This window comes from Alligator mississippiensis, chromosome 5 (assembly GCF_030867095.1).
Source record: "Alligator mississippiensis isolate rAllMis1 chromosome 5, rAllMis1, whole genome shotgun sequence".
NCBI classification, from domain to species: domain Eukaryota; kingdom Metazoa; phylum Chordata; order Crocodylia; family Alligatoridae; genus Alligator; species Alligator mississippiensis.
The window spans coordinates 91,187,898-91,259,986 of record NC_081828.1 but is presented as its reverse complement, the minus strand read 5'-3'; the positions used below and the strand labels follow the sequence as shown (position 1 = coordinate 91,259,986).

Sequence of the window (72,089 nt, the reverse complement as noted above, 5' to 3'; positions counted from 1 at the left end):
TATGACACAGAACAAAGCAGCATACAAGTTCCCTGCTACGTTATGTAAATAAATGAATAAATAAAACAAAAAATACCTCTTATAATTTCACAGACCGTACTAATAATGAATAATTACTCTATAATAATGTCTGTGCATAAACCTTCATTCATTATGCTTTCATTGTTAGGCAAGCCTGGTGAAAAAGTATTCGCAAACAGAGAAGAATATTTAGGAATCTATGATGCTGCAGCATTGTTACTTTTTAAATAGTTCAATCCAGGTCTTTTTATAAAAGTAAGGGAATAGTGAAAAAAAAAATTATGGGACAGTTTACAAAATAAAATAACATGCTCTGTTAGGAGAGGCCTCAAAATATTTGGAATTTGTAGGTTGGTAGTTTGGAATAGCATCGAAATTTGAATTTTCCCCCTAACCCTTATAGAGGATATGTCCAAAATAGCATAGTTTCTAAAAAAAAAAAAAAAAGTTCTACTGGAAAGTTTAAGTAACTTTTTTTCTTTTAATCGTCTGAAGACCTAAGTCATAAAAATCAATTAAAATATGGTATTTTAAAAATAGTCTGAAATTTGGAACAAAGAAGGAAGTTTTATTTTTTTCCAAACTGAATTTTAATCTTAAGTAAAAATCAGTCTGAAGTTAAAGTCAGTCAAAGAAGCTATTAGAGAATCACGTACCCAATGCAATTATTGTAACTACTACTCAAGTCCCGGACTGAAGATTCTGTTACTCGCTCTAAATCCTATTGCTTGAAAGCATGTTGCACAATTGTTAGTGCTCTGTGCGCTGGTTTTACACTTGCCTTATCAATATTCATTTTGGGTCAGAGAATTGCTTTCTTTGTAATTTTTATTGCTGTCTAATTATTCATAATTTGGCTCTGAATATACTATAGACATAATGGGCCAAATTTATATTTGCTTTAACTCTACTAATTTCAGTGGAGTTAGACTGGGGGAAAAATAGGGCAATGATACTAGAATGGACTCTAAAATTGATTATGTTACTTAACTACATGGATTTTAGGAAAGAGCGTGTTATTTTTATTATGAGCTAAAACCTACATTTATTTTAGAAGGCTTTGGGTTTATTCATTTGAAAAAAAATCCATGTTTTCAGTATTGGCAGTATTTTAGTACTAAGGATTAAGCTTAGTATTAAGCTCATTTTTTCATTTGTGTATGCCATAGATTTCTTTAAAATGGTGGTTGGAAAGTGTGCTTTAATTTATTGTATGTTCTGAACCAGATGGTAAGCACATGTTCACATCAGAATTACTAAATGTATTTGTGACACATCTGTGTATCTGCAGATGCAGGCATTGATGTAGCAGAAATCTTATCTAATACAGGCACCCTTCCTGCCCATAGATGCAATTTCCTCTTACTCAGTCATTACATCTTCTCTGCCCTGATCTTGAGTACTGTGCTGTCTGATATCAGCATGCTATAAAGAGGTGCCAACCTTTTCTAGGGTTATTCACTGTCTTTACGTGGAACATTAGGTATAACACAATCAACAAAGTTTTGTTAAATGAACAGTAAAAGCAATAAGTATGTTATTAATTCCATTGTTCTTTAATAAATTCTTTTATTTCTTCAACAAGAAGCATCTTCAAGATAAGGACCAGAGACAGACTTCTGTCAACATGAATCTATGATAACTGTCTGGATTGTATCATAGTAGCCTACATGTGGCCCATTTAGGTAGGGAATAATCAAAGAAAATAGGGTGGAGAAAGACCTTGTGAGGTCATCTAGTCAATAGCCATATCCATGAGGTTGAGTCAACTAAACCTAGAATCTCAGGTTTTTTAGACCTTGAAGTCGAAGTTGTTCCTAGAGTATCCTAAAGAAATTAACAATTATTAAGGTCAAATTCTGGTTTATTGCGTATATAGACAAATAGCATAGAAAAAGAACAATAGTGTATGGTAAACCTGCTATTACATTTAGGGCACAGACGGAAGTGACAATTTTCGCCTGCTCTGGCCCCTGAAAGTGCTCTACAACCTTGACCAATTAGAAATGCATGGCTGCAAAGTAGTTTAAAAGGGCCCGATCCCACAAAAATCTGAGCCCTTAATGCATGAAGGTTCAGATGAAGACATTTCAAAACATAGCATCTTCAATAACTTCTGTCTGATCTGCCCCCTCCCCTCCCATCCTGTCACTGTTTTCAGAATGGGAGAGGGAAAGTGAGTGGAGGGAGTTTGGTCTGGGTTTTTTTTTCCAGCCAGCCCTGGAGTGTGTGGGAGGTGGAGTGGAGCCTCTCCGAGGTGGGGGGGGGCTCCAATCCATAATACCATCCTTCATCACTGGCTAGGAAACCCCTAGAATTAGCTCCCTCTGTACCTTTCCCCACACCCATTATGAAAACAGTGTGTGCTGGGAGGAAGGAAGGAGGGGCAGTTGCTGGGGGAAACCAGCTTCAGGTTTGCAGCAAGCAAATAGATTTCCCTTGCCTCGGACCCAACAGTGAACTTCTGTTTTGTCCAGGAGATCATTGTAACTCAGAACGCTTCCTGCAAAACATTTGGAGGTAAAGTGGGGAGCTGGAAGCTGCTCTTCTGTCTATGCCCTTAGTGACCTCTGTTATGTTCCTTCTGAAATGCTCTTGTAGTGATCACCTAGGAAATAAGTATGAATGAGTGAAAAAGGATTAGCAAGAACTATGATTTCAAAACACTGTATGCAGATAACAACCTATGTCATTGCCTAAAACAAGCTCTGGTCTCTGTGTAGCACCAACCTGTATCTTATTCTTACTGACAACAAGAAAATTAAGTCCCATAAATCCTGGAGGTTAGTTTTCCCTGAAGCATTGGTACTTAGATGTGGCTGATTTAAAAAATACAATAGGGTATAAAGTGTCTGATCTCTTAAGCATCCTGAAAGTCACCCAGGTCTATAATAGTAGGTTTGAAAACCGTATTTATAAATGAATTGCCTAAACCTTTAGATAAATGTCCACCTTTAGGAACATGTTAAAAATAAATCAAATAATAAACTGTTGATACCATCAGCAATTGTCAGAATCAAAGGACAATCCTAGAGATGGTTTTCCACCCATTACCTGGCTTCCATAAAAAAGAGCATTGCCAATGTTTACTACCAGGAGAATCAATCTTAGAGCTGGTCTGAAAGTGGTCTTTCCCTTTTTTTGACTTTTCAGAAAAATGCCCCCAAGCTTTGAATTTGGAAACACTGCTACAAATACTTAAGGAGGATCGTAGTCTTTGTACCCCATTCTCTCATTCTTCTGTGGGACAGGCTCCTCAACTACATTACATCTCCCATGAGCTATCAATCTCTACTTTTGTTGAGCCCTTGAGAGACATCATGATAGTTCTTGGCCCTGGTATATCTGGGAAATATAGTGCATCCAAGGAGCCTTGATATAGAAAAGAATTGGGGAACAAGGCACTTAAACAGTGAATTGTTTTATTTTTTCAACACGTTAGGTCTTTGGCTTTTTGACCACGTCCTTTTTTTCTGTGGAAAATATGCAGTGAAAAAATCTATTTAGAGTAGGGGTGCTCAAGCCTGAGGCCTCAGGTCAGATCTGGTCCACAGAGTCACATTATCCATCCCAACTGGGCTCCCCATGGGTCTAAAAATTTGGTAGTGGGGGAGTGGTGGTAGCATTGCTGCTCCCCTACTGCCAGAATTTCTGGGTAGGCTGGATAGTGAGGCCCCACATGCTAGATTAGGACAGGGCAACATGGGATGCAATCCAGGCATGTAGGGGGCCCAGCCCCACCTGCCAAATCTGCAACAGGTTCAGTCCACAGATCAGATTAGTCCCATACCACTCATCCAGCTCACAGGATCAAAATGTTGAGCACACTGGAAAACTTTCAGTCAGCCCTGAGCCCTGTAGCCATTAGCTATCAGCAAATCCATGTAGAAGCCTGAATAATTGGATGGGCTTTATAAGGTACCACCTGTGGTGAAGTGGCTACAGGAAAGGTTTGTGTCTTAGCAGTCCTTGACTATTTTTGGTATTGACATGGGGTAGAGATATTAAAAGTTAACTTTGAAGTTCAGTTAATATTAACAGGGTACTTCGGGGTATGTGGATGAAAAATATCATGGAAGAAGAAAGTATTTTTCTATATACTGCAGAATCACTTTAGAAGTGACAAAGTGACTACCATAAAATAGTATAAAGAAACCAGCCATTTATTATGAACATTTTAGGGCTTATTGGGATAAGGATTCTGTTCATGTCATGAAAGCAATGCATATTAATTGGAAAGCAGTTTCCAAACACTATAGATGTGTTCTAGGATGGCTTTTAAAGTAATGCCTCAACTGCATTAACCTTCAAATGTCGTGGTGAGAGATGTGTAGTGGGGTGGATTTGCTAGAAGAAATGGTTAGACATGAAGACATTGGCCGTTGCCTGGACTGCTTCTTAGTTTCTTTAAACTATCCCAACTTTATTGTTGGTAGGAAAGTTGAAGGTATACAAATGGCCCATCTTCTCATCTGTGAAATCACTAAAATGCTGTTGTCTTGTGTGCTTTTTATGCCAAAAATTCGTTGTGACTCAGAACAATACTATACAACAACTTAAGGAACTGTAAGCAGGCTAGCATCAGAAGTAACCACCAACACAATAATAATACAATGAAATAATTGAAAATAATGGTAACCCATTGGTAATAATGAGAAACCATTCATAAGATCTCTGGAGGCACAAGCTAGGATTGTGCAATTATATTAAATACATTTTTTGTGGTATTTATATTTGTATTAAGGGCAGTTATTGTGATTGCAAATTTGAGCAGATTAGTAATTTGGGTTAACTATCTTTACTTACCTCCACAGAGTATTGAGTAAAAGAACAGTAAGGAGGAAAAAGGACTCACATTTTGCAGAGAAATGTACATGAAAGAAATAATGAATTAAGCAGAAAAATAATGAGCAGACTAAGAAAGAATAGAAAAATAGATGCTTCCATACCTAAACTTCTCCTGATCTGAGGATTTTATACACATAATGCCATGTAACATGTATATAAGACATTGCCATAAATCATTCTTATAAGAAAATGTACCAATTAAATCCTCTGAAATGTTACCATTTAAAAAGTCATTTATTTCCTGTATTGCTGCAGAAGAAGCACGTTTACTGCATGTAGTCTGCCACTCTTCCCAAAACAGTCTTTTCAGTCTTGTGGAACTGACTTACTAATACATAAAAACATTGTGCATGCAATAGTGATGGTTGGTCTCCTTTCTCTAAGACACTTTTTTTTCTACCATAAAAGCAAGTATGTGGTAAGGTGACTAGTTCTAAAAGACATAGAGTTCCTTCACCTCCCTTTGCATATGAACAGCATATGATAGAGCATTCAGTTCTGAAGAGTGTCAATGGCTCTCAGTGGCCATTGTGATAAATGTGAGGGAGAATGATATTTTTCTGTATGTGATGTGTATCTCTGATTATCATGCCTGCTGTATGGATACCTAAGAGACATTTCCATTGTTTTTAATAAGTTGGATGTATTTACTTAGCCTTTGCAAAGCTTGTGTTTCTTGTTTTAACTAGTTGTCAGAGAACTGAAATGTAGACTAGGGTATGCAAGAAGAGGCAGATATGGATAGTGTGTGCATGATCTACTGGTGAACCTTCTGACATCAGCACTGTTCTGAGGTCTGAGGTAGCTGAACCATGGAGTCCCAGGTCCCACATCTCAGGAAGAAGATGCAAAACAGGGAGCCTATGCCCCAGAAGTATACCTGTAATACCAGACTATGAGGCAATACTTGGATGCTCCTCAGACCAGCAAGCTTGAAAACCTGTGGGATCCAGTTTAGCAGCCTCAGAAGAATCAGTATAAGGGGCCTAATAGTTGTTACAAACTGGGCACCATTACTAGGCCTGTGCGAGTAGGCAGCTATTTGATTTGGCCTTGGATCTGGCCGCTTCAGATGCCAGAGATCCGATCCAGAGCTCCAGACTGGGTTCCTGCTTTGATCCATCTGAAGTAGCTCCAAAGCTTTGTAGCCACCTCGGAGATATGGCCATAGGGTATACTAGGGGGATCAATGAAATATCTATAACTTTACTGTTTTTTGTCTGATATGGATGAAAGTTGCAGGGGTGGCACCCTCTTCTGAGAGCACAAAGCCAGCCAAGTTTAAAGAAGATCAGTGCAGGGGTTCTGAGGGAACTGAACCCCAAATTCTTGAAAGCAAAACTCATGTCATGTGTATGTGTTACATCACAGCATAACTGTCTTGGGGCATGGGGGGTGCGGAGGGTGGGAGGAACTACTGCAGGCCTGGCTGCTAAGCTACTGTGTTCCCAGTACTAATCAATCAATCATGATTCACTCAGGGACCAGCTCAATACACAGTACCTAGCTACTAGTAGCTACTAGATAATTAGTTAATTGGCATTGATTAACTCCTACAAAACCACAGACTAACGAGAGGAAATAATACAGACAATCAACTGCCCCAAGACAGAGACAATCAGCTGCACAAGCACCCATGTCACAAGTTTTGCCAGTCAGCGGCTAGAGGTGCAGGGTGCCAGAACCCAGAACCCCTGCACCTATCTCCTCAACAGCTGGCAGGCTTTGTGGCCTGAGCAGGGGCCACCACCCCTGCAGTTTTGAGCCCGCTGCACCTTAACACACACAGGGTCATCTATGTCATGAGTTTTGCCTGTCAGCAGCTTGAGGTGCAGTTCCCCCCAAACCTATCACCTTGAAACTTGGCAGGCTTTGTGGCCTCACCAGGAGCCACCACCCCTGCAGCTTTGACCCCACTGTGGTGTAACACATACACGTGACATGAGTTTTGCTTTCAAGAATTTGGGGTGCAATTTCCCCCAACTCCCTAAACCTATCTTCTTGAAACTTGGCAGGCTTTGTGTCCTCACCAGGAACCACCACCCCTGCAGTTTTCAGCTTCCTGTGGAGTAACATACACTTGACATGAGTTTTGCTTTCAAGAATTGGGGTGCAGTTCCCCCTGAACCCCTGAGCCAATCTTCTTGAAACATAGCAGGCTTCATGCTCTCAGCAGAAGCTACCATCCCTGCACATTTCATTCAAATCAGACAAAAAACAACAAAGTTATAGATATTTCATCCGGCCCATTTATACCCTAAGGCTGGATCTCCGAAGAGGATCCAAGTTTTTCCAGAGTGCTTCGTAAGCTCTGAATCACTTTGGAAAGTCTAACAAAGCCAACACTTCGATCTGGACATTCTGGACATTCTGCTTCAGACCCCGTAGCCTTTGAATCTTCTCTGGATCCAAAGCACGGTCCGAAGACTTGCACAGACCTAGCCATTACACTGTGCTTCAATGTGCTTTCCCATCTCAGGTGCTTATTAGTATCTCTTGGTATATTGGAACCACTTGATGGTGACATCTGTTGGCATTGTTATAGATGATATGTTTTCTGTTTTTTCCCATGATACCGCTTTTGCTTATGGGCAAGACGAACAGAGAGTTTATCTCTGTAAACTTCCAACTTTTATCGTTTTTTTTCAGAATATGCTGTCATAATTCATAGGATGACTAAGGTACTGCATGGCATGAGTTTTTTTTTGTCAGGCTTTGGTATCAGGCAGCCAATTTCATCTTTTGGGTACAAGCTTTTGGGTACAAGCTGATGGTTTCATGAATGTTACTTATTTTGGCCATTCCAACCAGCACAGCTCTTCTATTTTAAAATGTATTATCCTGTAATTTTTCAGTCTGAAACACCTCTTGTATTGCATGATACCTCTTTTTAACTGACATGCACACAAAACAGTTCTTTTGTTCTCTAATGCACTGGATGGAAGAGGGCTATTCCAAGCTATTGCTGGTGGTAGTAGGAGCGCTGTGTCCTTCTGATCATCTAGATCAGATGTGGCCAGTCTGTGCCATGGGTACCATGTGTGGGGCATGTGGCAGACTGGGAAGGGGACAAGCATCATAGGAGAAGATAGGCCAAGGAGGTGGAAAATATAAATGGGTAGAAAGGAGAAACAAAAGGTGAAGAAGGGGTGGAGGGGGAAGAAAACAGGGGGGGAAAAAGGACAAAGGGAAACATCAGAAGTAATAATACAGGGTAAGAAAAAGGAAGAAGTAAATAGTAGGAAATCAGGGAGACAAAGGGTAGAGAATTGCTTTTTCTCCTCCCTGCCCAGGTTTACGTTTTGTTTCTCCTTTCTACCTATTTATATTTTCACTACATCCTTTCATGCTTTGAACTTCTCTCATCCCTGTTTTCCTGATCTCCAACTATTTTCTTTTTCACTGACAGCCTCGTATTCTATCACTGTAGTGTTTCCCTTTAGCCTTTTCTCCACTGCTGTCTTCCTCCTCCCCTGTCTGTTTTACCTCTCTGCTTTCCCTTTTGTCTTTCTAATTTCTACCTATTTACATTCTCACTGACATCCTGCCACACTTTTAGCTTCTCTCATTTCTTGGAGTCTCAGAACACCAGAAACTCCCTATGCCTTAAAAAGGGTGACTGTGTCCAAAACCTTGCTAATAACTTTTTTTCAACTACTCAGTTGGCCTAATAAAAGATATCACATACTCAAAGAACCTTGCCTGCCTATATCCTTAGACCAACATGGATATAACCAAAAACCCGGCACTTGTCTCACTGAAAGACAGAGGCTGGGAGCTTTTTGCTTCTTTTTGAGTACTACAGTATTTCTTGTTGTGTGCTGCAAGACTAATCACTAACTGCCCCAAGAGCTCACAATTAAATTAGTCATGAAGGTTAATAGCTTAAAAACATTATTCTCCTAAATTAAACTTTATTTTGCTCAGCAAGCTGGCTGATTATCAGGTCTGGGAATGTTTCACTTTTATTCCTTTCAGCTCCAAACCAAAGGCAATCAATAGTCAGATAATGTAGAGTGATTATTACTTTTGTTTATTTGTGATGTCTCTATCTAGGATTACATAATTGAGAAATAAGTATTCACTCAAATTTAAATCTGATCTTGGTTGTCCTCTTATATTACAAATATATTATTTGCAACTGAAATAATTTTAATGGGAACAGGTACCCAATGAAGGGGATCCCTTTGAACAATTTATGGATGGTTTGAAACCATGAATAATTCAGTGCTTGGATATCTTTAAATGACACACTGTGAAGTAGATTGTTGCAAATTGCAGGAATGCAGGAGCAGTATCATATCACGTAAATTTGATATTCATCTACAAAGGTTGGTTCCTTGTCAAGCTGTTTGTGGGCTTGCTGCTGACCTTTCAAAACTTGAGGATGAATCAACCTAATAGCCTGAATAATGAAAGTCTTTCAACAAGTGAGCCTAATAAATCTCTTCACTTTAAGAAGGCAGCAAGTATGATACATAAAATTAAAGACACGCTTAAATAGACATGCTGAAAATAGGGATCTTGTGAATAGAGAAAGAGGTTATTTGTACTTATAGGTAATATAATATGAATATAGAAGTTAGTTATGGTATCTGGGTAGGGGGTGGAGGCTTACACACCTTTAATTGAATCTATGAAATGCAAATGATTTATTTTAGTGAAGTGGGGTGTTTCAGCTACTTAATCCTTCAAAGTCTTGACTTTTATCATAATCATATTGGAAAGTAATAAACTGCCAATTTAATCGGCTGAATCATGGGGAAGCATGAACAATTAAAACAAAGTAGATCATGTTAACTGTGAATTGTAACAATAAGTTATTTGGCCCAGTTTACATTTGTTTTTAAAGCAAAACTTATCCCAGATACTGAAATCAAGATTGCAAGGTCTTTGAGACAGGAATTCTCTTTGACCTACAGAGTCTAACAAAATAGGGGCTTTTAGGTACCACTCCATGTGAAGATAAATATATGAACTTTAAGCTACTAGGGGATTTCCCACTTATATATTTAACAGCTGGAAGTATAATTTATGCCCTTTCCAAAATGCTATTTCCAATATTAAGCTAGTTTTAACAGTTAGGAAGTTCCAGGGTTCAGGCCTGGGTTACTGCTGTGCCATTTTACAGGTCAAGGAAGTCAATTTAGGGTAATAATTCTCTTTCTAAAATGTTTAGCCTAATGGGGCAGCAAATACATAATTTGCTCTGCCTCCTGCAGCGAAAGCTGTAAAGATTAAAAAACAAAACAAAATAAAACAACAACAACAAACCCTGTCTGATATAATTGTTTAAGGGCCTGGAAGGTCCATTGAAAGTTTGGAACAAGAGTTATTAAGACTGGGGGTGGGAGGGGATTTCCAGCTATAGACTAAAGATGATACACTGTTTATCATCTCCACTCCCTCTATTCATGAGTCAGCTGCAATGGCTAGAAAAAAAGTCAAAAGCTGAGAAACTGTATTTTATTATAAAGCATCCTTGAGAAGTTAATTCTCTCTCTAGAATTATTCCTGTTGTTGCTATCAGACAGAATATTGACCATAATATCCTTAATTTGCACCTAAAGTTTATGTTCAACTTTCTGTTTACATTTTAATGCCTCAGTGACATATTCAGACACCATACAGTTTCCACTGGGGCCCAAAAAGAAAACTACCCAAACACAAGCTTTAGTCAGACTTGAATTCAGAGCATGAGGACGTTCAGAGCCATGTAAACATTTTATTATGAAAACCGAAAATATGCAAAAATTACCTAGCTCGAGCCTTCAGTAATTTGGGCCATACTTTTTCTGAATATTGATTTAAAATACATATAACTATTAATAAATATTACTGTTGCTATGAATTGCTAGATTTGATTTAGGTTTCTTTTTTCAAAAGCATGACATTTTGGCATCATTGGCTGAACTTATAGCTGGGGCTTTCAGGTTCATTCAGATAAACAGCTTGAAATGAAGTCAGTAACATAATTTGGAGGGGAGGGCCCCCGCTTCAGGTGCCAAATTAATGGGGGCAGGAGAATCCTTGCCCTGGGGAAGTCTGTGCCTCAGCAGCAGCAGACTCACTATTGCTGTTTGCAGCACCAACCAGGTGCATGAACACTGTGTTGCTGCTTTAGGAGCAGCAATAGGTGCAAGCAGATCATACCGCAGGAGCCAGGGACTTTTTTTGAGTAAGACTCCCACATCCCCCTCCCTTCTGATACTCAGCAGTACTTCCACATCTCTTTACCAGGGTTTGCCTATAGCCTCTGAATGAAACAAGAAAATCATCCAATACCCTGCTAATCCAAGCCATAGCGTTTGCCCTACATAAATAAAGTACTTTTTGTAGTAATAGGTGAGATTATTAAAAAGAATTAAAATGTGAGAGTCAGAAATACAGATAAAAGTACACTGTATGGTTTATTTCCACTTAGAAAACTACTGCCAAACAGCAATATATACTAAAATTAATGCATAGTAATAAGACCGCCACGGGGATTTTGTTATCACTGCAGGGATGTTCTTATCACCTCAGACAAGATAGCAACCATATCACTTTAATTTTGGAGTGCCTTTCTATGCAATACATTGTTGCATATTAAATTTGTCAATGGAAAGTTCCATTAAAAAATTAATGGGGCACAGATTTCACCTGTTGTATGGGAATTTGTAAGGTAAAAGGTATAAAAAGCATATGCCCCATTTAATAGGGTTTATTGTGCTGTAAAATATGCTATACAATATGTTGTTATGGAATAGATTATATCACAGTGCAAACAGTATTTTAGAGTATGTCTTGGGACAGTATAGTAGTAGGAGCTGTTTGAGTAGAGATAAGGTGTGTGCAAGATAAGACTCAGATTTCCCTTGCAGAAAATAGAAAATGAGGAATGGCAACTGGAGTATTTCTTTGCTGTCTTTGCAAATACAGCTATAAAGCATATAGCTATACCCTCTGGGCATTGGAGCACCTGCCCCATGTGGACTGGTACTGTACCATGCAGAACGTTGCAATGGATAGCACTTCTACTTTTTCTCCTTCATACAGTCCAAATGATTAATTCAAAGATGCTAGGGGCATGACACCTTTAGAGGGGTTGGAGAGATTAGGGAAGGGGACAAACAGAAAATAGAGCAGATGTAGAGATGGAAGATCTGGGAAGAAAGCCAACTGTGTGTAACAGGATGTAAGGAATGACCCATAGGGGAGCTACTGGTCTCAGGTGTTTTGTTGTGAGAGAGTGTAGGAGGAAGCTTAGATTGTGGGGACATAAGATAGTGAGTAGAAGAATCAAATAAGAAGGACTTTGTGGCAGGAAATTCAAGAGCCAGTGATTGATTCTAGATCCCAGGGAAGGGAAGGAGGATGCCGTTTTGTATTTGTCTTATAGGAAGAGCCATCCCTTGGGGGGAGTGAATCAGGGTGACTGCCTCGAGCCCCTCAGACAGTGCCATACAGGCCCATGGACAGGGCCACTGACATGTAGATTCATAGATTCATAGAATCATATGTACTGAGGGCGTCACCACTCCTTGTGGCTGCTGCCCGCTGCTGGCTTCATGCTCCGGCTGCTCGCCACCCCTTCCCACTGGTCTGTGCTCCAGCTGCTTGCCACCCCCTCCACCCCTGCTCTGTGCTCTGGCCACTCATCATGCCCCTCTCTCCCCCCCCAACAGGTCCCGCACAGGCTGATATGCCCTGGACCCTGAACACCCCTAGGGTTGGCTCTGATTATAGGGATGGTGATATTCAGTGCTGGGCATCTCTGAGCACTCAGCCAACCCTAGAGGGCATTGCCTCAAAGAAGGAGGCAGTGAGTGAGGCTCAGATCGTCTGGAGCATTTGTGAAATGGAAGAGTGCAAAGCTGATCTTGCTTTTCACCCTGAGATTCCTCATCCAGTAAGGACCTTACACAGTGACAACTTTTGCAGCTCATCATTGCTGGCCACACTTGGCACTATTCCAAGTTAAGATTTTCTTAGCACGGTGCTACTAGACATCATATAATTTTCATTCCTATTATCTGTGCACCTGTGTGAACACTCTATTTTGACAGGTTCATCACTCTCCAGTGGAAAATTGCTTCCACAACATATTCTCCACAACTCTTCATTCTTAAGGTTTCTCCTGCTTTAATTTTTGTGATTGTTCTTTCAGTAAAATTAGCCCTACCCACACTCCTATTTCTATGCAACAGACTCAAAAGTCACTTATCTTTTTCTATTTTTGGGCTATGGGTACAGACTCCAGTGGCCATAATTATCATTGCAATATTGCAAATGATTGATTTGTCATCTGCAGAGAAAAGGAGGAGAGCTTTCTTTTGTTTCATTGTAATTTATTTTTGTGCTCTGTTAAATATCTTCATTGATTTTTTTTTGTTTTTTCTAAATGCTGTGTCTTGCTGCAGTATCCTCTCATGCATTAGTTTATTGTATTTTAACAGATTAAGAACCAAGGACTTCAGAAATATTAGTGATGAACAAGATGACAGTTAACAAATGTTGTTGCTAAAATGTAAGTTTGACTCAATTCTGCCTTCCAGGACACTGCATCACAGCTTTGGAAAATCACTCCCTGTGAACACCCAGCTAGTCTTTGCTCTGCTCAAGCTGGCCACACCTGCCAGCCTCCACTATGTGGGCCATCCCTTTGGGATGGGCAAGGCCACTGCTGGGCAGGCTGGCCTGGAGTTGTGCTGCACTCTCCGGGATGTGCTGAGACGCACAGTGCTCTGTTTGCATGACCCTCTGGTGGTAGTGGTGGGGCTCTGTGCCCTGGGATTTCCCCCAGTGCATCAGGGCCCTGGACAGGACTCACATCCCCAGCATCTGCCCACCCCACAGAGACTGCCCTTATTATAGTTGGAGGGGCTTTCATTTTGCTGCTTCAGGCTGTTGTGGACCACCACAGTGCCTTCTCATGTGCATGAAGGCACATGAGAAACTCTGCCCTGCCAGCCCTGGTGCTGAGTGGTTAGGGTTGAATTGGGGTGACTGCCCTGGGCCCCATGCTTTGAGGGTCCCGCAGAGTGGGGCAGAGCAATGGTGGCATGGAGCTGGGCAGGGTGGCAGTTCCAAGTCCAGCCACTTGCTACCCCCCCCCCCCCCCCCCCGCCAGCTGATGCCACCAGCTTCTTCAGGTCCAGGGCCCATGGGATTAGAGCAGGAGCAGGGCCCCGCATGGGCTACTTTGCTCTGGGCCCTCACCCTCCATGGGTCAGTCCTGTGAGTGGCTGCTTTGTGCTGGATGTGCTGGACCTGCAGCTGGGCACTGTGGTGGTTCTACCCCTACTCACTGGAGACCCCACCTACCTGCTCCTGCCCTGGCTCATGTAGCCCTGACATCAGCCAAATGGACCCTGGCCAGCTCCATTTTAACTGGTGACTGGGTTGGACCTGCATCTTGGGGGGAATGTACCTTCAGGCACCTCAAGGGATGCTGGTACACCTTCACCACCCACCTTGATTTCACCAAGGATAACCCCCCCGAGTCATTGTCACACCTTTGTGCTGTATAACATCTGTGAGGCCCAGGGAGAGTTCTTTTGTGAGGCCTGGATGGAGGAGGCACAGTGGGCAGAGGCCTCCTGGCAGCAGGAACACCACCTGTAGTGGCAGTGACAGTGGCTGGTGTCCTGTGCGCCCCTCCCCTCCCCCCAAGGTCCCAGGCAAGCTGCACATCCTCCACCCAGGACCAGGGCACCAGGTCTGAGAAGTGCTGGCTAACCACCTCTTCCAGCACTCCCTGCTGTAGCCAGCCTAGACCACCTCCCTCCAACCCCCCACTCCTGTCCACCCCAGAACCATGCTCACTGCAGGCATCTCTCAGAAGAACAAGTTTTTATTCCCTTCACATCAACCCCCACCTGGCCTGGAGCCCCCCTCTCCCCTCCCTCCCCCAAAATGGAGCCCCCTTCCCCAACCACCCTAACAAATAGAGCCCCCTTCCCTCCTCCCCACAACAATAGAGCCCCTCTACCACCCATCCCACCCACCAGCAATAAAACACCTACTTCCTTGTGCAAACAATTTACTACAATGTGCTTTGTGTGCTGCCTCAGTGTGGGGGACTGTGGGGTGGGGGCGCCTAGGGGGTGGAACCCAGGGACAGGTGGCCAGCACCCTGGTCTCTGGATGTTTCTGCATGGGTGCATATGCTGCGGCAAGCCCAGTGGGTGGGCAGCTTGCCCAGGGGTAATAGCAGCTGGTTGTCCCCAGGCCTGGACACCTCCCACTCCTGCAGCTGATGTCCAGGGCCAGCAGGGCCAATGTGCAGTCCTGATCCTGCTCCAGGCAGCTCTGGCTCTGTGCCTGCATGGAGCCAAGGCAGTTGGCAGGCTTGGGGCTAGGTGGGTGGGGGTGGGTGGTGGGGAACTCAGGGCTGGGACTGGGTCAGAGGCTTCTGACTGCTGGAGGCAGTGCAGGACCTCCTTCCAGGCCCATGGTGAGGGTGGGGGCACGTGGAAGGCCTATGCCCACCTAGTTGTTGGCATACGGGCTGATCAATAAAGTTTTTCACTGTCTCCTGCCTCCCTGCAAGCTGGGGAGGGAGGGAACCTGGGGCCACAAGAGTGTGGGTGAGCTGGGTGGGGAAGGGGGGCAGGAGAAGGAGTCAGTGTAGGGAGGTCCCTCCCTGCAGTACAGGGCTTACCATGTGGCCAGGGATGGCATGGCTGGTGGCTCTTCTTGAACCCAGGTGGTAGTGATGTGGTGCACCTCTAGGCAGTGTCCTAGGATGGCAGGGTGAATGGGTGCTGGCTGGGGGCCTCCTCCAGGGAGGAGCTGGTGCTGTTGGTGGCCAGTGGTGACATGGTGGCCAGCCAGTGGCCAGTGGTGGCCTGGGGCTGAAGCTGTGCAGCTGTTGAAGTAGGTGATGACCCAGGCTCCCCCAGCTTCTAGTGGAGGTTGTAGCTGGGAGAGCTCAGTGGGATGGGACCCTGCAGGCTCAAGGGGCCCTCCCTTGGTGACATGGTCTGGCAGGCTGCCTGTGCTCCTGTACACAGCATGGTTGTGGCCTGGGTCCCAGGGCAAGAGGATGGCTGTCAGTTGCTGCATAAAAAGCATGCACTTGTGGGCACTCCCTGACTGCTGATTGTGGTCAGTCAGTCATGGTGACCCATTGTGCATGCAATGCCTTGACCTTTATGTGGCACTGCCATGCCAACTGCTCATGTCCATGCTCCTGTATCTGGCCTGATAGCCCTCATAGACATGGGCATTGGAGCACCTGCCCCACGTGAACTGGCATTGTACCTCCACCTTCACTCCACAGTGCCACGAGGTCACCAGTCTGCTCCTTGGACCAGTTGGGACCCCAGGTGGTGGGCATAGGAGTGGACATGGGCGTGGGTGAGGATGATGACATTGGGAGTCCCATGCCAGCTCTCTGGGCCTCTGCACAGCTGTCCCTGAGCAGCTGAGCCTGCACAGCTGCCTGCAGTGCCCAGCACAGGGGCACAGAACAGGACTGACAGCTGTGTGGCACAGGCAATGCCCTACAATACCTCCAGGCTCTGGCAGACTGCTAAGGGTGGGATGTGGGCAGCTGAAGCCAGGAACTGCTTGCAGCTGGACCTGGGTGCTGGCAGGCCTGGCTGGAGCCTGCAGCTCTCTGCAGCACCTTGAAGCACCGTGTGGGCCTGGCAGTCTTTTGGAAGGCAGTGGCACCAGAATACAGACAGTCTGGCACAGCTGGGTTTTGGCCTGCCCAGTTGGACACAGGGTCCTGGAGTGCCCTCAGGCTCCCTGCATGTGTGCTCCAGGGTTCAAAATGCCTGCAAACTTTTAAAGGGCCTGAGGTAGGGGCTGCCACAGAGGCAGCCTAGCCCTGGGACAGGAGAGACTCCCATCTTGGAACCCTGGTGCTAACCTCAGACTAGCCCCCTGGTGGCAGAGCTGACCAAACTTGCTCCTGGTTGGCATCTACATATGCGTTACTGTGCAGTAACTAATTGTGAGTAAGTTTGATACTTGCATTTGCAGGTAGCAAATTTACTCCTGAGTAGCATCGTTACTTGTCAGTAGCAGTAAGCTGTATGAAATGTGTGCTTAATGCACAGTAAACTACACTACTGTGCAGTAAAGCATCTCATGTAGACATACCCAGTGTGTCTGCACTTAATGCAGAGTAAATTTACCATAGAATAAAATCCTGGATTAGTTACACTGTAGTAATCATGTTCTGGGGCTGCACCCTCAGTACTTGACAGGGCATTGTATTGTATTATCTCACAAATATACAGCCTGCAAAACCTCACTTGATTGCTTCTATCCATTCTTTACCTGTCATGCCATGCCTAGTTTAAGGGCAAGTGATAAAGAAATATAAACTTAGCTGAAGAAGATATATAGAGAGATTGTCCACTGAAAAATGGGTGAGTGTTATTTGGAAATAATAAATATGTATAAAGGATGACTTGTCACTTCTGGATGACAGATGACTTCTACTCTCAACTAATGCTGGAAGCAAAGTTACTTGTAGCTATGACACATGAAGCGTGGGAGGAAACCATTCTGAAATTGCACGTGTAAGATGATTATTTTTTCTCTCTGTAGATTTCAGAGGAAAAAGATTTGTTACATTATCATGACAATACTATTAGATATCAGCCAGACCCAAACTGCCAACTAGGAGCATGGAGAACTGAAGGTAATCTCAAACTTCATTGTCCAAAAAATGGAAGATACTGGGTGAAGAAGCAGACCTTCCTTCTTTAGAACAGGCAGCAGAAGCCAGTTAGAATTTTATATAATTATTCCTATCTAGCTTGTAATAGTGATTTTCAGCTTTTCCACTGCTGGGAGCCCTTTTTCTGCTTAATCAGAATTTAGGTGGGATTTGACTAACTATAAAAGGTAAGAAGCCATGCCTGCTTGACAACAGTTCACACCCCTGAAGGGCAACAACTTTTTGAGAAAACATAATTTCTCCATCCTTCAGGGTGGGTGTATTTCCCCCCCTTCTTGCTGTTTGTTGGTAGGGGACTGTATGAAATATGTGGAAAGTCCAGTCATTTCATAACTATATTTTAATTCCTGTATTTGTAATATGTATAAATTATGTCCCAAATTGCCTGTTCCCGTAGAAAGAACACTCACTATCTGAGATGCCAATCTACCTGTATATAGTTTGCACAGAAAAATAATTTATATTGAACAAAATTATGCAGTCCTTATTCAATTGGCTTAGAAATAGATGGGTTTTTACCTTCTCCACAGTAAGGCTGTGAACATTTGAAGTGTCAAGCATGTGAAATATTACCAAAAACCTTAAACATTATTTTTTTTTCCGGTCTTGAAAAATATATAATAAACAAACCTTTAATTTTCCCCCAGTGTTACTTGTGTACAAATACAAACAAACATTTTCATTTCCAAGCCATAAAAATAATACTATATTAATGAAGAATGGTAGAGAAATTTACAAAGATATGTACAAATTCTCATCAAATGCATTGCAAATGTATTTCGTCTTGTTTCATTGTTTTAGAAAGTAGCTAGCTGTTTCACAATTTCTCTCCATATTACAGCAATAAATTGTAATGACTGTTATTAGTATTATTTTAGGTCAGCGCTGTACACTCTCTAAGATAATTTGGGTCATAATTCCTCTTTGTTGCATAATTATTCACAAGTTTAGCTGCTTCTTTGCTTTGTTAAAATGTAATTCACATTTTTGTGGCCATTCACTTAAGAAGCAAGATGAAAAAAGTGGCCTTGGGGGCTCAAAGTAAATCTTGAATTCTTAATTTGATGTTTCATCTTTTCTTATCTCTTAGTTGTGAATTTAACTGCTTTGTTTAATAAGGTAGAATGTTCTATTTATAGGGAACATAATTATTGAGCTTTTGCCAGAGTAGATCCATTCAAATATAGAATACTGAAAATTGTGAATAAAACATCAATCTTTTTTGTTATATATCAGTTTAGTGCTTTGCATCCAAGAGGCCCTTACATTATTTGCTAAAACCACTGACCAAGGCTATGGAAAAGATTAAAATATTATTTTGGCATTAAATCATATTGTTTTGCTGTAGGTACTGAACCAATCTAACTATTTTGTTTGTCTACTCATGCCCAGTATATCTATACCTGTTTCATTCCACTTTATCTTTGCTTATACCAGTGTAAAAATTATCAGAAAAATTGTTGTATTCATTTCGCTGAAGAGTGTTCCTGAATAGTAAGTTATCCTCCATTTTTAAAATTACTGTCTATAACATTATGTTTGTCCATAGCCTCTAAGAGAATTCTGATAATGTGCTTGTTTTCTTGAGTTGGCAGTGGCTTCTTTACTATCGTTATTTTGTAATTGTAAAGATGTTATAAAGCCAGGAAAGTCATTTATAATTGGAGATGACATGTCTGAACTTCAAGGAAGAGTTGCAAGGCTGTATAGAACAAGGCTCAGAGAAAAAGTATATCTTGGAGAGAGAAGGTGATTAAACCAATAAATAAATAAAACAGTAATAATGATAACAAAGAAACATGGTTCTATATGTTGTCCATCAATGGTCAAAAATAGAAATACGTGTATTTCAGCCATTCATTTGTGGTTTTCTAATGTGTGGTTAAGGAAGATAGATCAAAGTTTCCAAACAAATATTAAAAAGGACCACAGTTTCTCACATACGGTGCAATCCCTAGTGAAACACCTTGTTTTTGGAAGGCTGAATATAGAAATATAGAAAAAAATATAGAAAATATAGAAAAAAAGCTAGCATTTTATTAATGGAGAACTTGTGCAGCAGCCCATTTTCTCTGGGCAACAAGCGAAGAGGGGCAGAGTTGAATGTTAACCCTTTCACAGCTGCTAATAAATTGACAGCAGTTTTTAGGTGATCAGCCAAAAGCTACTGGCAATTCATTAATAGCTGTGAAAGGGTTGGCACTGGATTTCACCCTTGCTTTCTTCAGATCCCAGAAGAAAGCAGCAGCCATTTTGCATCACAGCCTCTCCATGTTTCCATTACGGCAAAGAAAATCAGTTTCCTTGCTTAAGACATACACCCCAATTTTTGGAGGGTTGATTTTTTTGGGGGAAAAAGGTGGGTGTGATATGGGATTAAATGTGGTAATATGAGAATATTATCACCTTTGTTATGCTGTATTAAGGTATCCATCTTGAACAAAACAGCAAAAGGAGCCACTTTGGATTTAAACAACTTGGGGGCTAATGGGACCTGATAAAGTGAGAATGATTCTATGTTGGCATTTCAGTTTGGGAACATTTCTTTTTTTTGTTCTTTTGTGTTATAGAAGGTAATTTGCTGAGGTTCATCTTGGCCCAGTTTCCGGATCATTGGATCAGCATTACCATTTGTATCCATACAAATATATTTTTGTATTTGGAAGAGGCAGGATTTGTGTGTCTGATGGATCAAATCCATAGTTGGAACATTTAGGTAACTTTTGGATATAGGCACATATAGCAGGGCACTAAGACATGCCTACTCCTTAAGGCTGAAGAAGCCTGGCCAGGGAAATCTGCAGGCCAAACATAGCTCCCCAGCTGCAGGTTGCCACGGTAACAGCCGAAAGGAGTAACTGGCCACACCTGCCGAAATCACCTGACTGGCTGGAGGAAAAGTTCTGGGATATATAAGCCCAGGCTATAGCTAGCAGACACATACTTTTTCTCTGGCAACTGACAGATTCATAGATTCATAGATGTTAGGGTCGGAAGGGACCCCAATAGATCATCGAGTCCGACCCCCTGCATAAGCAGGAAAGAGTGCTGGGTCTAGATGACCCCAGCTAGATACTCATCTAACCTCCTCTTGAAGACCCCCACGGTAGGGGAGAGCACCACCTCCCTTGGGAGCCCGTTCCAGACCTTGGCCACTCGAACTGTGAAGAAGTTCTTCCTAATGTCCAATCTAAATCTGCTCTCTGCTAGCTTGTGGCCATTATTTCTTGTAACCCCCGGGGGCGCCTTGGTGAATAAATACTCATCAATTCCCTTCTGTGCCCCCGTGATGAACTTATAGGCAGCCACAAGGTCGCCTCTCAACCTTCTCTTGTGGAGGCTGAAAAGGTCCAGTTTTTCTAGTCTCTCCTCGTAGGGCTTGGTCTGCAGGCCCTTAACCATATGAGTGGCCCTTCTCTGGACCCTCTCCAGGTTATCTGCATCCTTCTTGAAGTGTGGCACCCAGAATTGCACGCAGTCCTCCAACTGCGGTCTGACCACCGCCCGATAGAGGGGAAGTATCACCTCCTTGGACCTATTCGACATGCATCTGTTGATGCACGATAAAGTGCCATTGGCTTTTCTGATGGCTTCATCACACTGCCGACTCATATTCATCTTGGAGTCCACTCCAAGATCCCTTTCCACCTCTGTGCCACCCAGCAGGTCATTTCCTAGGCTGTAGGTGTGCTGGACATTTTTCTTCCCTAGGTGCAGCACTTTGCATTTCTCCTTGTTGAACTGCATCCTGTTGTTTTCTGCCCACTTGTCCAGCCTGTCCAGGTCTGCCTGCAGCTGTTCCCTGCCCTCCGGCGTGTCCACATCTCCCCATAGCTTTGTGTCATCTGCAAACTTGGACAGAGTACATTTCACTCCCTCGTCCAAGTCACTGATGAAGACATTAAAGATTATCGGTCCAAGGACCGAGCCCTGCGGGACCCCACTGCCCACACCCTTCCAGGTCAAAACTGACCCATCTACCACGACTCTCTGAGTGCGACCCTCCAGCCAATTCACCACCCACCGGACTGTGTAGTCATCCAAGTCACAGCCTCTTAACTTGTTCACCAGTATGGGGTGGGATACTGTATCGAAGGCCTTCCTGAAGTCTAAGACAGGGAAGGAGCTCCTGCCTGCTGAAGCTATTTGAGACCTGGTGCTTCCTGTCTAGCTCTCCCAGTAGTGCCTTCTCTACTACCTAGGTGCTACATGACTACAGGGAGTCTCCCAGGTACCTAGAACAGGGGCATGTTACTCTGAGTGGAAGTCTGTCCCTTAAAGAGGCATAGCACTGTTGTTCTTGCTAGTATTTAAGTTATAGCCTGGGGCTTGTGTTTGTGTTCATGTTTACCCTGAAGGATCGGGATAAGGCTAGAAGGGGATGTTTGGAGGCCTCATTTGAGCCTGGAGAAAGAGGGCTTATGATTTGCCCAGTGTCAGGTACAGTGAACCCATACTGCCAGAGGGCTGCAGCCAGACGGGTGCACAGAGCCCATAGCACCAGAAGTGTGCAGCTGAGGGGGTGCAGAACCAGGTTTCCAGGAGAGAGATACTGAACCAGGCATCCAAGAGAAAGTCACAGAAAACCAGTCACCAGAGAACTTAGTGCCTGCATGTTGCAGAGAGACAGACGTTACAGAGTGAGAGGGTTCAACGCCAGGGGTGTATAGAGTTGATGATGGTAGTAACACCTGCGAGGTATGGGACATGTGTGGGGAGGTTGGACTGTGTATGCAACGTCTGGTCTGGTATAGCTGGTTGCATGAAGGGCAGCCTCCCGCTTAATGAACAACTTAATTATTTACTAACAAGGTGTGGCAGTCGAGATAGGTGGGGAGACTGTCCAAGACAGGTGGGTAGGCTGATACAGAGGTCAGCTTCAGAATAATCCCTTGTCACAGCATCTTTCTTTAGGTCTAATAAGGAAAAAGCAGGCACTGTTCAAGCTTGTTGGAGCAGTGGTCTGTATAAAACTCCATATGTAAATAAAAACAGTTTGCTGGTCTGTGAAATAAGGCAAATCAGATATTAACAGTACTAGCTAGCAGGAAAGAAAAATGAAGAAGAAATGCTAGATGGTAAGTGGAAGAGCAAGAGCATTTAAGAGGGAAGAGAGTCATTAACACCTGTGGAGAGATTAGCAGGGATCAGGTTGATTATAAGGAGCCATTAAGTCAGTGTCTGCATTTTAGTCCTTGGTTTTTAGTGTTTAGCAAGCTTATGATTTTTGTTCCCAGGTTTGTCTTTTTCAGGTGTTTTGCAAATTTCCCTTAAGCATGAGGATTGTAAGGTCAGAGAGGGATTGGTTGTTCTGTGAGAAGTGTTTTCCTGCCTATTCCTGTGTGTTTAGTCACACCGTATCTATTTTTTAGCTGTTACTATTAATAGTTTGAGTAAGTGTTGTGTTGTTTTGAAAGATGTGGATTTCATCCAACTTTAACTCAGATGCCAGAGACCTTGATCCTCTGTGGAGGTCCATAATCATGGAACTGATTGCAGATCTGAAATCTTACTCCATACTTGCAGGAAAATTAGAAGGAAAATTCATTTGCATGTCTGAATGTTCCCTGGTTTATAGAAATCTATGCTTGTAGTCTTGTGTTTGATGAAAAATTTATGTCATAGAAGATTGTTTTCATTTTGCAAGACTTTTTTAATAATCTGTCCAGGTCAACAGAAAATAAAAAAGTTTTCAAGATCATACCCTTCATTAAAGGAGGTTGGGAAGCTTCCAGAATCTGATGACAAACAAAATCTCCTTTATTATAGATAAAACCAATTTTGAATCATAACTGAAGATCCCTGTGTTTTAGAAAGGGGGAAAAAAACCTAAAACTATAAAGCAGCAGGAAATTTTATTCTTTAAAACCTAGAATAGTGACTAGGGAAGCTCACAATTCTTGTTTCATTACAAGGAGGGTACAAAAGAGATACAAAAAGGACATTTAACACTGGGTGTGTTCCACTTGCTTGTTTATAAGATCTAGGAGGTCACTGTCCCCTGCCCAGTGAGGGTGAATTTCATGAAAGCAGAAATGTATCAATAAATTGCATCTCAAGATCCCTTGGAAAAGTTAAGTTAAAAATAGCATCAATTAGAGTGAGGAAACTGCAAAGCCCAGTAAGAGATTAAAAAATAAAAAGTGACGTCATCTTGTGATTGCAGAAGATTTTTTTTTCTTTGTTCTTTATCTCCTCAGAGTAGAAGGGAACCTGGGGGAAAGTGGGATGGAGAGAATTGTTACAAGCAACACTAGACTGTAGCAGGAAGTCAGAGGGCAGGGGCACCATGGCAGGGATGGCCAATAAACTTCAAAAAGTGCTTTTGCCTTAGGCAGCAAAGTTTCAGGTGGGAAAGACAGTGCTCTCCCTAGATATCCTTCTTTTTAATAACTTGAGCTCTGCAGGCTACCCAGTTATACAAACAGATTTGTTTCCATCCACAGAAGCTATTTTGCCTCTAAGTTTTACATGTGCCCATTCACCTTGAAGCTACTGAGCAGCAATAAACTGTTTACCTAGTTTGTTGATTCTGGTAAAAGAGCCCCCTAATGTGTTCTCTCCTTCTGTAGCAGAAAGCCCCCTTTTCCCTCTTGCCTGCATTTGCTCTCCCCTCTTTGGATATGTTTCTCTTTTTCTACCTTTTCTTCCTTTCTCTCTCTTTCACTTTAAGATAAGGAATTGTGTTTTAAAATTTGTGTGTGTGCATTTTGTATCTCCCCTTGTATTTTGGTATTTTTATCTATTTGTGTGCCATGGCATTTGTACCTTATATTTTATACTCCTCACCTTTCAACTTTCAACTAAATGTGTTTTAGTTTCATAAGTAAGTTATACATTGTAACAATGTTAACAAGGGCAGGAATCAAACTGCCCTTCCCTGTATCAGGCTGGCCCCTGAAAGAGCGAGTGAATCAGTGATTGAATGTGTAACACTGTAGCAGCAGACAGCAATTAACACCTGGGAAACTGCGGATCAACCAACAGAAGAATTCAATAGAAGACAATGTAACAATCGGGAAATCTCTAAACCTCACTGATCAACGGCTAGAAGCCCTGGCCTGAGGTAATCAATGCCGGGGACCAACTTTTGGGCTGAATATCTCCAGATCACTCCCAGAGCCCTATTCAAAATTCATCAACGGACTCCCAAACCTGCATGTACATGCGGACGACCCCTGGGGCTGACAGATGCCGTCCAGTAGCCACTGAGGGGGGGAAGTCCCACGAGGGTCAATGACCCCTGGATTGGGCAAACCTGAAATCTGGGGAGTCACCAAAGTCTGCCAAGGACAGATAAAAGGCAGTGAAAAGTGACCCTCAGTGGCGCCCTGTTGATCTCCAACTCGACCAGACCTGTCCAGCCAGAAGGACCAGCCAGCGACCCCCTTCTGGAGGATAACACCACGCTGAAAGAAGCCTCGACTGGCCATCGATGGCAGACTCCAGCGCTTGTAGGATAGGTATACCTGACTCTGTAGCTTGCTACTGTGTGTGTGTATGTGTGTGCATGTGTGTGTGTGTGTGGGGACCAGCCCCAAGGTTTATGATTTAACTCATTACAGTGTTTCAATCTGCCTAATAAACTAGAATTTTAAGGATCCCGAGTTGGACATTTGTAGCCAACACTTCCCTTCAACTCAAGTCGGTATTCAGTCACAATTAAACCAAAAGGGAAGTTTATAGCTGAAAGCAAAAATAAAGACACTATGCTTGGTGAGTCTGGTGATAACTGTCAATCTTGTAACAGGGCTTTCTTCTGTGAAAAAGGGAAGAAAATTGAGATTCACTTTGGCAGGGAGAGAGATGTAACTGCAGGTTTAATACTAGGCATGATTTGTCAGAAGATTGCATGCTAATCTCATACTCTGTTTGGCTATGATATGATCACAAGTAATAGGTCAAGCAATTATTCACCAGATATGTACAGCTGGGTGACATTATTTTTGCAATGCTTAAGTGGAGTCCTGGCCATTTACAGCTCCTCAATTTGTGCAGGAAGGAATGACTTCCTCACAGTAATTCAGTGGATATACAAGAGAGACATCCTGTGTGTAGGTGGGGACCTGGGCAAATCCAGGATTTCCTGAAGGAGGGGTGCAGCACACAGACACTCAGACCATAGAGAGGATGGGGGTGAGGTTCCCTTTTGACAAGTGAAATTGATGTTTGCAAACTCTCATTTGCATTCAAATGGTATGTTTTCTTATGGAGACCTGATTCATTTTGTGGAACCTTTGACATTCTTTTCTGGAAAATAGTGTTTCTCAAGTATACAGACCTCAGATTTCAGCAGAGATCAAAAGTGAGTTACCTGCACATATTTTGACCTTCACTTTCCTCATGTTTTTTAATTTGATGGTCTGCTAGCATTCTGAAGTTGATCAATCTCTTCACTACAATATAACTGTCTTGAAAAGCTACTTGTAGTTAAAGAAATGTCAATATAATTAAAATGTCTACATGTTTGTCAGTTCATTACTACAAGCTGATATTGCATAAAAACTTTATTTTGCGTTATGGCTGGATTAGTGAACATATTGAGCAATATATATATTCATAATGAATGATGTATTAATGCTTTTTAAATCTGTGGATGTTTTCTCACTATTGTGCTTTTGCATAATGGATAAATTCCCAGCCTTATAAATATCTACTTTGTGACTTGCTAGAATGGTTATAAGAGAGAATGTGTAAAATTAGAAAGGCATGCATTTATCTATGGACATTAACATATGATTTGCAAAATTTAAAATTAGGTTCCCATCCATTCTTTTTTTCCCCTGTTTTTAAAAAGGAAAAAATGGGACAGCAAAATCCATATATAAATTGAAATGGTAGAAAAGTGATCTAAATTTATCAATACTTTTGATAAGATTCTCAGAGGCCTGTGTGAGACTTGCAGTAGCTATATATTATTTTGGAAGGTTTTAGTATTCTCTCTAAGAAATATGAAGTGGATGCAATAACCCAACTAAGAAGCCCAGTTGAATCTGGAATATTTTTTTATTGATTTATTTTTAGGATTGTAAGGTAAATATTTTATTTATGATATAAAATAACTTAATGAACCTAATTCTGGCACCTATTTTAATTCAACAATTTATAGATTATTTTGCATTAAAATTTGATCTGCTTTAAATCACAAATTCTTCCTTTACTGATGTCATAGGCATGCTAGGCCTATAAAAATATCAGTAACAGCTTTTCCTCCTTCACTGTTTTTCCAAATGATAAAACAAAAGCCTATAATTTTTAACTTCAACCCATCTGCAGGCCTGGTGTAAATATCAATTTTGCAATATGATCTTCAGCTGTTAGGTTTTGCTTCAGTGTACCTTTCAATTCCCCTCTATTGTATTTCAAAAAAGTTTGAAAGTTGCATAATGTTCCTATAGTCCCCTTTTGTCCAATTAACTACACTAAGAAATGTCAAATGTTATATTACTACAAATGGCTGAATATGGCTGGATGTACAGGACTTCAAAAATTAAACATCATTATATCTAACTGAAAATGTAGAAAATTATATTTGAAAGCTAATTTAGTGCCAGGAGCAAAAAAAGGAATTTTACACAGGGAAAAAAAAGAAGCATTTAAAATCTTCACAGGGTACGTCTACATGAAATGCTACGTTGCTATAGTGATGTAGTGTCGGTGGGCACGAACCATGATGCTGACACTACTGCACAAAGTAGCAACAAGCTACTGTGCAGCAGCTGATTGCTGCTGCACAGTAGTGTCAGAAATGACCCATGTGGCAGTGGGACTGCTCAGTAACAACTGCACAGTCCAGCATACATGTAGATGTGCCCACAGTCAGTTACAGTTTTCAGTTTACATATTAAATGGAACACTTAAATGCAGGTGATAAAACACTGTCTAAAGACAATCACAGACATCAAAAAGCCTAGTCTTCAAATACAAGGGGAAGCAATTGTAAAGCAAAACAAAAGTTTTTGTTCCAAAAGAAATATTTGCAATAAGCAAATCTTCCAACAAGGCATGTTCCACCTAAATATAAAAACATTTTAATACAATTGCTACATATGGGGTGGTCCAACATGGTATTAGCCTGTATATGGTATCAGCCTGGTTCAAGACTGTGTATTAGCCTGTGCTTTATGTAATGAAGGGACTCCATGGTATGCATCTTCTGTTAATTAAAATAAATGACAGCATTAAATCCATTAAATGTGAGGAGCAACTATTTCTCCCCTCTGTAATGAGGTCTAGCACTTGCTCTTCTTTGTTTTGTAATAATATGAATTCTGCATCTACAAATAGTTTAAGGCAACAATTGAAATATTTGTCCAGCCTAATTAGGCACAGTCTTGGACCAGGCTGGATTATAGCTGATCTGAGTATCAATTAATAATCATGCCATCCCATTTTCTGTAAAGAGAGCCTTAAAAACCTTTACTTCAAATAAATTAGACTTTTCCTACTGTTCAGACAAATGAGCAGAACAGCAATACTTCTTGTTCAGTCAAATCAATCCATTTTGCATTTGTGAAGGGGAATAATTTACTAGAACATGCTACTTCTGAATTCAGCATTAGTAAAATTCATAGGAATTTTACTTAGAGGAAAGGAAAGGAGTATGTCTAACTGAATCAAAAGACAAGTTACAGCATCTGTTTACATACACATCTTTTAATGCAGAGGCATATAAATCTGTGATAATTTATATCTAATGTTACATTTGGGAGATACCCACATTTAATAGAATTATAAGGAATAGTTAATAAAATAATAATTATTTGATAAATTATAACAAATTTGCCCCTGCCTTTGCTGTATGATACAAGGTAATGATTTACATTTGCATAATGCTTGAAAAATATGAATAAGCTTACCTTTTTATTTTCTAGTTATTTATATTAAAGGTTCAAATAATTAATGGAGTTTTGAAGAATTTTCTGCTTTTTGACAACCCAAATTATCAGAGGATGACACCTCTGTCTATGAGAGAATGGAATGTTGTTCTATAACTTCTCTTCTGCTTTTACACTCCATACTGTTTCCTTTTACACCATATCTTATTGCTCACACACATATGTATTGCTCACTGTTTTTGGTTTACATAACTATTTTCATAGAATATTAAAATGCAAGTTATAAATGTACTACACCCTGTCAATAGTAAACCTAGAAGTCATTTAGTTAAAAAGACAAATAGCTACAATACTGTCTTCTCAAAATATGGGATGCATCCTCTTGTCTATGACAGTCTGCTAAAGAATGGCCTTTATTTCAAGGAAGCAAACTTCATAAAGTATTCATGCTTTAGAACAAAGATCTGTTTGTGTCCTCATTCTTCATATTTTAAAAGGGAACATTTATGGTTGGAAAATGTTTTTACAGGGAATATTTGTTACTTTAAATTCATGTTTCCACTTAAAGGTGGAAACCTTTTTGTTGCTCAAATGACTAAAGCTTCTTCTAAGATGTATATTTGTAAATATTTTATATCTAAATGCAAACTTTCAAATAACAACTTCCTGATGCCACTTTCATGTGAATACTGAGGTGTTTTGTTTACAAATGGAACAAGACTTGATCTTTAACTTGTTAATAATAAAAGAAGCTATTTGCACACACACTGAAATTAATTGGGGAACTAGTTTCCTGGCAATGCTTCTGGAACTCCCTACTAAACTTAGGATAAAAAGACCACCTTTCCAAACAGTAAGACAAAGCAATTCTTTTTGATGACCATTAAGTGTAGTGATTCTCTTTAACAATCTTTTTATTTAAAAAAAAACAACTATTTACAAAGTTGAAAGATTTTTATGTAGGAAACTGGAGTGTTTGGACTCACTTGATTCAGAATTCAGCCCTGATTAAACCAAAGGAATATCTCAGACAAGGAATGGAATAAAGTTTAACATTCTTTTAAAGATGTCCTGGGAATTTCCTGGCACAAAAGTAAAAGCAATTGCAACTCTGGACTGTGTACTTGCGAGCTGAAGACATTACAGTGATTATCTCTGAAGGGGTTGAGTGAATGAAAGGTAACAGCCACTGAGGCCCCCCCTCTGCATTTTACAGGTATCATACAATTAGCTGGTTAACTGTGCAAGTGGGACCAGGTACACATGCAAAGTAGCTATCATTCCATAAACATCTCCAACTGTCTATAAAGTTAGACCTAAAAAAGGTGCACTAAATTTACAGCTGGTTGCTATCGAGCTTTAATTTGTACATGTTGCAGGGTCTACCCTGTGGCTGGAAGCCTCATCAGGTGACAGGGCTCCATCAGCAGGCCTGCACCATGCCAGCTGGGGATGAGAGTCCCACAGCTGAGGAGACTCTCAGACCCAGCAGCTGATGACTCTGGGTCCTGGCAGCACCTCAAGCCTGGGGGATCACAACTGCCATGATCCCCAAGCCCTGGGGTTTTCATGCACCCCTGAGGCTGAGGGATTGCAGCAGCTGCAATCAGGTTTGGGCTCCCTCTGTACTGGTAATAAGGTGTGATGCGATATAATGTGTAATCATGCCTCCTGTCATGCATATGTGGCAAGGCAGGAGGCTTGACGGTGTGGAATGCACATTAGAACTCATCATATCTTTACCTGCACATGTAGAGGTGGGGTCTGATATCTGAACCTAGCCAAATGCCTGATTCAACCAAATGCCTTTTCCATTTATTCTTATTACACCTACTACTGTCCTCCCTCAGCTATATTCTCACCCCAGTCTCTTCATCTTATTTCTACACACAGAGAGCAACAAAACAGCACAGACAGCCCTGAAGCATCAGAATGATGTCCAACGTAGGTCCTGTGATATATAAACACAGCAAAGCCTTCACCATCATTGCTGAGACAAACTTTTCCAATGCAGTACCAAAATATTAGATTTAGAATTTTCTTCTAAATGATTATTAATGGGATAATGAAGCATGGTATGAGTTAAATACCTTAGATTGTTTAGGTCAGTGATTTTCAACCTTTTTTATTTTTGGGCCCCTAAAAATTGGAGGCGCAAACCCCTTTGGAAATTTTAAATGGAGGTATGGACCCCTTTGAATGGTGAGTGTGTACATTCACATACTTTTGATTGATCATAGTAATCTTTTGTGGACCCCTTAGACAGTCTGCAGACCCCCAGAGGTCCGTGGACCACAGGTTGAAAACCACTGGTTTTGGCTATGTATTTCTGGAGAAGAAATAGGAGCTAACCTGGAGACATAGCATTTGGTTAGAACTCAAGATTCTGAGCATTCACTAATTTGCCTTTTTTAAGACCCAGGATTTGAATGGCTTCTTTTAAGCAACTAAATAAAGAACTTTATTTTGCTTTCATAGAACTTTACTTGAGATGATTTACCTCTGCCAATTCACAAAATCTTTGTGAATTCACCAAAACTTAAGCAGACAAGGTTCTTTAGGTAAATGTGATAGCTTTTATTACAGGGGTATAGGTTGTAGTTGTGTTGATCTAATGGCATAGGCAGACAAGGTTTGTTGGGTACATGTGATATCTTTTATTAAATCAACTCATAGTTGGGAACATTTCTTTTTTTGCAAGCTTTCAGGTACAAATACCCTTCATCAGGCTGAGGAAGCATCTGCAGTTGGTGTGTGCTCTTCCTGGGTGGAATGAATAGTAAAGAAGCCAGAGGCTGGTATGCATGCAAGAGCAAGCCAGTGAAGATGTAAACTGAGGAGTCAGTGGGTGAAAGACAGGTGTGGGGGTGGGAAGGAGAATGAATGTAGCTAGTAAATAGTGGAGAGGTACCTGGGGAGTTGGATGTTAGGCAGGTTATACTGTGTCATAAATCCAATGTCTACATTTAATTCATGATAATTTTTTTTTAGAATCCAGTAGGCTGATGAAGTGAAGTTTGTAGGTTCATCTATAAAAGGTATTTTGTAAATTCCCTTTTAGGATTAGAACTGAGAGATTAGAGACAGTGTATGGGTTTGGGGGGGGGGTTGTTTGTTTTTTTTTGGGGGGGGGTGAGAAATGTGCCCCTACAGGTCATTGGGTATTCTTGTCTTTTATATATTTCCAGTGTGTGTTCATTCTGGTGTGCAGTTGTTGTTTGGTCTCTCCTACAGATTTTCCATTAGGGCATTTGGTGCATTGGATGAGATATATTATATTTATGGAGGTTCAGGTGTAAGATCCAGGAATGCTGATGGTTCTGTTGTGGGGTGTAGTAATTGTGGGGTGGTAGAGATGTGTTGGCAGGTTTTTACATTTCTTGTCATGATATGGGCTGGATCCATTTAATGTGTTTTGGGCCATTTGCCTCTGATAATGAGGTTAGAGAGGTTCAGTGCTTGTTTGAAGGCTAGGATGGGTGGTTCTGGGGAGATCTCTTTAAGAATTGGGTCTTCTAGTATGGGTTGCAATTGTTTAAGGATTTTCCATATAGGTTCCAGGGAGGGATGATATGTCATAACCAGTGGTGTGCAATTCATGGGGGTTTTCCTTCTGTATCTTTTTCCTTCTATCTATTATTAGACCAACTAAATAGTTAATACTTATAGCTATTTAGTTGGTCTAATAAAAGGTGGGAGTGATAGCCTTAGAATAGCAGTAAGAGAATTCACAAAATTTTGCTCAACATTTTTTGTTTTCTAAACTAGACATTCTAGTAATTTTTGGACAAGATGACTTGGTGCTCAACAACTTATTGAAATATTAGTCTATATATGTGTCCCTAATTATAGATCTATAAAACTAGTTGATTCTGTATAGTTGGTGAGTTTTTTTGGTGCTAATTTTAGAAGGATATAGAAGTGACTTAATTTTACTCTTTCCTTTTTAATCTGTTGGGTAAGGTATTAAAGACATGAATAATGCTTTCATTATACTTCAAATAAATAAATATTGTAATAAATTTTATTTATATACTATCATTCCCAACCAGGGTTCAAGGTGGGTTACAGAAAAAATTTAGAAACAGGGGAGCAATAAGAGAACCAAAACAACTTAAGGGACCTGGAGCATCAAGATGAAACAGAGACCACCTAAACAACCTCTCCTCATCCCAATTGTGTTTGGTAAATGCCTGCCCGAATAGGAAGTTCTTTCACTGCTTCCAAAAGATATCTAGGCTCAGGGTCTGATGAGGCTTAAGAGGACACAGAGCTGAGAAGAAGCTTTGGAGATGATGCATCCTTTTTTGATTGCTTTTCTTCTTTGAAAGGGACCAGGGGGACACAAATCTTCCATTTACTTTCACCAAGCAGTCTTGCCAGATTTACTGATAGTATGTGTAGGAGGTTTCTCTTGACCGAATCACAATAGGGCATAAGGGACCGCCTTGTGTCTTAGGTACATAGGGCCAGGACCATTTAGGACCAAGACTATTTAGGGATTTTTTGAGGGTAGATCATGCCTGACAAATCTTGCATCCTTCTATGACCAGGTAACTAGCCATCTGGATGAGGGACATGTGGTGGACGTGATTTGCTTAGACTTCAGTAAAGCCTTTGATTCTGTTTCCCACAGGATTCTCTCAAACAGGCATAAGGGCACTGGACTTGACCAGTCTACAGTGAGGTGGCTGGACAATTGGCTTAGAGGCTGCTTCCAGAGGGTGGCAATTGATGGGATGGCCTCATCCTGGAAGGCTGTCTCTAGTGATTTCCCCCAAGGATTGGTGCTTGAACCCGTGCTCTTTAATATATTCATAAATGACTTGGATGAGGAGGTGGAAAGCTCTATTAAGTTCATGGATGATAGCAAGCTGTGGGGAAACACGGGCACACTGGAGGATAGTATCAGGATCCAGGATCACCTTGCCAGGCTGGACTCATGGGCAACACGGAATCAAGTGAGGTTTAACAGGAATTAGTGCAAAGTCCTTCATTTGGGTAGGAAGAACCCTTACCACAACTACACGATGGGTGGTGATCCACTGGTTGGCACAATATCTGAGTGAGACCTGGGGGTTATGAATGACCAGAAGATGAATATGAGCCAGTATTGTGATGAGGTCACCAGGAAAGCAAATAGAACTCTGGCATGCATCAGCTGATGTATGGCCAATAGATCCTGGGAAGTGCTCCTCCCTCTCTATTCGGCACTCATGAAGCCTCAGCTGGAGTACTGTGTCCAGTTCTGGGAATTTCACTTCAAGAAGGACATAGATAAGCTCGAGAGGGTACAAAGAAGAGCCACCTGCATGGTCAAGGGCATGGAGAACAGGCCCTATGAGGAGAGACTTGGGGAATTGCACCTGTTCAGTTTGAGTAAGAGAAGGCTGAGAGGACTTGATAGCCACCTACAAGTACACAGGGGTGAACACTGAGATTTAGGTGAGCAACTCCTCAGGAAGGCATCTCAAGGAGGACAAAGACCAATGGACATAAGTTTGTAGAGGGTAAATTCAGGCTAGATATAAGGAAGAGCTTCTCTGTAAGGGTTGCCAGTATCTGGAACACACTCCCAGCAGAGGTGGTGCAGTGACCATCCTTGGAGGTGTTCAAGAGGAGGCTGGACAGGCACCTTGCTGAGCTTGTCTGAGCCCAATAGCTTCCTTTCCATGGACCAGACTTGATGATTTTACAGGTCTCTTCCAGTTCTACAATTCTGTGATTCTATGTTAAAACCAGCACAGTGAACTGTGCCAGAAAACTATTGGGACTCTAGAACATAGAAGTTAAGTGCTTTTTTTTGTGTGTGTTTAGTCTCCTGTGGTGTTCACCCATGCATCGGGTCCATAGGGCTTTTTCTGGTTTCACCGTTGCTTAAAGAAGAGGCAGGCTTGTTACTGGGTTACTTGGAAGTGGGGGGAATCTCCATTTTGATTGCCATCATGGAACTGGATGTCCAACCCTTTTACATGATCCCTGACTGTAATAGCTCTACCCATATGAAAACAAACCCTGCACCCCTCGCTGCCATGTTGGCTGCCACCTTGGTCCAAGAAGCCTCTGCCCCAAAGTCTCTGACCCCAGTACTTTTGCCCAACACCTCCCTCCGCTTTGCTACCATGTTTGCCACCATGTTGGTGGCTATGTTGGTGCCAGAAGTCCCTGACCTATGATATGGTCTGTGAGCCTGCAAGTTTCACCCCTATGAGGCCAAAACCCACACCCTTGCCACCATGTTGGTGTCCATCTTGGCCATCATGTTGATCAGAAGCCCCTTCCCCATAACATGGCCCATGATCCCAGAAGTTCTGCTAACATGATTCCTCATCACCATGTTGGTGGCCATCTTGACTTCCATCTTGGTCCAAGAAGTGCCTTCTCTAGTCACATGGTCCATGATATCAGGAGGTCAACTCCTTGACTAGGAAACAGTGGCCCTCAGAAGGCCTGCTTTCTGGTCTCACAGCCTACCCAAAGGACTCCAGAATTCCTGCAGCCCATGGTCATGAGGCACAGGTACAACCTATCAGGTAGCAGGAGGTTATGACCACTCTAACAACTTCAATCAGTGTGGGTTTTATGGGTGTTGGACCTCCCCAAAAGCAGTGCTGAAACAAGCAGGGCAAGTATAAGGGTGAGGCATAGACTGGAAACCCCAGACATAGTGGTAGGGCCTCTCAAACATTATGGATGAGATTCAGGTGCTTGATGCAGATTCCTGGACTTCCAAAACAGGCCCTGTGACCTTGGCAGAGTCCCATCAGATGGTATCAGAGTCATCAGTGGGCAGCATGGGGGTGCAGGACAATCTGGCCTGAAGAGGCTTTGCTGAGGTAACTAATCTAAATGTTCTGGTAGGTGGCTTTCTACTGTAATAGAAGGGGTCTGTGCTAATTACAATCTCTTTGCAGGTGGAGGATACCTTTATAGAGAGCTTTCAAACTCTACACATTAGTAGACCTGTGAGATGTCTTGCATGAATTGGTCTTATTCATATCTGAAAGACAGGAGTTCAAGATAAGGCCTGAAGATTACACTTTCTCACCTGCATGGATTGCTGTCTTCATAGTTGTCAGACTGCTATAAATACTGTATTTCATTATGTGATTAATAAACTTCATTTTATCATGATTTGAATTTGGTTTCAGGCATTTGAATCCACCATACGTGAGTTAGTGATTGGCATTATGGTTACGAGCCATGTCTACGCTGGAAGCATTGTTAAAAAAATGTATTACACTCCCAGGGAAGCACTTTTGCAAATGGCCAAAAGGAAGAATAAGATTCTGAACAGAAACCAGGTGACTGGTTGGCTTTCAGTTCAAGACACTTGCACCCTATACAAACCAGTGAGGAGGCACTTTAAAAGAAAAAAAGACTGTTGTTTCATCTGTGGATGTGCAATAGCATGCAGATTTAGTGGACATGCAACAGTTCTCCAACCACAATGGTGGATTTAAGTGCATATAACACTGATAGATATATTATCAAAGCATGCCTGGGCTGTGGTCCTAAAAGATAAGTCAGCAGGTGAAATATTCCAGGTCTTTAAAACTCTTTTCATGGAGGGCCATGTACTTTGAAAATTACAAACTGACTAGGAGAAATAATTTTTATATAAGCCTTTAAGCAAACTGTTACAGCAGTATAATATCCACCATTTTGTTATGAATAATGAAGTCAAAGCAGCAATTGCAAAGAGGTTTAACATAATGTTAAAACTGAACATGTGGAGGTATTTTACAACCTGCAATACCTTTTGCTACCCTGATGTATTGCAAGAATTTATAAAGAGCTATAACCACAGCTTTCACAGAAAAAACACATGCCAATTCTGTTGATGTGAACTCCTCAAACTTTCCATGGGTGTCAACCAGCGTACGGAGACTGTTTTAAAATAAAATAAGCAACACCACTTTCTATAAAAGGAGATTTAAAAAAGTTTATGAGCAAGTGTTTACCAATGAAACTATCATAGTGGATGAAATCATTAGACAGGTACAGACCCCATATAATATTTAAACGATTATGAAGATGAACCTGTCATGGGTTCTTTTTACTATAACAAATTACAGAAAGTGAGCCACAGCCAGAACAGAGTTTACAGGATTTCTCCATTTTGCAAAAGGAAAGGGGAGAAAGAAGTAGTTAATTGTTCTGTTGGAATGATTGGGGTGGCTGGCCAAATTTAACAGCTGGGTTAAAATTTAACAGCCTCCCAACTCTGTAGCATTTAGGTGTAAAAGAAAATCATTACCTCTCCTGGAAAGAAAAGATGAGTAACAGCAGCTTTTATATCATTTTACCCATCAATGCCTGTCAGGATTTTCCCACAGAAATCTAGCTCAAACTTTACAATACAGCTGGTTAAACCTCTGGAACTCCTGGGGAGCTTGGAGATAGGATTAGCAGAAATACAATATCCTCAGAGCTGGAACTGCATCAGTGAAGACCCCCCTTTCAAAATCATTTTTGGGGGTACAAAATGGAATTATTTCCTGTGTCAGGGGTATTATTCATCTGTCACAGAATGCTGGATCATATGAACAATGTTATTGCCAGCCATCCTACCCCACCTGAGTTAGTTATGATCTATGATCATGTGAGTAGAAAAGTGAGACTTAAAGCCAGTGATAGCTCTTATGCATTTTCTACCAACAGTGAGCTAGGCAATATTGCGGGATTGCTGCAGGGGTCCTCTGTTAAAAAAAAAACCCAACCCTTCACTGCTGATATGACTGTAGGATCCAATTTTTTGTATCTCTACATGGACCTTGTAGAACATCAGCTTGTGTGGGAGTTTTCAGTACCGTTGTTACACTGCATTCTTTTCCATGGAAGAAACAAGTTTGTCACCATCACATAAGACAAGTCACATATGGCCTTATGAGCCAGTATCGCATCAAAACAATCAGGATTGAAATAAAGGTGGACCAGAACAGACGCATCTCATTTCACTTTGGCAAGGTGATTGTTAAGCTTCCCCTGCACCCCCGGAAGACTTTGGGAAGAAAGGAAAAGCACAGTGAAGGAAAGCATAATGGTAATTATAAAAAATTCTAAGAACTTTACCTTGTACAGAAATTATTACAAAGCCCAGGCAGGGCACGGTCAACCCAGCTATCTGGGGGTGCCCATAATTTGCAGAGATGGTGTGAGGTGTATATTCCACAGTCTCTTTAGAAAAGCCATCCCATTGTTGAAAAGGGGCCTGGAGATTATTAAATCCCACATAAAAACTGTGGCTCAAAACATAGCCAAAGATGTGGTTAGCCATGTCTTCCAAGCTATTCTGGTTAAAGTGGACAGCTCAGAGAAGCAGGAGGTTTCTGGCCTCATGTATATTTAAAGAAGGAGTTTTAAGAGAGAGACAGATGCATCATGCCCTTGTCATACAGGCCCATTGTAACCCCTTAAAAGAAAGAGGGTAAGATGATGGGTCGGACATACATGGAACACCTAGCAGCAGCAGACTGGGAGAAAGAGGGGGCACTCTTCTGGAGGAAAAAGAAATATATTTTAATTGCTATGATTTTTTTTCATTGTGGGTGCATCTGCACGAGATGCTTTACTGTGTGCAGCAGACTAATTTGCTGTGTAGTAAACCATTACCATCTCCACATGTGCAGCAATTAGAGTGCAGTAGACTAATTTACTGTGCTGGCAGATAGCCCCATCAGATTCAAGTGGCATCTGGCAGCACAGTAAATTACTTTGCTTAAAGGCACATGTAAATGATGTAGGTGATGTAGGAATTAATTTACTCAGGCTCAGATTGAGCCGGAGTATATTCAGTCACATTAATTGCACATGTAGATGTGACCTGTGGGTCTGTATGTACCAAATTTGTACCAAAGAATGTACCAAATCTGAACTAGATTTGTTTCAAGTAGCCCCCATTCAGACCAGCATTGAGAAAAACCTATACATTGAGATCCCCCTCCTATTGGCTATTACACAGTAAGCCTCCCTTGACTTTTTCATGGCTGGGCATGACATATATTATATGGATCTGAACAATACACTGCTGTACCTTTGTTGCAAGATTGGCAAAACCGATCTTGATGCCAGGACTACAATGGACTTGATAAAATAGTATTTGGTTTCTATTTTCAGTCAGCTGGATATCACTCTGGATGACCATCTCATAAGCCAGAGCAACAACTGTTACTGTTACTGGGTCTTCATTGAATCAGTGCTCAGCTACAGTGATGATGACACCCTTGCCACACAATTTTCTTCTGCTGGCCTATTTTACAAAGACACCCTTGACAACATAAAGTGGTTGAGCTGAATGGTGGCAATCATGGGCTAGAAGGTGGGGAAACTTGATGGCCCAGAGTGGAAAGACAGAGCTTCTAAGCCATCTTCACAGCAATTTGTATTTTCAAGAAAAACTTTTGTTGAATGGTGTGGACATGAAACTTAAACTGACTCACAGTAAAGATGCCTTCTGTTTGATGGGTGCCCTGGTGGCTGGACAGTTTAAACTACAAATGACATTCACCTCACTTTTTGTGAAGAAAGTGAAGGTAACCCCAGGCATCCAAGGGGACCATGCAGATGCCTTGCTTATGACCAGTGCTAAATACCGCATAGAACATGTGGGCATGAAAGTTCTTAGCATCCGTGCAGGGAGCTGAGTCAGTAAACAGGAGAATCTATTTTTGAGAGAGCTGTCCAAACTCACTGTTATTGGGTCTATGGATAATTATGCCTTTAGTAGGAACTATACCCTGTATATTGATGGAGAACAAATCACAGCAAAACCACTACAACCAGATTTTGAGAATGGTACCTGCATGAGAGAATACATGCATCTGGTGCAGATGGATGGTAAACATATGAAAGATTATTTATTCACTGTTAATCATGAGACGTTCACTCAGTGTACCCTTACCTGGAGGTAAGGGAGGGTACACTTTGCCTTTGACCTGTTTCCTGATGAGGCATGAGCTGACCATTATTCAATGATTAAAACCAGGAACTTGAGAGCAGAAATATGCTTTGCTGGGGCTTTATCCACTATCAACATTTCATAGATTTCATAGATTTCATAGATTTTAGGGCTGGAAGGGACCCCAAAGATCATCAAGTCCAGCCCCCTGCCCCAGGGACAGGAAGTAATCTAGGGTCAAAGGATCCCAGAAAGATAAGCATCCAAACGTTTCTTGAATGAGTCCAGAGTGGGTGCCTTCACCACTTCTGGAGGGAGTCTAGTCCAGGTCTTGGGGGCTCGGACAATAAAGAAAAATTTTCTTATGTCCAGCTGCAGCAAGGCACTGTTTGTGCCTGTCACTTTAAGGGCCCAGCCAAGCAGCCAGCAGGTGCTTGATTGTGGCAGCCATTTTAGATCCCTGGCTGCCTATATAAACAGATCAGTTCACTGCTGGCAGGTCAGGCAGTAACATCATCTGGTTGCAAGGTTGCTTGGAACATCCTGGAGGTAAGGGAGGAGCTGTAGGGGGTGGTCAGAAGGGTTCTGGTCCTAGGCATGACCTAAAAATGCACCCTGCTGGGAGTGGGTGGCCTGCTGGGGCTCTCAGTTGTGTGGGAGTCCCCAGAAAATGCCAGGCAAATTACCACCCCAGTGAAAGGTTGGCTGGGGTGCCTTAATAAACCCAGCTTCCACAACTGGGTGGGTCACCCACTAGTAGGGTCCAGAGGGCAGACACGAGAGAGAGAGGACTAGAGGCTCAGAGGGGTGAGGCCAGGGCCTGTGTGGTCAAAGGTCCTGGGGGGACCTCTCCTGCGAGAGGAAATGGTCTCAGGGAGCTAGCCAACCCCGAATGAAGGTGGAGTAGGCTTCCTGAATGGAGAGATCTTGAATGTGTCCTGACTGGAGGATTCTAGGGCCCAGTGTGGGGCTGGTGACACTAAGAACTATGGATGCCATCTGTGAGGTTTAGGTTGTGCTATAGGGGAGAAAGAGAGCAACAGATAGCACCCCCTGGCATTGGGACAAGAAATGGGCAGCCTTCTGCCTAATTAAAACAATTAATTAATAACAAGGCATGGCAGGATAGGAGGTGGTTGGTTGGCCCAGAAAAAAGTGAGTGGGCCAAAAGTAAAATTGGCCCTGAGAGCCTCCTGTTACACCAGCCTAAAATGGTCTTGGAAGAGTTTATGACCATTGGTCCTTGTTTTTCTTTGGGGTGCTCTGGTGAACAGATGTTCTCCCAGATCCTGATTCACATCCCTTATGTACTTACAAGCAGCCACCAAGTCCCCCCTGAGCCTGTGCTTTTCCAGGCTGAAGAGTCTCATGGCTCTCAGGCTCTCTTCATAAGGCCTATTCTCTTGCCCTCTGATCATGCGTGTGGCTCTTCTCTGGACTTTCTCAAGCTTCTCAACATCCTTCAGCATCACATTGGTAGCTCATGTTCATCTTGTGGTCTTGAATTGTGGAGCCCAGAATTGGATGCAGTACTCCAGCTGTAGCCTCACCAAGGCTGAGTACAGCAGGAGGATGACATTCTGAGATTTGCTTGAGAAGCCTCTATGGATAGGAGCTAGAGTTTTCATTGAAAAATGATCATGTATGGTGTCTTTGACAACATCATAGACAGAAACCAGAGAACAAATGTCCTGTTTGACTACATGTAAAGATGGACACTGAACAGCTTTCCCATGTTTTATCCACAGACACTTATGTAAAAGAGATTTTCTTAGATGAATTTCTGTGTGACTGGTTTCGTAAGGCTCAGGTGTCCCAAAACCCCCTGATCTTAGTGGTCAACAGGCACTTGCATAATCAGCCTGGTGTACACTGGCTGGCAGTTTACCTGATGGATTGGAAATGCAGGGAATTTCTGACTTGTACAACTACTCCCCAAACAGTGCTCTCTTTCCTCAAAGTATTATGTTCTTTTAAAAAAGAATGCTACCAGCACTGCTTTTCAAATTAAACAGTTACAAGACCCCCCACTTCATTGCCTGTGGATAGTACTGTGTGTTTTTCCTGCACCACTGTTACAAGGGGCTACCATTTGAATGGATTTTAAAATTGTATGCCAGGTATTGGGGACAAAATGACTGGACAGTGGTACAGTTTGTAAAAGGTAAGTGTAAAGATGCATGTCTGGGTATTGTTGGCTTCCCACATGGCTGGACCTGCTCAAAACATTCCACATACCCAGACATGTGTCTTTTGTAATGACTTCCAGGAACATGATGTCTGAATAAAGCTCACTCTGCTATTTTTTGTTTTTTGTTAAATCTTTGTGTGCTTACCCCATACTATAAATATCTTGCGGACAAAAATTTGAAGAAGTATAGAATATTTTATTCCAAATGTCAAACTTTACAGTGTGACCCACTTGATTTTAGACAATTTTTGCTTCTTAGGCAGTGAGGTTGGTGTTTCTTGGTCCACAGTTGATACTTCCAGGGGTTCCAGAATATCCTGATTGACAGTACTGCCCACAGCAGAGGATGGCCATTCAGCTTGGCCAAGGCTTTCATAAAGATCCCATGTGACAGGGCAGGGGCTAAGTAGAAGCAGTGCGAGTCTGAAGGGCTCCCTGGACTAAATCAAGCACGTTAGAACCCTTAATGCCCATTCCATTGTATATAACCCCCCTTGATCATCACAAGAAAAAATGTTTCTGCTGGGTTAGTTTGCTGAGCAACCTTTTAGTATTTTTACTATATCAAGCATGCACGTTATCCAGTGCTTCCTGAACAACGGGTTCAGGATTCATTGGGGCTTCTACTAGGGGTTTTGCAATTTCTAGGGAGTTCTGTTCTGGAAGAAATAGGGTTAATTTCACATTGTTCAGGTCACCCTGTTTCATATATGTCTGGTACTTTTTTGAAGTATGGCAGCAAACAGTTTGAGTTTATCACATTCCACTAAACCCTGCCTTTGGAAAATGTCCCTTATTTCAGCAGTCAATAAGTAGGTCACTGCAGATCTGATATGTTCGTCAGGTGGTGGGGAAGCCTTTAATTGCTCCAGCTGGTGCCTGGACACCAGGTACATTTTTTCCACATACTCCATCACAGTTTAGTCAAGTCCTATGATCAGAGGGATAGCAAAACTTAACAGGGGTCTGATCTATCTCCCAGACTGTTTCACTGGCTGTTTCTTTCTCTTCAGAGACAGTCTTTTATTACTTAGGCTTTTTATGATTCCATGTCTCTTTTCAGCATGCTGATTTGGTGGGGTGTCATAGGGATATTTCCTTTTTAAGGTGTTCAGAGCAGCTTTTGATGTGGTCTCTACCCAATCATCAGAGGTTGAGCAGAGTATAGCTTTCCTCTGCCTGTAGGGAAGGATTGAATAAACAGTTTGGAGAAAGCCAAATTTCTCTTCACACAGTTAGACATGTACCCATTGTGCAGGCTCAGGAGCTGAAAAAAGCCTATTGCTGTATCATCCCTTTTTATTCCCGGCCCCTTTTTTCAAACTGTAAACAGCGAGCTACTTGGGAGGGAAATGCCATGTTCTTAATTTGAAACCCTCTGAGGTTGAAGTGTTTAAATCTACCAGCAGGTACTCATAAGGTTTTTCAGCAGCATCCTGAAAAATTGCTAGGAAGAACGGGGCCTTGCCTGGGTACATCTGCCTCACCAGGGACACCACCTGTAGCGTATCCCTGGGGTTTTTAAACAGAACAATGTACTTTATATTGAAGTTAATGGTGCAATTCTTTTTCCCCTAACAGAAAATATTCTGGACTATATAAATGATAATGCTTAGACTTCTGTGAAGTACATACTTGGTAAAGGCTTTCTCAGTTTCACTGCTCTCACAAGCATCAACTCATCCACCAGAACCATATGTACTTTTATTAGGAGGAAAAAAGTAGTCATCATTAAGATTGTCCAACAGTCCCTCCCCAAATTTTATAAGAGGATATTTACAAATCTTTTTTTTTTTTTTTTTATACAAAGGTTGCCAACCTCATAGCACCTCATGATGTTTTCAGGCATAACAGACAACCTTCTACCAGCATTAAACAAAAGGTTTTTTACAAAGTAACTTTTACTACAGTTGCTAGCCCAGCAAGTATCACAGAAAAGAGGTGCTTCAAAAACCAAAGGAGAGGCTGTTACAGTTTTATGTTGGGGCACTTGTGTCATTAATAACTTTTGGCAGACAAGGTTCCTTGGGTGAATCTGATATCTTTTACTAGACCAACCCAAATAGTTGGAAAATAGTTATTAAGCAAGCTTTCACGTTCAAAAACCCTTAGTCAGGCTAAGGAAGTTACAGCAGTTGGTGTGTGCTCTTCCTGGATGGAGTGAAAAGTAAAGAAGCCAGGGGCTGGGCTGGTATGCATACAAGACAGGTAGTCAGTGAAAATGTAGATTGAGGAGTCAGTGGGTGAGAGACAAGCACCGAAACTCGCTAACCTCATCATCAGAAGCAAACTTCCTCAAGCCCAGAACACACCAAAGGATCCAGACCGTGTCATGACAAGAAATGCAAAACCTGCCAACACATCTCCACTACCCCAACTATTACTACACCCCACAACAGAGCCATCAGCATCCCTGCATCTTACAGCTGCACCTCCAGAAATGTAAAATATCTCATCCAATGTACCAAATGCCCCAATGGAAAATACTTAGGAGAGACCAAACTACAACTGCGCACCAGAATGAACGCACACCGGAAATCTATCAAAGACAGAAATACCCAATTACCTGTGGGGATACATTTCTCACAAGAAAGCCGCTCTCTCTCCTATCTCTTAGTCCTGATCCTCAAAGGAAACTTACAAAACACTTTGCAGAGACGAGCCTATGAACTCCACTTCATCAACCTCCTGGATACTAAAAATCATGGACTAAACATAGACATTGGATTTATGACACATTATAACCTGCCTGACAACTGACTCCCCAGGTATCTCTCCACTTTCATCCCCCTTCTCTCTCTCCCCACCCCCCCCCCCAGCCTGTCTCTTGCCCTTTGACTCCTCAATCTATATTTTTGCTGACTACCTGTCTTGTATGCATACCAGCCCAGCCGCTGGCTTCTTTACTTTTCTTTCCATCCAGGAAGAGCACATACCAACTGCTGAAACTTCCTTAATTTTCCAACTATTTTTGGGTTGGTCTGATAAAAGATATCAGATTCACCTAAGGAACCTTGTCTGCCTATGTCCTTAGACCAACATGGCTACAACCTACATGTCTATAAATAACTTTCTGCATTTTTCTGAGGGCCTTGATCTCTCTCATCCACCTCTTTTTGTTCCTGATGATAGAGAGCTGTTGCAATGCAATTCTTTTAGTGGTGTCCACACTGAGATTTGCCCTGTAATCTAGAACAAGGTCTATGAAGGTCTCAGAGATGTTTTTTTCATAGTTGGCCACATTCAGGGTAATCCCTTTGACCCTTAAGCAGGCCTTTCCTCCCCATATGTTATACCCATACATTTTCAGACCTGCTGTAATGTGTTCATTTGGTAGGATCTTGCTCATTATCTCACCTAAATAATGGCCTAGTGGAGTCTCCATCATGGCTCACAGATATCTTGGAATTCATTTCAGGCATTGGTCTTGCAATCTGTCAAGCAGCTCATACAACTCTAAGCATGCATAAGCAGTGATGAAACAGGGTGTGAGGATGTCAGTATTACCTGAGAGCATGTAAGGCTCTTTGGCATGCTTCCAAGCTATGCAAGCTATTTTATTATTGATCAAGTCACAAGATGAGATCTCATAAGTGGGAGAAAAATAATAGCCAAAGAGTTAATTGGGGTTTGTTGTTATCAGGGAATTTTCCTTGCAAATAATTCAGAAACAATTTTGCAATTTGGTTCTTTGTGGGGTTCAGTATGATTTGCTCTTGGCATAAATGTATCCCTTCTTGTCATAGGAATTGTTCACATATTTTGTTTTCATTTTTCTTTGTTCACCAGGTGGGATATCCTGAGGCTTCCCGTTTCTGATGGAGGTGCAGTTTTATGTACTCTGAAAAAAAAAGTGTGTTAGTTGTTTGGCAAAATGCCAAACTTCACAGATTTTAGCCACCATGTAGACTTTCGTGATAGCTTTGTTCAACTCTGCTGTGTACCAAGTGCCCAGCAGGGCCCTCTTGCCATCAGTGTGAATGCACTTTTTTTTTTGTCTTATTTCCACGCAGATGCGGCACAGCAGTAACACAAGTTTCCTGTTTACTCTGACACAGGCAGCATAGGGAAAGAGAAGCCTTCAGGGGGTACAATTTCATTTTGGCCATTCCAAAATAACTTAACAATCAATTATGGTCTCCTGTCTCTCTCTTTTTTTTTTTTTTTTTTTTTAGGGTGCCTGATAGGGTGTTTCTTAATTTTGTTTATGAAAGGATAGACACCAGTAAAATCATAATACCCTGTTTGGTCACCAGCCTTAATACTGTAATAAAGACAGATAGCATTAGTCTTCCCCACAAAAGATGGCATCCCTAGGCAATAGAGGAGAATGCAGTTGGGCTTTGTTTAAGAAATCTGTGAGCTCCCCTTCTGATTCTAACATCATCTTCCACTCATGATCCCAAATGGTCCTGATGGTAAATCCTATTCTTCTGAGATAATTGGCTTGTACTGTGTCTAGTAATGCAAAAAACTGCAGGTTGGCCCTGTCAGCAGGTTACACTCTTTGTTGTAGCAGATGACACTGCCAATGGAAAAAACAGTCACTACATTCAAAGACTGTGGGTCTATTTCCTATTAATTTTGGCACGGTCTAAAAAAAATAGGGGCCAACCTGAAATTCCTCACAAAGCATGCTGGATTTGAATATTTTCTTTCTTTAATTAGCCATTGAATAGATGGGATCAAAAATCTCTTTTTCTGCCTGTGATTGTCTGGGGGGAAGAATAATGCAGGCAAGGCAAACAAAATAACATCACTGAGCCTATATCTACCTAAGGCCATCACAGAGGGAAGGTACATCTGGCCAGTATGCAAGCTTTACCCTATGTTTTTGTTTTGAATGTCAGATGTCAGCAATCTGGAGTGGAGTGGGTGAGAGAGGCTGGTGGTGTGCCCTATGTCCAGGGTGGTTTTATAATTTCTAGTGCCAATTAAGCATTCAATATAGGGCACCAGAGGCTTATCCTTCTCCTTGAACACCCCATATAAACTAGCATTAGGGTCTTTGGCAAATGAACAGGGTTCATAATTGCTATGCCCTTGGCTAAATGTTACCTTGTAAGGCACAGACAATTCATAGCATAACCTATTGCAATAACAGGATTAAAAATAATTCCATGCACAATTCAGCACAGAGCTCCTGAATTGTCTGGTATATAGTCTCAACTGACCAGTTCACACAGGCATGGCTTCCTTGCTGTCTTGCATTTAGAAGACAACCCAGGTAGTCTTCAAAAAGCCTCTCTCAGACAGTATTTAAGGATGCCATAAAAACGAACATGCATAAGAGCTTTCATGAGTTGTTTATGTTCTTGATGTGAGACAGGCTCAGTTAGAAGAAAGTTAAAAATAAAACTAAAAGCCACAGTAGCATCATCATCTTCTTCTGAAACACTGAACCTCTGTTCTTCACAAAAAGTTTCTCTTCTCTGGTTCCAGGACTTCTGGCGTGTTGCCTTTCTGGGGTCATTAGAAAGACTTCATCTAGCTGCAGGGGGGTTTCAAATGAAAATCTGTAGTTAGGCACTATTTAACCATCTCATAGCTAATTTCTACCCTTCCAACTGCCCATGGTAAAATCCTCTCAACAGTGTCTCTTCTCCCTCATAAACATCTTCTCTCCATTTAGGATCCAGCATAAGGCACCCCTCTTCTCCCAAATCCTCAGCCTGTGCTCTGGGAGTCTGGGCATCAGGCTCATTGCCCTGCTCCATGTTAGTGTGAGACTCCTGCCCAGGTTCAGGCATCTCAGGCAACTTTTGGGTTAGGGGGCTACTCTTCTCACATCCCCCACCTCCTCAGAAATGTCACTATGGTAGCATTTTTTTCAGCAGGTGTCTGGCAAGCCTTGGTGGTTAAGCAGGAGCAAAGTGTCTTACTGTTGCAGTGTAAGAATTCCTGCTTGCTTCTGTCTCTGTAAACATGGTCTTGAAAACATGAGGTCTGCTTTTGAAGGTTTCTCAACAGGGTTTGGAAAATAGTCGGTCCAGGGCTTCTGTTCTAGGTCCCACTCCTATACTTGCTCCCATTGGTTTAATGCTGCTCTTGGGGAGGTTTGAAACCCCTGAAATTCATGCCAGTTGGATGATGGTTGAAGTGTAAGTTGCCAGAGGTGTCACAACTCAGCTGCTACCTGTTCGGTCATGGCCTAGGATGATGGGACTTCTGGGACCTTTTGGGTGGGCCATGTGCCATGAGGGCAGGCCCTTCAGGAAGGTCGTGTTTCCCAGTTAAGGGATGGATCTTCTGATGTCACATACTATGTGATGAGGACAGGCTTCCGAGACCAAGATGTTGGTAAAGATGGCCAGCAACATAGCAGTGAGGGGTCATGCAGGCAGAGCTTCCAGTGTCACAGACCACGTGATGGGGCAGGGGCTTCTTAGACCAACATGGTGGTGAGGTGGTTTTGGAGTCATGAGTGGATCTTCTAGGGTCATGGACCATGTGGTGGTGCAAGGGCTTCTGAGATAAAGATGGACATCTTCTCTTCTCACCTACAAAAGGGAAAGGGAGTAAACGTAATTCCTCTGACTACATTTGATAACACTGTTGCCAGAAGGCCATGTGACGATGTTCCATATCTGATAGCAGCACTCAGTGGGAAAAGGCAAGGCAAATAAACATGGACAAATCATGTGGAGTGGAATGTTTTGCCACAGCTTTGGTGGGAGTATAATATTGGATCCTAATCATGCCAAAAGGAGAACCTGAGAGATTAAGATGGCCAGTGTCCATTAATTAGCCAAAAAACAATCACCATAGAATATTTAAATGGAGAAGAACATTTCTGACATCTATGAGGGAATTTGACTTGCTGGGAAAGCTATCTGTCAGTGTAGCATTTCATGCAGTATAACTGATCAGGCAATGAGGTCTCTTTCTAAAGCACATCTAGAAGGAACTGTAAACTTGCTCAATGAACTTGCAACTTGTCAAAGCAAATAATTATTTTTTATACACGGTGAAGCAAACATTAAAAAAAAATGCATTTTGGTTCTGTCCTAACCTAAACAATTTGTCATTTTATAAAAAGTGTTTAAATTTCTCCCCCCTCCCTTAAATTTATGTCTATCTTGAAATAAAAATATCATTCTAAAACAAAAATTCTAAAAAGGAAATATTTTCTAAGTTTGGCAACAACAAAAAAAGTTTTCCTGTCTCTATGCAATCACTATTCCCAATAAATGTCTCTAGCTAGTAATTATAGCTTAAACATCCAATCTTGGTCAGTTAGGTTCCCAAAAGAAACTGGCAACTGGGCCTCCATTCTTATCCATAAAAGGTAGGCCAGATGTTCCATACCCATGCTCATTATCCTGAAATAATTGCCTGGGGTAGTACCAGTGTTGTCAGCATTCAGCACCATTGACTTGACATGATAGATAAAAAGACAGCTGAAGAAAAGGAGAGAGATAAGGAAAACTGTGTGTGTGGACAAATAACTCTGATGTTAGGGCTGTAACTAGGAAAATAAAATTAGGAGCAGATAGAGCTGAACATGTTTGAAAATTGTAGTTTTCTAAGGAGTGATAAGTAAAGTCCTTTCCTGTATCGATCAGTTTCTGACTACGCTGTCATTGCGCTCCAATTAAAATGAACTTTGTAACAGCAAGGCATCCTCTGTCCTCTGTACACAATTCCCAGCCCTGCAGAATTGAAAACCCCCTCTCTCTCTTCCTTCTATTATCTTTTTAAAGGTCTATAGTGCTTTTCTAGAATCACTGTAGCAAATTGCAAGTGATGTATGAAATGAAAAATTCCTGCCTATCCAGTGCCCAGAGGGGATACAGACACTGCTTTTGAAATTGCCATTGCTGTGCAAGCTGCAGCAGTTTCCTAAAAGGTAACAGGAGTTTTACAACCCTTCTGTTTCCTTCCTTGTCTGCACACTCATTAGGTTAACTGGTGACGGCTTCTGGGGGAAGGGTATTTTTTTTTTTTTCAAAGTAGGACTGTCCAATATCAGCCGAAATCTGGCCCAGGAGGAGTTAATGTGCAGCCTGCAGGCACCCTCCTGGCTTCTGATGCTGCTGATGTGGCTAGGGTTTCTGAGGCAAGGCAACACACTGAGAAGCTGGTGAATTCACTGCCTGCACAGCAGTAGCATAGGAGTGGCGGGGAGGGGTTGGAGAAGCTGGGTGCTGCCATGGGGTGGAGGGGCTCATGTAGTGGGGGCACTGAGGAACCTACGCAGCATGTAGCCCTTAAGCCCTACAGTCTTTGCAGCATGCAGCCCCAGGCCCATGACCTGTGTGTCATGTGGCCCATCTGCTGTTGTTGGATAACCCTTATTCAAACAATTTCCCTGCTCCTCTAAGCCTTTTTTCTCCTGTAGACCCACACTGGTATTTTCAAATGTGTAGCTGGTGTCTTTAGAATTCTAGTTTATTTCAACTCCCTTGTATTAGAGATGGATTTAAACCTAAATCCTAGAACATAGAAATGAGGGAAAAGTTGAAACTTTATGGCTTGTTGGACCTATCTCTTCTTTATAAGTGGTCCCCCAGATCACTTAGATGACTAAGTGCCTGCTCCTGCAGGAAGACCATACGTCAGAGGACGCTTGGCACTTTGTAAAAGTTGGCTGTAGGCTGCTTCTGCTGTTGCTGTACTTTGTATGGCAGTTACCCTTAAGGACATTTATACACATACCTTTGTCTGCTCTGACACACCAGAAATCCAGTGCATTGGAGCAGACTCAATTTATCTAGTCTGCTCTGTACGTGAGCTGATGCATGCTGCACTGCATCACATACAGTTGTATAAGTGGTGAAATGCATGTCAGTGCCCACAAAATGGCGGCAGTGCACTTTTGAACTAAAATGCCTTTCAGGTGTTTTGGTTAAGAAATGCACTGCCGCCATTTTCTCAGTGTGCTGTTGCGCATTTTGCTCTTTATACAAATGCCCTAAAGTCCTGGCTGGAATTGAAGCCTTATTATGCTTGATGCTGTACGTGGCCATAGTGAGAGATCTTCCTTCAGCAGTCCCTCGCAGATGAGGATTATTGTTTTGTGTGTGTTTTAAAGATGGCTGATAAGGCCTATCTGGGATTGACAGACTCTACTGCAACTCGGACATGTTTTTGGTTCGTGACACACTGTTTCTGCCCCTCCTTGTTGTCAGGATGTTTCAAAGTACTGAGATCCCTTCAGCAGCCTCAGTGCATGGCCATAGTGAGAGATTATCCCTGTCTGGAATATACAGAGTATAAAGATTGAGTGAAGGATTTGGGTATCTCAGGTGGGAAGTAGAGACATAGATTCTCTATAAGTCCAGAACTATAATGGTAAAAACCATTACACAGTTGCTGTCTACCTGTAAAGGTGCTAGTTCCCCAGACACATGAAAGTACTGCTTTGGGCCACAAAGAGTAGTGTCTGAGTCAACTATTCTGTAAACTAGGTCCCTATTGATATTAAAAGTTTCTTTTGTCTGTGAAGGTCATGAAAAAAAATCACATCCCATAAGCAACATAGCTCTGTGAGGAACTATTCTTCCTTGTCCCATTCCCCCTGCCCCTGCCTTGGCTTCTCTTAGAAGAGATTCTTTCATCCAGGTGATATGGCACAGTTCTGGAGTCAGGAAAACTTCTATAGACAGAACTTGGTCTACACCTGGGGCCATAGCATTGATACAGCACAGGAGTTACTCAGCTTATTTCCTCTGAGTGGACTGACCTGGTAGACTTGTTCTCAGGAAGTTACTGTGCTGCTTCTGCCCTTCCTTGTTCAGCAGCTCACCCAGAACCTGAGACACATACATAATTCTCTACCCAGGTAAATAACCTCACTACTAAAGAGTCATGTTTATGTTTGCTCTATGTTTCTCACTCAAGGTTCAGGAACAGGAGGAATTGGAAAATGTACCACAAGAGAATATCCCCAGAGGTGGAAAGATGTGGGTTTGAACCCCGAGTGCTGCCAGAAGAAGAAAACTGAATCTGTGTCTGCTACATCATTATGCCTGGGCCCGGCAGCACTCGCTTTGCTAGTGGGTAAAAGGGGGATATTAGCACAACTGTTTTCATTATTTTAACAGTAAAGTGAAAGTGATCACTTCCAAGAGACTGCTCCAGGCACCTAAGTCTGAGCAAGGGCACAATTTAAGATATACCTGTCCTCCCCACTTCCTTAGTGGCTTGCTCCAAGTATTTTACCATTTAGTGTCCTACCTATTTTAGGTTTAATTCTGAGGTGCCTAATTCCCAATATATGGGGCCTGTGAGTTTAGAACAGGGTTTTGGATATCACTCCAGAACTACACACATCTTTCAATAGCCTCTTAAAGTTGTCACTGACCATACTCAGAATTGCAGTTCCAAAGTCTTGTTTTGGATCTAGCTCCTAGAACATACAATTTATGAATCTAAGGGGCTGGAAGGGACCTTGAAAGATCATCGGGTCCAGCCCCCCCTTCCCCCCACACTAGGCAAGACCCCATCAGGTGACCATCTAATCTCCTCTTGAAGGTTTCCAGGGTAGGTGATTGCACCACCTCTGGAGGGAGTTTATTTCAGTCTGGACACCCTGATGGTGAAGAAGTTTTTCCTGGTGTTGAGCCTGAAATGGTCTTCCAGGAGTTTGTATCCATGACTCCTGGTTTGCCCCAAGGGTGCCCTGGTGAACAGTTCTTTGCCGAGCCCCTGATGTATTCCCATGATGTAGCAGTAAGCTGCTACCAAGTCCCCTCTAAGCCTTCTCTTTTTTTAGGCTGAAGAGTCCCAGGTCCCTCAGCCTTTCTTCATATGGCTTGCCATGCAAGTCTCTGATCATATGGGTGGCTCTTCTCCGGACTCTCTCAAGCTTTTCCACATCCTTGTTAAAGTGCAGTGCCCAGAAATGGACGTGGTACTCCAGCTGTGGTCTCACCAATGCTGAGTACAGGCAGCCCTCAGACATGACAAAATTGGTTCTGGAAAACTGTGTTGCAAGTCAAAACCTTGTAACTCAGAACCAATTTTCCCATAGCAACAATGTAGCACCAGAATGGTATTTTATTTATAAATGCTTCTTGGCTATATTATTTCTAACCTTTGTATAGAGATTACACTTCCCCAACCCTCCCTCCACTCTCTTTCAAAGAAAAAGAGCAACCCCAAAATTTAGGTATCATCTAAAAAATTAGCCTTAGTGTTATGATTGGGAGAGTTGCATTGTTTCAGTGTAGATTGATTCTAGGTTATACTAACCTGTGTTAATGCTTCATTACCATGCAGTAAGACAGACATCTGCTTCCAGAAGAATCCTGTACTTTTTGAGAAGGAACACACAAACTTCCAAGTGGTGTCAGCGACTGTGTGAGATGCAGAGCTTTCTAATATGTGAAACCTCTTATTGAATCCTCTTATGAATATATTTGCCATGTAATTGATTAGTCTAATTTTATATTCTTAAACTTTAAGGGGTTCTGCCCCAACAGTTATATTCATTTTGTCCCAATAAACATTGCTTATATTTGTGGTCAATATAAGCACATGGGTAGGGTGACCATATGTCCTTTTACTGCATTTGTGTAAGTCTGTCTCCTGTTCATTAATGTTATCCATTCCATCCTCCCTTTACAGTTTGAAAATATTCTAAGCTTGCAGGGTAGTACATCTGTTTATCATGGCCAGGAAGAATGCAATTGTTGGGAACCAAAGTTCAGTATTTGTCTTAGGGGAGATTGTGGCAGGCCCTGAGGCAGCTGTGGCACCCCTGAATCCTGCCTGCACTCCTAGTCTTCTGAATAGCTGTTCTTGCTCCTCTCACCTACCATGCCTTGATGTACTTCTAATAGATTGGGAGCCTTCCCCTGAGTCCTGAAGTGCCTTCACTGATGTCTCATTGACCTTTCATGGTCTCTGGGCCCCCAGTGCACTAACCAAAACTCCACTGTTCTCTGCAGGTGTCTCTTGAGCCCTGGCAGGCCTACTGGTGTATGCCAGGGCTTGAGAGACACCTGCCAGTGGTCACACAACCCAGGGTCCAAATTAAGCCATCAGCCTCTTAATCTTGGTCTCCAGCCTTCCCCATAGACACGCCTATGCTTTGGAGGTGTTACTCTGTCCACTTTTACCTTCTTTTATAGGTATGGGCTGCCTTAGCGTACAGGTTATTCTGGCTGTAGGTTGGTCACCTGGGCCCATGTGCTCTGGCTTGGCCTTTCAGCCTCAGCTTCTCATCAGCCACAACCTGCTTCTGTCACTTCCTCTGGGCTCAAGCTCTGCCCTCTTGCTCTCATCCTTGGGATCAGATTCTGGCATTCTTGGCCTCAGTCTGCCCCTGCCTCCCTCTGTTTTGTGCCCCTACCCCTAGCAGGTCTCAAACTGGTGTGCCCCTCAGAAACCCCTGTGTAGTCTCCTTACAGCTACTATCCAGTTCTCCAGTACAGAACTGAAACAAAAATACAAGCAACTGCTTTAAACTCAAGCAATCAAAGTCCTCTACCCCTGAGTCATCAAACCACTACCAAGGCAGCTCCCTACTTCGTGGCGCTCTCAACCTGGGAGTACCTGACATGGCCTGCAGCTCCATGCAGGCAAGGAGGGGGAGGGGCTCATAAACTGCAAGTGCCTACTGCATGCTTAACTACTTAGCAATTAGGCAGTGTAGTACAGTAAAAGCTGTTATCTGGCATCCCCCAGGAATGGGGGATGCGGGTTAATCAAATATTCCAGTTAATCAAATATGTACTGTCTGGTGTACTTCCTGGCATCAGTGTGCCGGGGGACGGGGAATGCTGCTTTGCCCCATGCAGGCTGCTTTGCCCTGGGCCAAAGAAGTGGCAAGAACTCTGCTCGCAACGGTGGCAAAACCCGGTAGTGGTACTTCCAGTTTCGCTTTTGCCGCATCCCTCAGATGCTGGTTAATAGAGTTTTCCAGCTAATAAAGTGATGGTTAACACAGCTGTTACTGTACTCAGGGCTGTATTACTTCTGTCTCATGAACCCAGGCTTATATCTCCTGGGCTTCTCCCCTTCTGGTTGGGTGATCTTCTTACTGGCTGCAGGTGTGTTCTCTGAGGCTCTAGAGCAGCCTACTGATGTTTCTTTGGCTAAGCAGCAGTAGTACCCTTGCTGCCTAACCAGGGCCCTGCCCTATTGTCCTATTGCTAAGCAGTTAACCATGCAATAAACACTTGCAACCTATAAGTCCCTGCCTGCCTATTCCCCTGTAGCTAGCCCAGAATCAACTGTCTTCCCTTACCTGGGGACATTCCTGCTGCAGTTTCTTCCTTAAACACAGAAGCCCCTGACTTGCTGTTACAGAGACATACATGTCTTCTATACATGTCCTGTAATTGATGGCTTTCAGGATAGTTTAGAATTAATCCATAAAGGTTTGGAAATTTTTGAAAGGGTTGCGTCATGGCAAGCATGAATTTCTGTCCGCAAGATTTGTGCCTGCCTGTTTTGAGTTTATATTATCTACTGTTATGAGCCTCAAGTTCTTGTAATTTTAACTACCTAATTCGGGCTCAAATGAGGTAGTTACATATCCGAAGATATGGATTTCCAATTGAAAATTATCATATAGGTCCAAAAATATGGATGCAAATTTTACAGCTGCAGTTTTTGTGCATGTAAATCCAAAGCAAGCACTGGACATTCCTAAAATATAGATCTTAATTTCATACTGTTGGTCAGTGTAGAAAAATGATGAGTTTCTGCTTCTTTCTAAAAACAAGTATCATGGTATATCATATTTTGTAGTGGAAACTAAGCCAAGGGCATGTTAATATTGGTACTGGAAGACACCACAATGTATAGAATACACTTTTTTTTTTTCTCCCATGTTTCCAAAGGAAAGATTAATGAAAATACCATGTATTTAATCTTAACAGTTAATAGGTGGATTTTTAAATAAGACATGTAGAGTATTGTAGTTTATGATTCAGAAAGAAATAACAAGCATAGCAGGGTGGGATAATTTGCTAAATATTGTTAACAAGAATTTCTCACTTAGACAGTGTAACTTTCTCAGTTGAAATTTCCCCTGGCACTTTGCTAAAAGCTGTATTTCTCCATTGTGTTTCCTCCTTGCTTTCCTTTGATTTCTAATTGCTGTCCTCCTAGGGGTCTTGTTATAGCTGGAAGTCTTGACAGTTTTGTTTTTATTTACATTTCTCAAACTTTGTTCATTTGTATCATTTGCTTCACCACTTGTTTCATCCTGTTCTTTATTTAACAGGCCTGACCATTCCCTTTGCTAATGTAAAAAAGTACAAATATCTGTGTTCTTGTTCACAGCATTCAATCCATTGTTGCCCTGACTGTTCCACAGTTATGATGGTTGTCTTTATTTCTTACAGTAGCACCTGTTGGCCCCAACCGAGATAGGAAGTTCACACTATAGAGAAGAATAAAAAGAGTGAAGTTCACATGTTACACTTAGACCATATTAAGGGCACTTAAACCACAGGCATCCACATGTTAATACTTATTAACTTGTGCCAAGTACCCTCTGAACATCTTAAAGTTATACCACTTGAGATAAGGGTTAACTCTGGGCCATGCTACCTACGTTGTGTTAAGGTAACTTCAATCTGTTCCATGGAGATAAAACAAGCAATTTATAGTCCTCCAACACACAAGGACACAGCACACCTAGTTCCTCTCCCCCAGAACCTAGAGCAAAGAGAGAGCCAAGGGCTAGGGACAGAAGTTACACATAAACCATTTAAGTGATCAGAAACTGGTTTAAACCTATAACAGAACAGAAGCTCAGTGCACATAAACCAGTTTCAAAATGGCTGAAGCTGGTTTAAGGTAAACCTGGTTGAATGTAGTATCAGACTTAACTGATTTAGGTCAAACCTGTGTATGAAACTTCTGTCCCAGACCACTTCCTATTTTAAGTTAAATCAGTCCCACAGCATTTTGCAGCCCTAGGCTTGGCTGAGTTGGGCTGTGCTGTCTGCTACAGAGAGCAGGGCTGGCTCCACCCCTCTGAGCTCTAGCTGGAGCAGTGAGGGCTGGCTGACAAGGTGGGGGAGAGGGCAAGCCCAGTAGGGGATGCAGCAGAGTTGGGGGAGGGGGGGAGGGAGGCTGCCCCCTGACAAATCCTGGCTGGGGTCAGGGAGGGGGCTTAAACGCACCTTCCCACACTCAAACCTTCTGCTGGCTGCAAATGTGGACTACAAATCCCAGAGGCACCTGGAAGCAGGAAGAGGAAGTGATGAGCAACCCTGCAGAGTCCTACTGCTGTAATTCTGAACTTCAAATCCCTGAGACCTTGGGAGCAGCAGGAAGAGGAAGTGGTCACACACCATGCTCTAGTGCCCCCCAGCTTCTGTCCTGAACTACTGCAGGCCTGTGGCTGCATTTCCTGTATCAAAGGTAAATGTCTGACTTCTGTTTCAATTTAATCCATGCAGTTTAGACTAACCTGCAAAGACTATGTAGCAACATTAAAATTGAACTGGCCTGAAGGGATAGGAAGGGCTGCCCTGTAGAGGGACAGTGTGAAGAGAGAGAGTTTGTCCCAGTAGGGACACTGTTTGTCCTGAGGATGAGTGAAGCTGCTTTGGAGGCAACCCTTTTTGAAGTGGAACAAGCGATGTAACCTCCCTCTCATTCAAACCCCTGATGAGGTTAGTAAAAGCTCAGGAAGTGTCCTGGCCTGGGATTGCCTGAGAGGGCTTGTTTAAAAGGGGATGAGCATTTTTTTTTTTTCCTGGGGGGGGAGAACCACAGAGGAAGAGAGAGAGGCTGGAGGCCAGGAAAAGGAACCTCACCACAGCTCAAAGAGCCCCTGTTGGAGCCCTGCAGAGGTAGCAGGGAGAGGCTGTGCAGCCGTTCTCCCCCCTTGGAGCCCTGCTGGGGCAGGCACAAAAGAGGACCTGCCTGTCAGGAGGCTCCAAGCCTAGGAAGACCCTCCTACAAGCCCCTGTTTGGCATGGGTGAGCACAGGAGGGGAAGGGATGCAGGACCAGGGGGAGACTACTTGAAACTGCCCTGGTTTTCTCCATGAGTTAGCCTGTCCCTCTTTCAGGTGCCTTCTGTGTGTGCTGGAGAGAGCAATGGGTTAGAGCAGCCCGGGGGTGCTCCAGCCCAACAGAAGCCTCAATGGCAGGCAGGGCCCAGGGAGGGGGCTGCATTGCCAGGTGCTGTGAGGCTGTGCTGGGTAGGAGAACTTCTACAATCTGCAGCCCATACACTGCTCCCTGCTATGCAAGTGGATGAGGGTCAGGGAAGGAATAAGCTCTCTTGCAGGGATCACGGGAAAGGAGCCACCACCTGCTGCACTGAGACCCCTTAGCTTGTGAGAGAAACACCAGCAGCAGGGACCTGCCCATGGCTCTTGTGTCAGGGACACAGAAGCAGTCCTGCTCCCTGAGAAACCAAGTGAAGGGCAGTGTATATAGGGTCGTCATAGTTACCTTGGAGCATACAAGTTACAGACTGAGTGTTTAAATAAGTTCTCGATGGCTTATTAGTTAGCATATCAATTTATTTGTTTATTGGTTCCTTATTTGTTGTGGCTAATTTGTATGCCTTTCCTTGGTGTAAGGTGCATCAGAGAAGCATTAACCCTTAAACCACCATCGCCGGGTTATGTTGTGTAACATTATTTGTTTTATCGTGTTAGTTATACATTATCTTGTAAATAATTAAATTCTGTAAATAGTTTTATAATGGTCTGCAAGGCTGTTTTGATCATCAGGGGAGAGCCTCTCTGCTCAGGGACCCTTCAGCTGCTACCCAGGGAGCTGAACAGGACCACTGGCTACTGGGTACCCCAGGATCCCACAATTCAGGTGAAGGTGCATGTAGTGTTGTGCCCAGGGTTACAACTGAATTGATGCAGCCTCAGGCTTTTTGACTGTCTGTACCTAGCCCTGGTGTCCTGGACATTCTTGCTTACCAGCCCTCTAGTGGCAAGCCAGAGCTGTGCAGGGGCGGAACAGTATTAACCATTAATGTGTGACTGCTCACAGCATGTCCAAACTTTAACACAGTTTAATACTCCACAGATTGTGATGCTGTGACTGTACACAGAAACATAGAAAGTTAGGGTTAGAAGGGACCTTAGGAGATCATCTAGTCCAACCCCTGCTCAAAGCAGGACTGGCCCCAACTACATTATCCCAGCCAAGGCTTTGTCTAGCTGAGTTTTAAAAACCTACAGGGGTGGAGATTCTACAACCTCTTGGGGTAATCTGTTTTAGTGAAGTGGGCATCATTCGCTAGCGACATCTAGCTCCCCACCTGCCTCTGGGCACACCGCCCGCTTGTCTCACCCACCATGCCTTGTTGGTATTTAATAAAGTTGTTACCTAAAGTGGGAGGCTGCCCATTGTTGCACCCTGATATTGGGGGGGGGGGGAGTGCTATCTGCAGCTCTGTTCCACCCCTACACCACAGCCCAAGCCTCACAGATGGCATCTCAGGCAGTTAGCTAAACCGTCGCTTTCACCCATTTGATGTGGCCCCCCAACCGTGGGATCCTTCGGCTTCTGTAAGCCCGGTCCCCGTCTCAGGCCCAGTCGGGACCCCGAGCTTCTGTGCTCATTGTGGGTGTCCCTCATGGTGGGCCCCTGGCCCTTTTGACCTTTAAGTCCTGGCCCCAGTATTGACCAGTTGAGTCCTTCAGCAGGGTCTTCACCTTCTGCCTGCACTTCTGGAGTAGGGTTCCCCATTCCTGGATCAGGTGCTCCTGGCAGTATGCCTGGCCCTGCGGGGTCTCTCTCCAGCTGGCTCAGGTGCTTCCAGAAGCTTGCCTGGCCTATACTCCTCCTTTGACGTTACCCTTCACACACCACAACTGGTGCTCCAGGGTCTCACAGGGACTCTCACTCCCCCACCCTGGAGCAGCAGGTCACTGTGCTTGGCTATTGATCTTATTCTCAACCCACCGGAAGGTGAGGGCTGGGGTTAAGGCACCCCTACTCATCTTTCACTGGGGTGATTACTGGCCCGGCATTTCCTGGGGGCTCCCACGCCACTGAGAGCCTCACCAGACCACCCACTCCTGGCAGGGTACAGTTTTAGGTTATGCCCAGGACCAGGAGCCTACAGCTCCTGCCCTTACATCCAGGATGATAGCTGCAACCTTGCAGCCAGGCAATGCTGCTGCCTCCCTTGCCAGCCGGAATCTGATCGGATTATAAAGGCAGCCAAGGATCTAAAATGGCTGCTGCAGTCAAGCACCTGCTGGCAGCTTGGCTCAGGCCCTTAAAATGGCAGGCACCTATGGTGCCCTGCCACACTGTTCAAGTGCTTTACTACTCTCCTTGTGAGTTTTTCATAATCTAATGTAAACTTCCTTTGCTGAAACTTGAGACTGTTATTCCTTGTTTTGTCATCTGCCATCACTGAGGACAGTCTAGCTCCGTCCTTTTTGGAACCACCCTTCAGGTAGTTGAAGGCTGTTGTTAAATTTACTCTGTCTTCTCTTTTCTAGAGAAATAAGCCCAGCTCCCTTAGCTTCTCCTCAGAAGTCATGTGCCTTGGCCCGCTAACCATTTTTCTTGCTCTCTGCTGGACTCTCCAATTTGTCCACATCCTTTCTGTAGTGGGGGAGGCTATAGTATTCCAGATGTCTATTCACCAGTTCTGAATAGAGAGGAATAACTCCCTTTCCTTGATCTGCTGTCAACACTTCTACTAATGTAGCCCAGTATGCCATTAGCTTTCTTGGAAAGACGGGCACACTGTTGGCTTGTATTCAGGTTATTGTGCACTGTACCCCCCAGGTCCTTTTCTCCAGGCCAGTCCCCAGCCTGTACTGGTGAAATATTTCATGTAACTTCACCCATGATCTGTCTCCTGAAGAATTTTTATGGGTGAGAGGAAAGAAGTGTTTAGTGGATGGAAGACTGAGGCCCACAGAAGGTTGCAGGAGATAGCACAGGAAGCTAACCCTCATTCCAGTTCTACAAGAATATCAAATGTTGAAGACGGGGAAGACCTCTGAAGCTGCCTCAATTGCACCACATCTCTTAAAGTTTAGGAATTATGGTACAATTTGGTGGCTAATAGGCTTTTTTTTTTTTTTTTCAATGATTTCAAGCCAGTACCAGGAAAACAGCTTTCATTGAACCCTTTTTGCTCGTGTATTTTATACCATAATTAAAGTAGAGCTGTTTTGGAAGTACTGTGTTTCCACAACACTAAACCATACTGGGGCAGTCCCTTTTACAGCATTGCCTGAAAGTAGTACATGCTCCTTACAGGAACCTCGGAACCTGCTGTGTCAAGGAAAAAAAAATCTGAATGTATGCATTTTGTGTGGGTCCCTCCCACCTGCTATTTACTTTTGCTGTCCCTTGCATATTCCAAAGGTTCAGCTCACTTAGTCTGGGTTGCATTTGCAAGAACACAAAAAAGAAGTGGAGAAATTTGCAAATGGAACAATAGCGTGATGTGATCTTTGGCCTTTTTCCTATAATAAAGGCTAAATTGCACCTGATGCCAAGGAAGGTAGCTGTAGGTCTGGGGGAGAGGGCAGAATGGTAAGTGTTGCTGTTAATGTCTAAAGTTTCAGCAGCTACAATACCTTCTTTTGCACATTCAGAACATTTTTGCTTACTGCATGGAATAAAATGATCACACTGCTATTTTTACCATGCAAGCATTTTAGATGGTTTGATGACCAGGTAACAGGATTTATCAGTTCAAAGGGTAGGCATATTTTTCCAATCAAGCTGCATATTTTGATAATTCAGTTGCACACTTGGGCCTTTGGAATGTATATATTTTGCTGAGCACTCTGTTTTGATTTAGCAATCAGCCAGTCTACATCTGTAAGTTTCATATTTTATCACAGTATTTTAAGGATTTTGCATACTTCTCAGAACAAAACAGCTCTTATATATTCCATTTACAGATGTTTATGGTCCAGCTACAGACTACACTTATCTAAGAAGCTATTATGGATTATTATATGAGCTTGCCAATCAAGTAGATCTTCCAGGAGAGGTGATGAGGTTTAGCTACTCCAAAGATGATTGATTTAACTCAAGCTAAGCTTGCACCTGACCAGTGAGGGGTTGTTTAAAGTTCTGATGTTTAGAGGGGGAGAGGGTAGGGGAACCTCACAAATTTGGATGGAAACCTAAAATTTCAAAATCTGTAGGCAGCAAGCTTGAAACAGTTATCAGAAACATCTAAATTCTTTCTTTGATCTCCCTGCTGTCTTTAACGCTAAAGGCTGGGAAGGGTGAGGGGGCAGCTTGAATGTCAATCAGACTTCATTAGTGAAATGACTGAGCTTCATATTTTATTCATCAAGTACAAGGATTACAAAGGGAAATAAGGGATTTTTTTACCCCTAATGAGCTGAGCTATCAGTTAAGAGTTAAGCCAGACCAGTAGGCACAGCAGTACTGTTAGAGATGAGAGCTGAGATGAGGAAAAGAATCTCTCCTGGGTCCTGATATGTATTTGAAAGTTCTATAGATTATAAGCATGATGGTATAATTTTTTTACCTAAGAACTAACAGTACAGGTAGACATGGGTGACTGATGCCACCTTAGTCAGAGTCCCCGTGCGGCCAATCTCACGGACCGGGGGGGGAGTCCCCCTGTGGCCAATCTCACCAACTGGGAAGAGGTCGGTGCTCCTGGAAGAGGCCATGGTACTCTCAGAAGCAGCTGCAGTGCTTTATCCGTCTCTCCTACCCCCTGGCTGGTGCTTGCCCAGGGGGACGACCAGTGCTTCCATCTGTCCCCCCCGCCTGTTGCCTAAGCAGGGAGCGTGGGCTGTCGGGATGCACTAGTGCTCTCAGGGGGTGCATGTGCATCCCCTATGCATCACTACTGCTGGTAGAACCCCAGTTGTGGACACTGTCATACTTGAAAGTCAGGGCCTTGAGCTGCTATGGCTTATTCCTTTTACTAAATGTGAATAAGCAAGTGAATTATTATGTGAATAAGTTTATTCCTTTTACTAAATGTGAATATAAGCTGCTTCCACCTGAGGAAGGTTGTACTGCTTTAACTGTATTGGGTCAGTGAAAACGATATGACTCATTTGTGTGGTCAGACCCTTACCTTGCTTGGGTCAATGATGGCTCCATGCTGTATGGAAATGCAGAAGGCCTTGGTTACTTCTTTCTACTTGGAGTGCTCTCTCTTCTTCCCTACTTGCTCTCGCCAATTTTGAAATACATAATGGGTAGTCCCAGTTTCAAGAATATTGCTGTTCAGGGATGGATTTGTTTAATTTAATTTTGCACCAACATGGCACCAATGGTGCAAATCCTAGTGCCACCAGTGTAAAAAGTGATTTTTTTTTTTCAGTGATGGGTTCACCAAAAGGAAAAAGAGGGAAAGGGGCCAGGAGTCTTCCTTGGCTGACCAGAGAAATCTAGGGCAGCCTACGGGCCAAAAGGGGGGCGCCCATAAAAAGTGGAAACAGGGAGAGATCACCAAAGAGGAGTATACCTCCTCTGCTCGCGCTTGTAGGGAGGCAGTTGGACGGGCCAAAGCTACCATGGAGCTGAGGATGGCATCCCAAGTAAAGGACAACAAGAAATTGTTTTTTAGATATATAGGGAGTAAAAGGAAGGCCCAGGGAGGAATAGGACCCCTACTAAATGGACAGAAGCAGTTGGTGACGGACAGGGGGGACAAAGCTGAACTCCTCAATGAGTTCTTTGCCTCAGTGTTCCTAAGCGAGGGGCAGGACAAGGCTCTCACTGGGATTATAGAGAAGCAGCAGCATGGCACCAGACTACCATGCGTAGACCCTGAGATGGTGCAGAGTCACTTGGAGGAACTGGATGCCTTTAAGTCGGCAGGCCCAGATGAGCTCCATCCGAGGGTACTGAAGGCACTGGCCGATGTCATTGCACAGCTACTGGCGGGAATATTTGAACACTCGTGGCGCACGGGCCAAGTCTTGGAGGACTGGAAAAGGGCCAATGTGGTCCCCATTTTCAAGAAGGGGAGGAAGGAGGACCCAGGCAACTATAGGCCAGTCAGTCTCACCTCCATCCTTGGCAAAGTCTTTGAAAAAATTATCAAGGCTCACATTTGTGAGAGCCCAGCAGGGCAAATTATGCTGAGGGGAAACCAGCACGGATTTGTAGCAGGCAGATCATGCCTGACTAATCTAGTCTTTTTTTATGACCAGGTTACAAAATGCCTGGACGCAGGAGGAGGGGTGGATATCGTATACTTAGACTTCAGGAAGGCCTTCGATATGGTATCCCACCTCATACTGGTGAACAAGTTAAGAGGCTGTGACTTGGATGACTACACAGTCCGGTGGGTGGTGAATTGGCTAGAGAGTCGCACCCAGAGTCGTGGTGGATGGGTCGGTTTCGACCTGGAAGGGTGTGGGCAGTGGGGTCCCGCAGGGCTCGGTCCTTGGACCGATACTCTTTAATGTCTTCATCAGCAACTTGGAAGAGGGAGTGAAATGTACTCTGTCCAAGTTTGCGGATGACACAAAGCTATGGGGAGAAGTGGACGTGCTGGAGGGCAGGGAACAGCTGCAAGCAGACCTGGATAGGTTGGACAAGTGGGCAGAAAACAACAGAATGCAGTTCAACAAGGAGAAATGCAAAGTGCTGCACCTAGGGAGGAAAAATGTCCAGCACACCTACTGCCTAGGAAATGACCAGCTGGGTGGCATGGAAGTGGAAAGGGATCTTGGAGTCTTAGTGGACTCCAAGATGAACATGAGTCAGCAGTGTGACGAAGCCATCAGAAAAGCTAATGGCGCTTTATCGTGCATCAGCAGATGCATGACAAATAGATCCAAAGAGGTGATACTTCCCCTCTATCGGGCGCTGGTCAGACCACAGTTGGAGTACTGCGTGCAATTCTGGGCACTGCACTTCAAGAGGGATGCGGATAACTTGGAGAGGGTCCAGAGAAGGGCCACTCGTATGGTTAAGGGCTTGCAGACCAAGCCCTACGAGGAGAGACTAGAGAACCTGGACCTTTTCAGCCTCCGCAAGAGAAGGTTGAGAGGCGACCTTGTGGCTGCCTATAAATTCATCACGGGGGCTCAGAAGGGAATTGGTATGGTTTTATTTACCCAGGTGCCCCCGGGGGTTACAAGAAATAATGGCCACAAGCTAGCAGAGAGCAGATTTAGACTGGACATTAGGAAGAACTTCTTCATAGTTAGAGTGGCCAAGGTCTGGAACGGGCTCCCAAGGGAGGTGGAGCTCTCCCCTACCCTGGGGGTCTTCAAGAGGAGGTTGGATATGCATCTAGCTGGGGTCATCTCGACCCAGCACTCTTTCCTGCCTATGCAGGGGGTCGGACTCGATGATCTATTGAGGTTCCTTCCGACTCTAGCATCTATGAATCTATGAAATTCACCACACTTCAGATTAGGGTGAGTTTCCTTGCTACAAGCCATCACTTTACAGCATTGTTATAAAACTTGCATTGGGGGCTTGCACTGAAGTAGATAAACCTGTGTCCTGTTACTGGCTACCATAATACAGAAAATCCTCGGAGAGTAAGCAAGCACATTATGAGAATTAGACTTGTCACAGGGACACAGTCAGGTAACCTGGAGTGTTGTTTAGAAAAATAAAAATAAAACCCACTATGTTACAAATATTTTCATGAAATGATTTGCATGTTTACCTGCTGATGAGGTTATAGTTGTTTCCCCATGTGTTCCTTTCCCCCCTAAGTCTTTAAATTCCTCTTCTCTTATTCTTGAGAACAACATAAGGTTATAGTATAGGAAAAGCTTCTAGCAGGCAAGGTATACAACTCAAGAAGCTTCATTTTATCTTTAATTTTACATGAAGAAATATGAAATGCAAATCTTTTTCTTTATTTGTAATAGGTCAAACTAATTTAGCAAAGTTGACACCCATTTGCATAGAAAAATATTGTAAACACAGTAGAATTCAAAGGTCATTTCTGAAAATCAAGGGCAATTTCTATGCTATTTTAATCCACTTCATATAGGTGTAACAAATTTAGTACAGGGTGAAAGTCCAAGACTTTTACTTGCTGGTGTCTTTTATATAACTCTAATAACTATGTAGGGGTCTATTATTATAATTTATTCAGTGCTGAGAAAAGAAGAATATGGCAAGGAGAGTTTAGCTTAAGACCTTTTGATTTATGCTGATTTCCACCCCCACATTATTTGAACAGTAGCTGCTCAAAAAGATGCAGAACTCTATTGCCAATAGTTACATCATCTGAAATACATGTTGTCCATTATGCAGGCAAATGCTGAACTCTAGTCAGAGCGTAGAGCCAATGTCCTTATGCTGTCATATTAAAATACTCTTCAATTGCAGACTAGGGTGTGAGATCGAAGGGTGCTGAAGAATAGGAAAATTGTCTCATTTATGTAAAATAAACAGCTGGGCTTCTCCTTTATCAAATAGGTAGCATATTTACTTTGAAAGATCAAAATTAGTGAATTCAGCATAGCTCTTATGAAAACACCTGGTTAGAAATTATTATGGTAGTGTAGAAGTGATGTAGCTGTGACAGTCCAGAAATGATGTGGGAGACAAGAATTTCTTAGGTTGATATCTATATTGAACCAACTCTGGTCAGGTGTGTGCATGACTACTTCAATAAAAGTTATTGTCCAAAGCAAGAATTGCTTCTAGGAGGTATTAGACTTTTTTACAATGTTTGAAAGATCATAGGGCGGGAAGGGACCTCACAAGGTCATCTAGGCCCCCGCTCAAGGCAGGATCTTGCCTGACTGGAACATCTCAGCTGAGTGTCTGAACCTGCTTTTAAAAAACTCAATGTCAGGAGATTTCACAATTTCTCTAGGTAGTCTGTCCCAGTGCTTAACCACCCTCATACTCAGAAAGTGTGACTTCCTAATCTCCAACCTACATTTCCTGCTGCTGAAGCTTGAGACGGTTGTTTCTTGTCCTGTCCCCTACAGCCAAGGGAAAAAAAACCCATCTCCATTCTCTCTGTAGTTGCCCTTCAGGTGTTTGAAATCCCCTTTCACTCTTCTCTTCTCCAGACTACATAACCTTAGTACTTTCACTATGTCCTCATAAGTTATAGTACCCCAAGCCCCTAATCATTTTTGTTATTCTGCATTGGACTCTTTCCATACTGTTCACATTCTTCTTGAAGTGGACAGCCCAAAACTGTACATAATATTGCAGGTGAGGACTCACCAGTGTTGAATAGAGTGAAAGAATCACTTCCCTTGATTTGCAAGTAAATCTCTTGTCAATAAAATCCAGTATATTGTTGGCCTTTTTGCAACAAGAGCACATTGTTGGTTCATATTCAGCTTACAGTCTACTGTAAGATAAGGCTAGTATCAATGAATATACACATCAGGGATGAATTAGGCCCACTGTTTATATTCTGAAAGTTTTTCATATTATGAATTTTGGTATATGTACCAAACTTGGTATAAATGACTGAAGCCTTTTGGAATTAATAATTTGTACATTATAATAATTTATACTTAAGTGTATTGAAGGTGCTCTACAAGAGTCAGCAGTCTGGGGTATGACGAACAACATTAAAACCATTCTTGTCTCTCAAGTCATTCACCTATATTTAATTTTACAGCACACTGTAAAATTGTGTTGAACTGATTGTGTGAAATGATTGCTTGTTCTACAGTTATTATGTGAGATATTTGGCACCTTTTAGCTTGTAGGCCCAATCTTGTAACATGGATGTGCATTTGGATGCATTAAAATTAGTCTTCAGTTAAAACATACGCACTAAAAAGGAGAAGCTGGTTGGAACTGTACCTTACATATGGGCACGTCTACATGAAACGTTTACTGTGGAATTGACTAATTAGCTTTGCAGTAAATGTCTCGCTGACCACATGTGTGGCCCTATTAGGCCACAGTAAACTAACAAACTCTGCCTCAGGTTAGTACTTGTATTTACAAGTACTATCTTGTGTCAGAGTTTTAGTGCACAGCAATGCATGTATAGAGGGCTGGCTGGGGCACAAGGGTACTTCAGTGTGGGGGCTGGCTGCCAGCTAGCCTTGCACCAAAGCATCCTCTTGCCTCAGCCAGCCCCTCCACAGCACATTTAGCCCAGTTGGAGCAGCCTTCAGCTGTCAGGATGATTGTGGGGGCCCTTTGTTAACCAGGGCTGCTCCAACTCCATGAGCTGCACGTGAATAAACTATGGAACTGATTGGTCTGGAGTTAAATGCTCCTCGGTGCATGTTCAAATGACACTCCTGGAAGCAAAAATCTCCAGAGCAATAAGCTCCAGAATTATTTATGTGCATGAATTGCATGTGTAGATGCACCCATGGAGTGTATTACTCCTGTTTTTTTTGTAACTCATAAAAGAGTAAAGTGATACAAATCTTACGGCTGAGGCTACTAAAATTATCCCTTGTGATAGCATGTTGTTATCTCACTGTAGTAGAAGTTCCTTGGACTTTGTCAGAACTTACTGTGAGCCAGTGTTGAGACCCTCCAATGGGACCTTCATTCCAATAGGATGATGTAGTGACTGAAACCATTTGGGTTTGCACTAAACAGAACTAAGATACCATCAGCTTATTGTATCTTGTTTTTTGTTTGTGTTTTAGGCTGGACTCAGGGCCATAGGATCTGTCAGAATTTGTAGATTATTTTCAGAGTCATTGGTCCAGACTGGTTACAAGTACCATGCAAACTTTTCATTTTCTCTCCATTTGCTAAAAGTATAGGCATGTGCCTATATACAGTTCACGTTGCCTCAAAACTGCCTTGAAGCGAAGAGAAAAGCATGTGAACATTCCTTCTTAATAGAAAGCCCTAAAACTTCTTAATGCTTGTCTGCTTCTATGGTTTTGAAAGGCTTTAACTCTATAACCATGATGTAGATTAACAGGGAGAGAGTCCATTGCTGAGGCAGACAGATTGCTTCAGTATTTAACTCTTCCAACCAGCAAAATGTCAATTGGAAATTACCTAGCTCAGCTGATTAAGTTCCTTGCAAAGAAACTAGCAGCAGTTCCTTGCAAAAGCATAGACTTCATCAATAAACTTACTGAGCTTTATGGTACAACTCAAAAGGGAATTATCTCCTGAGCAGATGAGGCAATTAATCTCTGTTTCTCTCCCTTCATACAGAAACTCTGACTGCAGTGAACAGAACCCTTTAAAAACAATAAAAAGGGTTGCTTCCTGAGTACTTGTATTAAAATTTATAGGATATTGTCCTCACAAAGACATTTCCCAGTGGAATGTCACTCTTCATCATTAACCTTTGGGATTTGCAACAGCCACAGAATATGCATCTGTATATCCCCACTGTTCTGGGAAAGATGTACATCATTACACTGAAGGAGGAGTATGTGACAGAAATTTACCATAGTACAGTATGTGTAGATTATTATCCTAGCCAAGCCCTAACAGTATGAATTGGGGATGGTAATAAATGTGACAATTTAACAACAGCAGCATTCAATTTAAATTGATTTATCTCTCATAGAGGACAGATGCATTGTTTTTAGACACATCAGTAAACTTCAAAGAAAATCAATTCCAAGTTGAAAGAAACTTTGGATACAAGAAAGACAGTCATTAGGCAATGAACACATCTTTGAATGATCTAACTGTGCTAGCTGAAGAGAAGTATTTCAGTGCGGTCTGGCAGTGTAAACTTTCTTGATGGAGGTGCCCGAATGCAGGTAGCTCTTTTGAAGAATCACGATAGGGATACAAACAGTGGGTTATTTTAATCTGAAGCTAAGGCAATTCTTTCCGGAAAGCAAAGTACTAGTAGAGGGACTCTTGGTTTGACTGGTAGAAAACACGCAGTGTCAGAACTGTAGGACCAAATCAGACATATTTGAGACAGGCTTAACTCCATCAACTTCAGTGGTATTGCAAATGCTTACAAAATACTTTAATTTTCTCCTAACTCCTAAAGTCAATGAAGCTTTCCCTGTGTTCATCATATCTGATTTTTGGCCTGTGATGGAAACAGGTGACTTAAGAATAGGGAAAGGCTAAAGGATCAAGACTGAGTTTACAGCAAATTTCTGTTCTGTCATAGTATTATTCTGTGAATTCTCTTTTCCATGAGCCACTAAATTCCTTTAGCAAATACTGAAGCTCATGGACTTATAAGCGCTGAGCAAGACTAAAATTGTATGTTAAGTGAGTAGACACTACTTGTTTCATGGTTTGGTGAAGGTCAGCTCTTGGTTATGAGCACACTATTTACCTTTCCACGGTCTCCAAATTTATTTACCTCACTTTAAATTCTGTTTAGCACGTGAATGTTTGCAAATAGGAATAAAGCAATTGAGGGGAAAAGAAACAAGTGTGAAAAATATTAACACAAATGCAAGTAAGCAAGAGTTAAATAGCATGTGGCTTCTGGGTTCAGCCTTTTCCCCTAAGTTAGGAAAAGGTAGATCTTGAGGGAAGTCTTGAAATATTTTTTTAAGTCCTATACAGTATAATAAGTTTCTTGACATTTGCTTTATTGACAAATCCTCTTTCTTGGAAAAGTTGGAAAAAGATAATATTCAAAGTTCTTTGGTTTTCTGAATGTTTACTGACAATTTCATCTAAACTTCTATTGAAAACTTGTAAGGTGATATTTCAGTGAAAAATGTTTAGTCAGGGACAACCCTTCCAACTGACCTATGTTTGGATTTTTTTTTCTCCCCCTTACAATTACCAGTTGCTTTCTCAGTTGACAGGCTAGCCACATTACTGTTTGTTATAAGTGTTTCTGAATGCATCCTCACAGCTGTCCAGCCTTGGGCCTTTTTTCCTGGAGGGAATTCTACGATTTACTTGATCTCTGAAATGGAATTGTGCTAGACACCTAACAATGAGATCCAAGTATAGGTAACAGCAAGTAACCCTAACTCGGGTATCACTATAATAGATTCTCCTCTCCCTCCCCCTCCCCAGCCCCCACTTCCTTCCCAATGCTGCAGATCTTTCATATATATTCTGTTACCTCTCCCTGGGGTCCATCGGTGTGTAGACCTGTATGTTTTCTCTTGAGAGTCTGTGACAGCAATAGATTGAAAGCAATTCTGAAAACAGCTTTTTCAAACAATATTATGTAGTTTTTAAGGGGCAAAGTCCAGAGGGCAGGTAGGGGGGAAAAAAAAACAACCAAGAAACCCTTAACTCCTCTATCTGTAATCCAGACAGGTCTGACATTTTTCATCTTTGAATTGGGAGGTGCACCCGCTGCACCATTTGCAGCTTACTGCCTTTGTCTGCATGCAGGTCTTGGCAGTATATTTTTACTGCACAGTAAAGTGTAGAGATACTTGCATTAGCTCTAAATGATCTCACTTGTATTCCAGAAACAATGCAGCCAGGTTAGTGCACACAGCCCTGTGATGGCTAATTCACATCCTTTAGAGGTGCTGGTATCTGTGTGCTGATCTGCATTGTACCATATTGACAATAGCTCCAATCAAGAAGCATTTCCCAATTCACACAACTACCCAATTAAAAAAAAAAAAGTGTATTTAAGGATCTGGTCCCCTTGATCTTGAGCTTAGCCTTGGGAGGAAGGCTCCGTTCTAATCTAGACTGGTTCAACCACTGTTATCTCCAGTCCCTTGAAAATGGATACCTGAGGCAGTTTATTTTATCTTCCCTGTTTGGTTCTGTACTAGTCCCTATTCAGTCTCCTTTAATTTAACTCTCTGCACTCAGACAGCAGTATAAGACTGAACAGGGAAACAGTTACATCTGTTCTTTATAAAAGATAATACAGATGTTTCCCAAATTCATCACCTTTTAAATGAGTTTGGTGTCCATTTCCCCAAATAATCTTTTGAGCAGTCTTTCTCCTCTGAATCCAATATGAGACCTTTCCTGTATATCATTTCAATGATGTCTGCATTATTGAAGTCCAATTCAATTTCTTCACAGATATTCAGTTGCCATGGTGCTCTGAAATGAAACCATTTTTGAAAGTACATCTTTTTTCCAGAAATTTGCCCAAATATTGAATTCTAGTTCTTTTCATTGTGCAAATTTCCTTCTTTTCCTTTTCTCTGTGAGATGCCTTTTGCAAATGCCTTCTAATCCTGACCTCCAGGTGACCTCTATTGGCAATTATTTATATATAATGAAAAACTGAAAAGTAAGACCATATTTTGTAGGTTAAATGAAGATGTGAACCTTGGGGTTAGAGGAAGATAGCCATGGAAATAAAATACTTTAGATTCAAAGATCCACGTTAGGGATGCAGTGGTTGTCAAAATAAACTTACCTGGGAGACAGCTATGTACTCTGTGACCAGCAGCCCTGACCTGCTCAGTTGCCTTGATAGCAAGGTCTTTCTCCAACCAGTAATTGGGTTTCTCTGATGAGAAAAGGTTCCTCAGACTTTAATGCTGTCAACCCTAAGACACTAAGAAATGTATTCCTCTCACGGCCTTTGCAATTGTCATTAAATTGTGTGGGAGTTACAGACACACACATCAAGCAGAGAACAGACAGTAAAATATCATGGTCATGCAGTCAAGGTGGTTGATCCTTTCAAGTTTACTATTTTTAATCAGATAACTGAGCATTTCTAAGCTAAGTTTGACTTTGGGACAGCTTGTTAAAAGTACAAAAAGAAAATACAGAATTGTCTTTTCCTTGCAGGAAAATTAGGATGACTGTACATGTTTTCTGAATTTCATTGTCTAGTCTTTGTGCTGGGGATGAGAGCAAATCAACTATTGCTTTTTTGTTTGCTCATGTA

At 42.5% G+C, this 72,089-nt stretch overlaps 1 long non-coding RNA gene across 1 annotated transcript; it reads left to right on the top strand.

Annotated features, from left to right (window-relative positions):
• Positions 1 to 39,789: 39,789 nt before the first annotated feature.
• On the top strand, positions 39,790 to 53,355 carry LOC132250840 (uncharacterized). The gene is made up of 3 exons (XR_009462496.1): positions 39,790 to 39,838; positions 51,324 to 51,478; positions 52,704 to 53,355. It is a non-coding gene; the product is annotated as an uncharacterized LOC132250840 (long non-coding RNA).
• The last annotated feature ends 18,734 nt before the right edge of the window (positions 53,356 to 72,089 follow it).